Source organism: Oncorhynchus gorbuscha, unplaced genomic scaffold, assembly GCF_021184085.1.
Source record: "Oncorhynchus gorbuscha isolate QuinsamMale2020 ecotype Even-year unplaced genomic scaffold, OgorEven_v1.0 Un_scaffold_1202, whole genome shotgun sequence".
NCBI classification, from domain to species: domain Eukaryota; kingdom Metazoa; phylum Chordata; class Actinopteri; order Salmoniformes; family Salmonidae; genus Oncorhynchus; species Oncorhynchus gorbuscha.
The window spans coordinates 56,418-120,048 of record NW_025746050.1 but is presented as its reverse complement, the minus strand read 5'-3'; the positions used below and the strand labels follow the sequence as shown (position 1 = coordinate 120,048).

The 63,631-nt window shown below is 48.9% G+C and overlaps 2 protein-coding genes and 1 long non-coding RNA gene across 3 annotated transcripts; 1 reads left to right on the top strand and 2 right to left on the bottom strand.

Annotated features, from left to right (window-relative positions):
- The first annotated feature begins 7,424 nt into the window (after positions 1–7,424).
- Positions 7,425–42,171, top strand: LOC124021752 (gremlin-2-like). The gene is made up of 2 exons (XM_046336879.1): positions 7,425–7,947; positions 41,437–42,171. The coding sequence occupies exon 2, from the start codon at positions 41,438–41,440 to the stop codon at positions 41,939–41,941; it is 504 nt and encodes a 167-aa protein (XP_046192835.1). The 5' UTR covers positions 7,425–7,947; position 41,437; the 3' UTR covers positions 41,942–42,171.
- LOC124021749 (small cysteine and glycine repeat-containing protein 5-like) lies at positions 22,959–23,411 on the bottom strand. Its single transcript, XM_046336877.1, has one exon. The coding sequence runs from the start codon at positions 23,409–23,411 to the stop codon at positions 22,959–22,961; it is 453 nt and encodes a 150-aa protein (XP_046192833.1).
- A 6,532-nt stretch (positions 42,172–48,703) lies between the features above and the next one.
- Positions 48,704–58,221, bottom strand: LOC124021748. The gene is made up of 3 exons (XR_006836305.1): positions 58,193–58,221; positions 49,037–49,118; positions 48,704–48,911 (listed from the first exon to the last, which is right to left on the bottom strand). It is a non-coding gene; the product is annotated as an uncharacterized LOC124021748 (long non-coding RNA).
- Positions 58,222–63,631: the final 5,410 nt, after the last annotated feature.

The following is a 63,631-nucleotide window of genomic DNA, read 5'->3' as shown; positions in this document are numbered from 1 at the left end:
CCAGGCAGATTGTGGTATAGCAGGGACTGTCTGGTCCTGGACAGGCAGATTGTGGTATAGCAGGGACTGTCTGGTCCTGGCCAGGCAGATTGTGGTATAGCAGGGACTGTCTGGTCCTGGCCAGGCAGATTGTGGTATAGCAGGGACTGTCTGGTCCTGGCCAGGCAGATTGTGGTATAGCAGGGACTGTCTGGTCCTGGCCAGGCAGATTGTGGTATAGCAGGGACTGTCTGGTCCTGGACAGGCAGATTGTGGTATAGCAGGGACTGTCTGGTCCTGGACAGGCAGATTGTGGTATAGCAGGGACTGTCTGGTCCTGGACAGGCAGATTGTGGTATAGCAGGGACTGTCTGGTCCTGGACAGGCAGATTGTGGTATAGCAGGGACTGTCTGGTCCTGGCCAGGCAGATTGTGGTATAGCAGGGACTGTCTGGTCCTGGAGGCAGATTGTGGTATAGCAGGGACTGTCTGGTCCTGGACAGGCAGATTGTGGTATAGCAGGGACTGTCTGGTCCTGGACAGGCAGATTGTGGTATAGCAGGGACTGTCTGGTCCTGGACAGGCAGATTGTGGTATAGCAGGGACTGTCTGGTCCTGGACAGGCAGATTGTGGTATAGCAGGGACTGTCTGGTCCTGGCCAGGCAGATTGTGGTATAGCAGGGACTGTCTGGTCCTGGACAGGCAGATTGTGGTATAGCAGGGACTGTCTGGTCCTGGTCCTGGAGGCAGATTGTGGTATAGCAGGGACTGTCTGGTCCTGGACAGGCAGATTGTGGTATAGCAGGGACTGTCTGGTCCTGGCCAGGCAGATTGTGGTATAGCAGGGACTGTCTGGTCCTGGCCAGGCAGATTGTGGTATAGCAGGGACTGTCTGGTCCTGGCCAGGCAGATTGTGGTATAGCAGGGACTGTCTGGTCCTGGTCCTGGAGGCAGATTGTGGTATAGCAGGGACTGTCTGGTCCTGGTCCTGGACAGGCAGATTGTGGTATAGCAGGGACTGTCTGGTCCTGGCCAGGCAGATTGTGGTATAGCAGGGACTGTCTGGTCCTGGCCAGGCAGATTGTGGTATAGCAGGGACTGTCTGGTCCTGGACAGGCAGATTGTGGTATAGCAGGGACTGTCTGGTCCTGGCCAGGCAGATTGTGGTATAGCAGGGACTGTCTGGTCCTGGCCAGGCAGATTGTGGTATAGCAGGGACTGTCTGGTCCTGGCCAGGCAGATTGTGGTATAGCAGGGACTGTCTGGTCCTGGCCAGGCAGATTGTGGTATAGCAGGGACTGTCTGGTCCTGGACAGGCAGATTGTGGTATAGCAGGGACTGTCTGGTCCTGGACAGGCAGATTGTGGTATAGCAGGGACTGTCTGGTCCTGGACAGGCAGATTGTGGTATAGCAGGGACTGTCTGGTCCTGGACAGGCAGATTGTGGTATAGCAGGGACTGTCTGGTCCTGGCCAGGCAGATTGTGGTATAGCAGGGACTGTCTGGTCCTGGAGGCAGATTGTGGTATAGCAGGGACTGTCTGGTCCTGGACAGGCAGATTGTGGTATAGCAGGGACTGTCTGGTCCTGGACAGGCAGATTGTGGTATAGCAGGGACTGTCTGGTCCTGGACAGGCAGATTGTGGTATAGCAGGGACTGTCTGGTCCTGGCCAGGCAGATTGTGGTATAGCAGGGACTGTCTGGTCCTGGACAGGCAGATTGTGGTATAGCAGGGACTGTCTGGTCCTGGTCCTGGAGGCAGATTGTGGTATAGCAGGGACTGTCTGGTCCTGGACAGGCAGATTGTGGTATAGCAGGGACTGTCTGGTCCTGGCCAGGCAGATTGTGGTATAGCAGGGACTGTCTGGTCCTGGCCAGGCAGATTGTGGTATAGCAGGGACTGTCTGGTCCTGGCCAGGCAGATTGTGGTATAGCAGGGACTGTCTGGTCCTGGTCCTGGAGGCAGATTGTGGTATAGCAGGGACTGTCTGGTCCTGGTCCTGGACAGGCAGATTGTGGTATAGCAGGGACTGTCTGGTCCTGGCCAGGCAGATTGTGGTATAGCAGGGACTGTCTGGTCCTGGTCAGGCAGATTGTGGTATAGCAGGGACTGTCTGGTCCTGGACAGGCAGATTGTGGTATAGCAGGGACTGTCTGGTCCTGGCCAGGCAGATTGTGGTATAGCAGGGACTGTCTGGTCCTGGCCAGGCAGATTGTGGTATAGCAGGGACTGTCTGGTCCTGGCCAGGCAGATTGTGGTATAACAGGGACTGTCTGGTCCTGGAGGCAGATTGCGGTATAGCAGGGACTGTCTGGTCCTGGTCAGGCAGATTGCGGTATAGCAGGGACTGTCTGGTCCTGGTCAGGCAGATTGTGGTATAGCAGGGACTGTCTGGTCCTGGCCAGGCAGATTGTGGTATAGCAAACACTATTTAGCAGGTTTCGGGTACTGCGATGAGTAAGAAGTTTCCTCCTGCATATGCCACTACATAGACGATTGGGAGCATACCGTCTACACCAAGCGCAGGAAGCTACCCTCCCTTTACATCCAGGCCACTACATAGCCGATTGGGAGCATACCGTCTACACCAAGCGCAGGAAGCTACCCTCCCTTTACATCCAGGCCACTACATAGCCGATTGGGAGCATACCGTCTACACCAAGCGCAGGAAGCTACCCTCCCTTTACATCCAGTACGTAGATGATATCTTTGGGTTTTGGTGCCACCCAGTGGCATCATCCTTCCATCACAGTTAAGTTTAACCTACAAAGACAAAATATAGCAAATTTCTTAACACAGATATTCGGATGCAGGGGAACGATGGAAGGAATCTCTTGGGGACGAAGGTATATTTTAAGCCTACTGACACACACGCCTTGTTCCATGAGACTAGTTATCACCCTCTACGCATGTACAGGGCTCTTATAAAGTCTCCACTGATAAGATTGAACACAATATGTACAGGAGCAGAGGGATGTTGAAGTAGCAACACAGATAGTCTTCAGACCAAGAGGTTAGAGGTTACACCGAGAGGTTACACCAAGAAGTTAGAGGTTACACCGAGAGGTTAGAGGGTACACCGAGAGATTACACCAAGAAGTTAGAGGTTACACCGAGAGGTTAGAGGGTACACCGAGAGATTACACCAAGAAGTTAGAGGTTACACCGAGAGGTTAGAGGTTACACCGAGAGATTACAACAAGAAGTTAGATGTTACACCGAGAGGTTAGACCAAGAGGTTAGAGGTCACACCAAGAGGTTAGAGGTCACACCAAGAGGTTAGTGGTCACACCAATAGAGGTTACACCAGAAGGAGAGTTTACAGTCTAACCAGACACCTAGGTATTTGTACTTGTCCACGTATTCTAAGTCAGAACCGTCCAGAGTAATGTTGTTGTACAGGCAAGCAGGTGCAGGCAGCGATCGGTGGAAGAGCATGCATTTAGTTTTACTTGTATTTAAGAGCAATTGAAAGAAGGGCCAGAAGTATACAGAATAATGAATTAAATTAAGTATTCTAATTTAGTTTTACTTGTAATAAATAAAAGGACAAAAGGACCATTTCATACTAATTTTGATGTAAAATAATCTAATTGTATTTGACCTTGGTGAAGACCGAATGCAAGCCCAGGGGGGAAATGAGTTTGACACCCCTGAGCTGCAGGCCGGTATTGAGGAATATAAAGGAGGGAAATTCCATCTATGGCCACTAGATGGCACCAGACACCATTTTGTTCTGCCACTGTGGCGTCACTGTAGTCTAGGAGTTTAACGACACAGAGCTTTGACAATCCATCTCATTATTTGAATGCATGATAACGATACTGATCTTGTTTAATTGATTATAAACATTAAACAGGAAGTGTATGATCTATGGGTGTTATTAATTAAACAGGAAGTGTATGATCTATGGGTGTTATTAATTAAACAGGAAGTGTTTGATCCATGGGTGTTATTAATTAAACAGGAAGTGTATGATCTATGGGTGTTATTAATTAAACAGGAAGTGTATGATCTATGGGTGTTATTAATTAAACAGGAAGTGTCTGATCCATGGGTGTTATTAAACAGGAAGTGTCTGATCCATGGGTGTTATTAATTAAACAGGAAGTGTTTGATCCATGGGTGTTATTAATTAAACAGGAAGTGTATGATCTATGGGTGTTATTAATTAAACAGGAAGTGTATGATCTATGGGTGTTATTAATTAAACAGGAAGTGTATGATCTATGGGTGTTATTAATTAAACAGGAAGTGTCTGATCCATGGGTGTTATTAATTAAACAGGAAGTGTATGATCTATGGGTGTTATTAATTAAACAGGAAGTGTATGATCTATGGGTGTTATTAATTAAACAGGAAGTGTTTGATCCATGGGTGTTATTAATTAAACAGGAAGTGTATGATCTATGGGTGTTATTAATTAAACAGGAAGTGTATGATCTATGGGTGTTATTAATTAAACAGGAAGTGTATGATCTATGGGTGTTATTAATTAAACAGGAAGTGTATGATCTATGGGTGTTATTAATTAAACAGGAAGTGTATGATCTATGGGTGTTATTAATTAAACAGGAAGTGTATGATCTATGGGTGTTATTAATTAAACAGGAAGTGTTTGATCCATGGGTGTTATTAATTAAACAGGAAGTGTATGATCTATGGGTGTTATTAATTAAACAGGAAGTGTATGATCTATGGGTGTTATTAATTAAACAGGAAGTGTTTGATCCATGGGTGTTATTAATTAAACAGGAAGTGTATGATCTATGGGTGTTATTAATTAAACAGGAAGTGTTTGATCCATGGGTGTTATTAATTAAACAGGAAGTGTATGATCTATGGGTGTTATTAATTAAACAGGAAGTGTATGATCTATGGGTGTTATTAATTAAACAGGAAGTGTTTGATCCATGGGTGTTATTAATTAACCAGTAAGTGTATGATCTATGGGTGTTATTAATTAAACAGGAAGTGTTTGATCTATGGGTGTTATTAATTAAACAGGAAGTGTTTGATCCATGGGTGTTATTAATTAAACAGGAAGTGTTTGATCTATGGGTGTTATTAATTAAACAGGAAGTGTTTGATCCATGGGTGTTATTAATTAAACAGGAAGTGTATGATCTATGGGTGTTATTAATTAAACAGGAAGTGTATGATCTATGGGTGTTATTAATTAAACAGGAAGTGTCTGATCTATGGGTGTTATTAATTAAACAGGAAGTGTCTGATCCATGGGTGTTATTAATTAAACAGGAAGTGTATGATCTATGGGTGTTATTAATTAAACAGGAAGTGTATGATCTATGGGTGTTATTAATTAAACAGGAAGTGTTTGATCCATGGGTGTTATTAATTAAACAGGAAGTGTATGATCTATGGGTGTTATTAATTAAACAGGAAGTGTATGATCTATGGGTGTTATTAATTAAACAGGAAGTGTATGATCTATGGGTGTTATTAATTAAACAGGAAGTGTATGATCTATGGGTGTTATTAATTAAACAGGAAGTGTATGATCTATGGGTGTTATTAATTAAACAGGAAGTGTATGATCTATGGGTGTTATTAATGACTTAAATGTAAATGTAAATGTAAATGTTATTAATTAAACAGGAAGTGTTTGATCCATGGGTGTTATTAATTAAACAGGAAGTGTATGATCTATGGGTGTTATTAATTAAACAGGAAGTGTATGATCTATGGGTGTTATTAATTAAACAGGAAGTGTTTGATCCATGGGTGTTATTAATTAAACAGGAAGTGTATGATCTATGGGTGTTATTAATTAACCAGTAAGTGTATGATCTATGGGTGTTATTAATTAAACAGGAAGTGTATGATCCATGGGTGTTATTAATTAAACAGGAAGTGTCTGATCCATGGGTGTTATTAATTAAACAGGAAGTGTTTGATCCATGGGTGTTATTAATTGCTGGTGACGTGTAGACTACTATGGAAAGTACTGTGAAAGAACACTGCTGTGTTCTCTTATTATTACCCAAGGAGCAACACAACTCCATCACCTTGACGGTGGTTGAAGAACATACAGCATGGTTGGAGTTGTCTGGTTGGAGAACATACAGCATGGTTGGAGTTGTCTGGTTGAAGAACATACAGCATGGTTGGAGTTGTCTGGTTGAAGAACATACAGCATGGTTGGAGTTGTCTGGTTGAAGAACATACAGCATGGTTGGAGTTGTCTGGTTGAAGAACATACAGCATGGTTGGAGTTGTCTGGTTGAAGAACATACAGCATGGTTGGAGTTGTCTGGTTGAAGAACATACAGCATGGTTGGAGTTGTCTGGTTGAAGAACATACAGCATGGTTGGAGTTGTCTGGTTGAAGAACATACAGCATGGTTGGAGTTGTCTGGTTGAAGAACATACAGCATGATTGGAGTTGTCTGGTTGAAGAACATACAGCATGGTTGGAGTTGTCTGGTTGAAGAACATACAGCATGGTTGGAGTTGTCTGGTTGAAGAACATACAGTATGGTTGGAGTTGTCTGGTTGAAGAACATACAGCATGGTTGGAGTTGTCTGGTTGAAGAACATACAGCATGGTTGGAGTTGTCTGGTTGGAGACATTACGTCCAGATCACTCCAGTAGTGGTATTTCACGTGTCAAAATGACTTTCATCCCACTGAGCCGTACTTAAACCTTCAGACACTTAGAGACCTTAAAGTGTTCAATAAAAAGGCTGTTTTAAGTGTTTAAACTCCATCTGTGGTGATAAAACACGTCCCTACTGTAACTTCTTCTTGGTCTTGTTCCCCCTCTCTCTCTTTCATTCTTTCTCTCCCTCTCTTCCTCCCTGCCGGGCAGCAAGCAGGGGGCCGACCACATCAGGGGAAAGTGTTGCAGTGTGTGTGTGTGTGTGTGTGTGTGTGTGTGTGTGTGTGTGTGTGTGTGTGTGTGTGTGTGTGTGTGTGTGTGTGTGTGTGTGTGTGTGCGCGCTTTGTCGACGGGGCTGGTTGGATTGAATTAACAATGCAATGAGGGTGAGAAGGGGAGAAACAGCGAGGGGCAGTCTACAGAGAGAGAGTGTTAGGGAGGGAGAAGCCGAGGGAGAGAGAGTGTTAGGGAGGGGCAGTCTACAGAGAGAGAGTGTTAGGGAGGGAGAGGGCGAGGGAGAGAGAGTGTTAGGGAGGGAGAGGGCGAGGGAGAGAGAGTGTTAGGGAGGGAGAGGGCGAGGGAGAGAGAGTGTTAGGGAGGGAGAGGGCGAGGGAGAGATAGTGTTAGGGAGGGGCAGTCTACAGAGAGAGAGTGTTAGGGAGGGAGAGGGTGAGGGAGAGAGAGTGTTAGGGAGGGAGAGGGCGAGGGAGAGAGAGTGTTAGGGAGGGAGAGGGCGAGGGAGAGATAGTGTTAGGGAGGGAGAGGGCGAGGGAGAGGGCGAGACTTGTTTAGTGATGAAAGCCAATAGAAAGTCTGCTGGGTGATAATATCCACATGTGGGAGATGGAGAGGAGCCAGAACACAGAGACACGGAGAGAGAGAGACCCTAACCACAGGAACTCAGGCTGTCTATGGGCATCCATACAGCTACCTCACCAGGACCCCGAAGAGAGTCGCGGACTGGCCAGGGTAGAGACCAGCGAACAAACCAGCAAAACAGAGCTCAGCATAGAAACCCTGATCTGACAGAGGAGCTGAACAACCTTCCAACTGACCAGCAAAACAGAGCTCAGCATAGAAACCCTGATCTGACAGAGGAGCTGAACAACCTTCAAACTGACCAGCAAAACAGAGCTCAGCATAGAAACCCTGATCTGACAGAGGAGCTGAACAACCTTCAAACTGACCAGCAAAACAGAGGAGACAACCGATGAGTGACCAACGAATAGACCACCTCAACCCCTGACCTCTGTCTCTACTGGAATACTTACCTAACCCTAACGCAGAGACAGACCGGGACACAGAGAGAGAGAGAGAGGACGCTTTGGACACCTGAAACAAGAGGTAAAACTGACCTGACACTTCCTAACCTTACAGACAAGATGTCAACTGACCTGACACTTCCTATCCTTAGAGACAAGATGTCAACTGACCTGACACTTCCTAACCTTATAGACAAGATGTCAACTGACCTGACACTTCCTAACCTTAGAGACAAGATGTCAACTGACCTGACACTTCCTAACCTTAGAGACAAGATGTCAACTGACCTGACACTTCCTAACCTTAGAGACAAGATGTCAACTGACCTGACACTTCCTAACCTTACAGACAAGATGTCAACTGACCTGACACTTCCTAACCTTACAGACAAGATGTCAACTGACCTGACACTTCCTAACCTTACAGACAAGATGTCAACTGACCTGACACTTCCTAACCTTACAGACAAGATGTCAACTGACCTGACACTTCCTAACCTTACAGACAAGATGTCAACTGACCTGACACTTCCTAACCTTACAGACAAGATGTCAACTGACCTGACACTTCCTAACCTTACAGACAAGATGTCAACTGACCTGACACTTCCTAACCTTACAGACAAGATGTCAACTGACCTGACACTTCCTAACCTTACAGACAAGATGTCAACTGACCTGACACTTCCTAACCTTACAGACAAGATGTCAACTGACCTGACACTTCCTAACCTTACAGACAGAACCACACTGAGAATAGAGTACCAATGTCCTCCTTATCTCAATCATCCTCACTTAGACAAGCTCTGGGCACAGTTTACTGTAAATGGTACAGACGTATAAGGTAAGAGGTTAACATAATCTCTGGTGTTGATATGGTGTTAATATGATCAGCTGTGATGTTGTACTCCAGTACCCCTTAAATATGATTTATCTAGATGACTTTAATTCATTTACATCACTGAAATGAGAGAACTTGCCCTCACCACAATTCACACAACATTATTTATTAAATGATTGATGTGTTGAGGGACATTTTAATTCATAACCAATAGTGTAGCAGAAGGGGAGAGTGGGTGCAGTTTGAACCACCCTTGTTTCTAGGAAACCGTACACAAAATGAATCATGTGACCTAATATGCAGGAAGAGGTCATCAGTTCATGGAGTCTGCGAAGGATGAAACCACATGGAAAAACTGACCAGCAAGTTAGGTCCAAAACAAACAGATTTTCACCAAGTCAAACGATTTTATTGTGTTAGAGGTTTCATTATGCTTGTATCTTAACCAAAGTAGATCAGTTTAACATAATTATAAACATCAGTTGGGGCCTCGATTAGCTTCAATATGAGGTCCTAAATATAGTATGAAAGTGCATCCTTGTAGCTGTGTAGGCTAATAGAGTGTTAATGTTTGCCTTGGGGTATGTTGAGCCAATGTCAAGTTGAGCCAATGTAAGTGTTTTTTTCCAAGGGGGAATGCAAAGCATTATGGGTGAGATATGAGGTATCAACAGGGCCTAGATTGTGATTGTGTGTTTGAGAACTAAAGATAGACTTAGGTTTTTAAAAGGTGGTGGAAATATTTAGTTACGTAATTAATTACAATTTAATGTGTAGGTGGCTTAATTTACCTTGTCCCGTTCCAAGAGACCACTTTTTTGGTTTTCAAAACTGTAATGTTTTGAACTGTAACTGTTTACATGAATGATTTAACCTTTATTTAACTAGGCAAGTCAGTTAAGAACAAATTCTTATTTTTCAATGACGGCCTACCAAAAGGCAAAAGGCCTTTTATAGGACAACACACACATCCCAACAAGAGAGACACCACAACACGACAACGACATAGCATGAATTATGATTATTTACATTTACATTTAAGTCATTTAGCAGACGCTCTTATCCAGAGCGACTTACAAATTGGTGCATTCACCTTATGACATCCAGTGGAACAGTCACTTTACAATAGTGCATCTAAATCTTAAAGGGGGGTGAGAGGGAATACTTATCCTATCCTAGGTATTCCTTAAAGAGGTGGGGTTTCAGGTGTCTCCGGAAGGTGGTGATTGACTCCGCTGTCCTGGCGTCGTGAGGGAGTTTGTTCCACCATTGGGGGGCCAGAGCAGCGAACAGTTTTGACTGGGCTGAGCGGGAGCTGTACTTCCTCAGTGGTAGGGAGGCGAGCAGGCCAGAGGTGGATGAACACAGTGCCCTTGTTTGGGTGTAGGGCCTGATCAGAGCCTGGAGGTACTGAGGTGCCGTTCCCCTCACAGCTCCGTAGGCAAGCACCATGGTCTTGTAGTGGATGCGAGCTTCAACTGAAAGCCAGTGGAGAGAACGGAGGAGCGGGGTGACGTGAGAGAACTTGGGAAGGTTGAACACCAGACGGGCTGCGGCGTTCTGGATGAGTTGAAGGGGTTTAATGGCACAGGCAGGGAGCCCAGCCAACAGCGAGTTGCAGTAATCCAGACGGGAGATGACAAGTGCCTGGATTAGGACCTGCGCCGCTTCCTGTGTGAGGCAGGGTCGTACTCTGCGGATGTTGTAGAGCATGAACCTACAGGAACGGGCCACCGCCTTGATGTTGGTTGAGAACGACAGGGTGTTGTCCAGGATCACACCAAGGTTCTTAGCGCTCTGGGAGGAGGACACAATGGAGTTGTCAACCGTGATGGCGAGATCATGGAACGGGCAGTCCTTCCCCGGGAGGAAGAGCAGCTCCGTCTTGCCGAGGTTCAGCTTGAGGTGGTGATCCGTCATCCACACTGATATGTCTGCCAGACATGCAGAGATGCGATTCGCCACCTGGTCATCAGAAGGGGGAAAGGAGAAGATTAGTTGTGTGTCGTCTGCATAGCAATGATAGGAGAGACCATGTGAGGTTATGACAGAGCCAAGTGACTTGGTGTATAGCGAGAATAGGCCCCCAGGGCCTAGAACAGAGCCCTGGGGGACACCAGTGGTGAGAGCGCGTGGTGAGGAGACAGATTCTCGCCACGCCACCTGGTAGGAGCGACCTGTCAGGTAGGACGCAATCCAAGCGTGGGCCGCGCCGGAGATACCCAACTCAGAGAGGGTGGAGAGGAGGATCTGATGGTTCACAGTATCGAAGGCAGCCGATAGATCTAGAAGGATGAGAGCAGAGGAGAGAGAGTTAGCTTTAGCAGTGAGGAGCGCCTCCGTGATACAGAGGAGAGCAGTCTCAGTTGAATGACTAGTCTTGAAACCTGACTGATTTGGATCAAGAAGGTCATTCAGAGAGAGATAGCGGGAGAGCTGGCCAAGGACGGCACGTTCAAGAGTTTTGGAGAGGAAAGAAAGAAGGGATACTGGTCTGTAATTGTTGACATCGGAGGGATCGAGTGTAGGTTTTTTCAGAAGGGGTGTAACTCTCGCTCTCTTGAAGACGGAAGGGACGTAGCCAGCGGTCAGGGATGAGTTGATGAGCGAGGTGAGGTAAGGGAGAAGGTCTCCGGAAATGGTCTGGAGAAGAGGGGGGATAGGTTCAAGCGGGCAGGTTGTTGGGCGGCCGGCCGTCACAAGACGCGAGATTTCATCTGGAGAGAGAGGGGAGAAAGAGGTCAGAGCACAAGGTAGGGCAGTGTGAGCAGAACCAGCGGTGTCGTTTGACTTAGCAAACGAGGATCGGATGTCGTCGACCTTCTTTTCAAAATGGTTGACGAAGTCGTCTGCAGAGAGGGAGGAGGGGGAGGGGGAGGAGGATTCAGGAGGGAGGAGAAGGTGGCAAAGAGCTTCCTAGGGTTAGAGGCAGATGCTTGGAATTTAGCGTGGTAGAAAGTGGCTTTAGCAGCAGAGACAGAGGAGGAAAATGTAGAGAGGAGGGAGTGAAAGGATGCCAGGTCCGCAGGGAGGCGAGTTTTCCTCCATTTCCGCTCGGCTGCCCGGAGCCCTGTTCTGTGAGCTCGCAATGAGTCATCGAGCCACGGAGCGGGAGGGGAGGACCGAGCCGGCCTGGAGGATAGGGGACATAGAGAGTCAAAAGGATGCAGAGAGGGTGGAGAGGAGGGTTGAGGAGGCAGAATCAGGAGATAGGTTGGAGAAGGTTTGAGGGGAGGGAAGAGATGATAGGATGGAAGAGGAGAGAGTAGCGGGGGAGAGAGAGCGAAGGTTGGGACGGCGCGATACCATCCGAGTAGGGGCAGTGTGGGAGGTGTTGGATGAGAGCGAGAGGGAAAAGGATACAAGGTAGTGGTCGGAGACTTGGAGGGGAGTTGCAATGAGGTTAGTGGAAGAACAGCATCTAGTAAAGATGAGGTCGAGCGTATTGCCTGCCTTGTGAGTAGGGGGAAGGTGAGAGGGTGAGGTCAAAAGAGGAGAGGAGTGGAAAGAAGGAGGCAGAGAGGAATGAGTCAAAGGTAGACGTGGGGAGGTTAAAGTCGCCCAGAACTGTGAGAGGTGAGCCGTCCTCAGGAAAGGAGCTTATCAAGGCATCAAGCTCATTGATTAACTCTCCGAGGGAACCTGGAGGGCGATAAATGATAAGGATGTTAAGCTTGAAAGGGCTGGTAACTGTGACAGCATGGAATTCAAAGGAGGCGATAGACAGATGGGTAAGGGGAGAAAGAGAGAATGACCACTTGGGAGAGATGAGGATCCCAGTGCCACCACCCCGCTGACCAGAAGCTCTCGGGGTGTGCGAGAACACGTGGGCGGACGAAGAGAGAGCAGTAGGAGTAGCAGTGTTGTCTGTGGTGATCCATGTTTCCGTTAGTGCCAAGAAGTCGAGGGACTGGAGGGAGACATAGGCTGAGATGAACTCTGCCTTGTTGACCGCAGATTGGCAGTTCCAGAGGCTACCGGAGACCTGGAACTCCACGTGGGTCGTGCGCGCTGGGACCACCAGATTAGGGTGGCCGCGGCCACGCGGTGTGGAGCGTTTGTATGGTCTGTGCAGAGAGGAGAGAACAGGGATAAACAGACACATAGTTGACAGGCTACAGAAGAGGCTACGCTAATGCAAAGGAGATTGGAATGACAAGTGGACTACACGTCTCGAATGTTCAGAAAGTTAAGCTACGTAGCAAGAATCTTATTGACTAAAAATGATTAAAATGATACAGTACTGCTGAAGTAGGCTAGCTGGCAGTGGGTGCGTTGTTGACACTACACTAATCAAGTCGTTCCGTTGAGTGTAATAGTCTCTACAGTGCTGCTATTCGGGGGCTAGCTGGCTAGCTAGTAGTGTTGTTTACGTTACGTTGCGTTAAAAGAACGACAATAGCTGGCTAGCTAACCTAGAAAATCGCTCTAGACTACACAATTATCTTTGATACAAAGACGGCTATGTAGCTAGCTATGTAGCTAGCTACGATCAAACAAATCAAACCGTTGTACTGTAATGAAATGAAATGAAAATGTGATAACAACCCGGTCGCATTCACAGGTAGTGAGTTCTATTCAGAAGACGTTGGCTAGCGTTGGCTAGCTGTTGGCTAGCTAGCAGAGTCTCCTACGTTAAGGACGACAAATAGCTGGCTAGCTAACCTCGGTAAATTAAGATAATCACTAAGACTACACACTCTAAACCTAAACAACACAATTATCTTGGAACGAAGATACGAAGACAGCAAAGACAGCTATGTAGCTAGCTAACACTACACTAATCAAGTCGTTCAGTTCAGTGTAATAGTTTCTCCAGTGCAGCTAATCAGTGGACGTTAGCTAGCTGGGGATGCACGACATCAACAAGAGAGACACCACAACATAAAGACAGACCTAAGACAACAACATAGCAAGGCAGAAGAGAGACACCACAACATAAAGACAGACCGAAGACAACAACATAGCAAGGCAGAAGAGAGACACCACAACATAAAGACAGACCGAAGACAACAACATAGCAAGGCAGAAGAGAGACACCACAACATAAAGACAGACCTAAGACAACAACATAGCAAGGCAGAAGAGAGACACCACAACACGACAACAACATAGCAAGGCAGAAGAGACACCACAACATAAAGACAGACCTAAGACAACAACATAGCAAGGCAGAAGAGAGACACCACAACACAAAGACAGACCGAAGACAACAACATAGCATGGCAGAAGAGAGACACCACAACACAACATAAAGACAGACCGAAGACAACAACATAGCAAAGCAGAAGAGAGACACCACAACATAAAGACAGACCGAAGACAACAACATAGCAAAGCAGAAGAGAGACACCACAACATAAAGACAGACCGAAGACAACATAGCATGAATTATGATTATTTCTGGGGATACACGCCATCCTGAAATATATGTAGATATCTTTGTTCGAAAGAATACTGTATTTCCTTTGACAGACGGAAGCTGAATGTTAAAACTGGTTTAACTTACCCACCCCCTCTCTCCTACTACTGACACATATCCCACCCCCTCTCTCCTACTACTGACACATATTCCACCCCCTCTCTCCTACTACTGACACATATTCCACCCCCTCTCTCCTACTATTGACACATATTCCACCCCTCTCTCCTACTACTGACACATATCCCACCCCCTCTCTCCTACTACAGACACATATCCCACCCCCTCTCTCCTACTACTGACACATATTCCACCCCTCTCTCCTACTACTGACACATATCCCACCCCTCTCTCCTACTATTGACACATATTCCACCCCTCTCTCCTACTACTGACACATATTCCACCCCCTCTCTCCTACTACTGACACATATTCACCCCCTCTCTCCTACTACTGACACATATTCCACCCCCTCTCTCCTACTACTGACACATATTCACCCCTCTCTCCTACTACTGACACATATTCCACCCCCTCTCTCCTACTACTGACACATATTCCACCCCCTCTCTCCTACTACTGACACATATTCCACCCCCTCTCTCCTACTATTGACACATATTCCACCCCCTCTCTCCTACTACTGACACATATCCCACCCCCTCTCTCCTACTACTGACACATATCCCACCCCCTCTCTCCTACTACTGACACATATTCCACCCCCTCTCTCCTACTACTGACACATATTCACCCCCTCTCTCCTACTACTGACACATATTCCACCCCCTCTCTCCTACTACTGACACATATTCACCCCCTCTCTCCTACTACTGACACATATTCCACCCCTCTCTCCTACTACTGACACATATTCCACCCCCACTCTCCTACTACTGACACATATTCCACCCCTCTCTCCTACTACTGACACATATCCCACCCCCTCTCTCCTACTACTGACACATATTCCACCCCTCTCTCCTACTACTGACACATATTCACCCCCTCTCTCCTACTACTGACACATATTCCACCCCCTCTCTCCTACTACTGACACATATTCCACCCCCTCTCTCCTACTACTGACACATATTCCACCCCTCTCTCCTACTACTGACACATATTCCACCCCTCTCTCCTACTACTGACACATATCCCACCCCTCTCTCCTACTACTGACACATATTCCACCCCTCTCTCCTACTACTGACACATATTCCACCCCCTCTCTCCTACTATTGACACATATTCCACCCCCTCTCTCCTACTACTGACACATATCCCACCCCTCTCTCCTACTACAGACACATATCCCACCCCTCTCTCCTACTACTGACACATATTCCACCCCCTCTCTCCTACTACTGACACATATCCCACCCCCTCTCTCCTACTATTGACACATATTCCACCCCCTCTCTCCTACTACTGACACATATTCCACCCCTCTCTCCTACTACTGACACATATTCACCCCCTCTCTCCTACTACTGACACATATTCCACCCCCTCTCTCCTACTACTGACACATATTCACCCCCTCTCTCCTACTACTGACACATATTCCACCCCCTCTCTCCTACTACTGACACATATTCCACCCCTCTCTCCTACTACTGACACATATTCACCCCTCTCTCCTACTACTGACACATATTCCACCCCTCTCTCCTACTACTGACACATATTCCACCCCTCTCTCCTACTACTGACACATATTCCACCCCCTCTCTCCTACTATTGACACATATTCCACCCCCTCTCTCCTACTACTGACACATATTCCACCCCCTCTCTCCTACTACTGACACATATCCCACCCCCTCTCTCCTACTATTGACACATATCCCACCCCTCTCTCCTACTACAGACACATATCCCACCCCCTCTCTCCTACTACTGACACATATTCACCCCTCTCTCCTACTACTGACACATATTCCACCCCCTCTCTCCTACTACTGACACATATTCCACCCCCTCTCTCCTACTACTGACACATATTCCACCCCCTCTCTCCTACTATTGACACATATTCCACCCCCTCTCTCCTACTACTGACACATATTCCACCCCTCTCTCCTACTACTGACACATATTCCACCCCTCTCTCCTACTACTGACACATATTCCACCCCTCTCTCCTACTACTGACACATATTCCACCCCTCTCTCCTACTACTGACACATATTCCACCCCTCTCTCCTACTACTGACACATATTCCACCCCTCTCTCCTACTACTGACACATATCCCACCCCCTCTCTCCTACTACTGACACATATTCCACCCCCTCTCTCCTACTACTGACACATATTCCACCCCCTCTCTCCTACTACTGACACATATCCCACCCCTCTCTCCTACTACTGACACATATCCCACCCCTCTCTCCTACTACTGACACATATTCACCCCCTCTCTCCTACTACTGACACATATTCACCCCCTCTCTCCTACTACTGACACATATTCACCCCCTCTCTCCTACTACTGACACATATTCCACCCCTCTCTCCTACTACTGACACATATTCCACCCCTCTCTCCTACTATTGACACATATTCAACCCCCTCTCTCCTACTACTGACACATATTCCACCCCTCTCTCCTACTACTGACACATATTCACCCCCTCTCTCCTACTACTGACACATATTCCACCCCCTCTCTCCTACTACTGACACATATCCCACCCCCTCTCTCCTACTATTGACACATATCCCACCCCTCTCTCCTACTATTGACACATATCCCACCCCTCTCTCCTACTACTGACACATATTCACCCCTCTCTCCTACTACTGACACATATTCACCCCCTCTCTCCTACTACTGACACATATTCACCCCCTCTCTCCTACTACTGACACATATTCAACCCCCTCTCTCCTACTATTGACACATATCCCACCCCCTCTCTCCTACTATTGACACATATCCCACCCCCTCTCTCCTACTATTGACACATATTCCACCCCCTCTCTCCTACTATTGACACATATTCAACATTTAACAAGAGTGAGAAGGGATGGCTAGTTGACCTCAGAAGTCTAGAAGGCTTGCACAGTGCTTTGTGTATTGCTCAGTACTATGAATGTGTGTATCTCTGAACTATGAATGTGTATGTGTGTGTGTGCCAACTAAGAATGTGTGTGTGTGTGTGGATCCGCTTAGTGATTTCTCAAAGTCGCAGCTCCAGACAGCTCCGTTACAGACAGCTCCGTTACAGACAGCTCCGTTACAGACAGCTCCGTTACAGACAGCTCCGTTACAGACAGCTCCGTTACAGACAGCTCCGTTACAGACAGCTCCGTTAGGGGACCGTTACAGACGGCTCCGCTACAGACAGCTCCGTTACAGACAGCTCCGTTAGGGGACCGTTACAGACAGCTCCGTTACAGACAGCTCCGTTACAGACAGCTCCGTTACAGACAGCTCCGTTACAGACAGCTCCGTTAGGGGACCGTTACAGACGGCTCCGTTACAGACAGCTCCGTTACAGACAGCTCCGTTACAGACAGCTCCGTTACAGACAGCTCCGTTAGGGGACCGTTACAGACAGCTCCGTTACAGACAGCTCCGTTACAGACAGCTCCGTTACAGACAGCTCCGTTAGGGGACCATTACAGACGGCTCCGTTACAGACAGCTCCGTTAGGGGACCGTTACAGACAGCTCCGTTAGGGGACCGTTACAGACGGCTCCGTTACAGACGGCTCCGTTACAGACGGCTCCGTTAGGGGACCGTTACAGACGGCTCTGTTACAGACGGCTCCGTTACAGACGGCTCCGTTACAGACGGCTCCGTTACAGACGGCTCCGTTACAGACGGCTCCGTTACAGACGGCTCCGTTACAGACGGCTCCGTTACAGACAGCTCCGTTACAGAGGGCTCCGTTAGGGGACCGTTACAGACAGCTCCGTTACAGACAGCTCCGTTACAGACAGCTCCGTTAGGGGACCGTTACAGACAGCTCCGTTACAGACAGCTCCGTTACAGACAGCTCCGTTACAGACAGCTCCGTTACAGACAGCTCCGTCAGGGGACCGTTACAGACAGCTCCGTCAGGGGACCGTTACAGACAGCTCCGTCAGGGGACCGTTACAGACAGCTCCGTCAGGGGACCGTTACAGACAGCTCCGTCAGGGGACCGTTACAGACAGCTCCGTCAGGGGACCGTTACAGACAGCTCCGTTAGGGGACCGTTACAGACAGCTCCGTTACAGACAGCTCCGGTTACAGACAGCTCCGTTAGGGGACCGTTACAGACAGCTCCGTTAGGGGACCGTTACAGACAGCTCCGTTAGGAGACCGTTACAGACAGCTCCGTTACAGACAGCTTATAGTTATGTAGTTATGTAGTACACCTCAGGACCTAGTATGATTATGTATCTGTAGTTATGTAGTACACCTCAGGACCTAGTATGATTATGTATCTGTAGTTATGTAGTACACCTCAGGACCTAGTATGATTATGTATCTGTAGTTATGTAGTACACCTCAGGACCTAGTATGATTATGTATCTGTAGTTATGTAGTACACCTCAGGACCTAGTATGATTATGTATCTGTAGTTATGTAGTACACCTCAGGACCTAGTATGATTATGTATCTGTAGTTATGTAGTACACCTCAGGACCTAGTATGATTATGTATCTGTAGTTATGTAGTTATGTAGCACACAAGATGGGGATATGAAGACGGGGAGGGGGGGAGGCAGGGAGATGGGGACAAGCAGGAAGGCAGTCAGGGAGGGAAGCAGGCAAGGGGGAAGGAGAGGTGGGGAGACGGGAGGCTGAGACGGGGGAGACGGGAGGCTGGGAGGGGGAGACGAGAGGCTGGGAGGGGGAGTCGAGAGGCTGGGAGGGGGGAGACGAGAGGCTGGGAGGGGGAGACGAGAGGCTGGAGACGAGAGGCTGGAGACGAGAGGCTGGGAGGGGGAGACGAGAGGCTGGGATGCGGGAGGAGAGGCTGGGAGGGGGAGACGAGAGTCTGGGAGGGGGAAGACGAGAGGCTGGGAGGGGGAAGACGAGAGGCTGGGAGGGGGAAGACGAGAGGCTGGGAGGGGAAGACGAGAGGCTGGGAGGGGGAAGACGAGAGGCTGGGAGGGGGAAGACGAGAGGCTGGGAGGGGAAGACGAGAGGCTGGGAGGGGGGAGACGAGAGGCTGGGAGGGGGGAGACGAGAGGCTGGGAGGGGGGGAGACGAGAGGCTGGGAGGGGGAGACGAGAGGCTGGGAGGGGGGAGGACGAGAGGCTGTGATGGGGGAGACGAGAGGCTGTGATGGGGGAGACGAGAGGCTGGGAGGGGGGAGACGAGAGGCTGGGAGGGGGGAGACGAGAGGCTGGAGTCTAGAGGCTGGGAGGCACAGAGGGAGATTGGTAGAAGAGAGGCTGGGAGGAAGCAGAGAGAGGCATGGCTACAGTGTTGTTAGGTGGATTAACCTACTGTAACCTTGACCTCCAGACGACATGGCAACAGTGTTTGTCTTTCCATGCTGTTGGTTAGTTTATCCAGGGAGATAAACCTCTGAGGAGGCACCTTGAGGAGGGCAGCCCCAGGTCTGACCAGCCCAGCGCAGGGAGCTGGTACTGCCTTCCCCTGCTGGATCGGGCCTGTGGTCCCCCTAATCGGTGCTGGGGCTGTGGTTGGCGGGGCTGTGGTTGGCGGACCGGACCCCACCACAGCCAGTAGCTCCCACCACAGCCAGTAGCTCCCACCACAGCCAGCAGCTCCCACCACAGCCAACAGCTCCCACGCCCGACAACCACAGCCAACAGCCCCCACGCCCGACAACCACACCCAGCAGCCCCCACGCCCGACAACCACACCCAGCAGCCCCCACGCCCGACAACCACACCCAGCAGCCCCCACGCCCGACAACCACACCCAGCAGCCCCCACGCCCGACAACCACACCCAGCAGCCCCCACGCCCGACAACCACACCCAGCAGCCCCCACGCCCGACAACCACACCCAGCAGCCCCCACGCCCGACAACCACACCCAGCAGCCCCCACGCCCGACAACCACACCCAGCAGCCCCCACGCCCGACAACCACACCCAGCAGCCCCCACGCCCGACAACCACACCCAGCAGCCCCCACGCCCGACAACCACACCCAGCAGCCCCCACGCCCGACAACCACACCCAGCAGCCCCCACGCCCGACAACCACACCCAGCAGCCCCCACGCCCGACAACCACACCCAGCAGCCCCCACGCCCGACAACCACACCCAGCAGCCCCCACGCCCGACAACCACACCAGCAGCCCCCACGCCCGACAACCACACCCAGCAGCCCCCACGCCCGACAACCACACCCAGCAGCCCCCACGCCCGACAACCACACCCAGCAGCCCCCACGCCCGACAACCACACCCAGCAGCCCCCACGCCCGACAACCACACCCAGCAGCCCCCACGCCCGACAACTACACCCAGCAGCCCCCACGCCCGACAACCACACCCAGCAGCCCCCACGCCCGACAACCACACCCAGCAGCCCCCACGCCCGACAACCACACCCAGCAGCCCCCACGCCCGACAACCACACCCAGCAGCCCCCACGCCCGACAACCACACCCAGCAGCCCCCACGCCCGACAACCACACCCAGCAGCCCCCACGCCCGACAACCACACCCAGCAGCTCCCACGCCCGACAACCACACCCAGCAGCTCCCACGCCCGACAACCACACCCAGCAGCTCCCACGCCCGACAACCACACCCAGCAGCTCCCACGCCCGACAACCACACCCAGCAGCTCCCACGCCCGACAACCACACCCAGCAGCTCCCACGCCCGACAACCACAGCCAGCAGCTCCCACCCCCACCACAGCCAGCAGCTCCCACCCCCACCACAGCCAGCAGTTCCCACCCCCACCACAGCCAGCAGCCCCCACCACAGCCAGCAGCTCCCACCACAGCCAGCAGCTCCCACCACAGCCAGCAGCTCCCACCCCCACCACAACCAGTAGCTCCTACTCCCACCACAGCCAGCAACTCCCACCACAGCCAGCAGCTCCCAGCCACAGCCAGCAGCTCCCAGCCACAGCCAGTAGCTCCCAGCCACAGCCAGTAGCTCCAACGCTCGACAACAACAGCCAGCAGCTCCCACCCCCACCACAGCCAGCAGCTCCCACCCCCACCACAGCCAGCAGCTAGTAGCTCCCACGCTCGACAACAACAGCCAGCAGCTCCCACCCCCACCACAGCCAGCAGCTCCCGCTCCCACTCCCACCACAGCCAGCAGCTCCCACTCCCACCACAGCCAGCAGCTCCCACTCCCACCACAGCCAGCAGCTCCCACCACAGCCAGCAGGTCCCACCACAGACAGCAGCTCCCACGCCCGACAACCACACCCAGCAGCTCCCACGCCCGACAACCACACCCAGCAGCCCCCACGCCCGACAACCACACCCAGCAGCCCCCACGCCCGACAACCACACCCAGCAGCCCCCACGCCCGACAACCACACCCAGCAGCCCCCACGCCCGACAACCACACCCAGCAGCCCCCACGCCCGACAACCACACCCAGCAGCCCCCACGCCCGACAACCACACCCAGCAGCCCCCACGCCCGACAACCACACCCAGCGTCCACCACAGCCAGCAGCTCCCACCACAGCCAGCAGCTCCCACGTCCACCACAGCCAGCAGCTCCCACGTCCACCACAGCCAGCAGCTCCCGCTCCCACGCCCGACCAGGAGCAGCAGCTCCCACGCCCGACCAGGAGCAGCAGCTCCCACGCCCGACCAGGAGCAGCAGCTCCCACGCCCGACCAGGAGCAGCAGCTCCCACGCCCGACCAGGAGCAGCAGCTCCCACGCCCGACCAGGAGCAGCAGCTCCCACGCCCGACCAGGAGCAGCAGCTCCCACGCCCGACCAGGAGCAGCAGCTCCCACGCCCGACCAGGAGCAGCAGCTCCCACGCCCGACCAGGAGCAGCAGCTCCCACGCCCGACCAGGAGCAGCAGCTCCCACGCCCGACCAGGAGCAGCAGCTCCCACGCCCGACCAGGAGCAGCAGCTCCCACGCCCGACCAGGAGCAGCAGCTCCCACGCCCGACCAGGAGCAGCAGCTCCCACGCCCGACCAGGAGCAGCAGCTCCCACGCCCGACCAAGAGCAGCAGCTCCCACGCCCGACCAAGAGCAGCAGCTCCCACGCCCGACCAGGAGCAGCAGCTCCCACGCCCGACCAGGAGCAGCAGCTCCCACCCCCACGCCCGACCAGCAGCTCCCACCCCCACGCCCGACCAGGAGCAGCAGCTCCCACCCCCACGCCCGACCAGCAGCTCCCACCCCCACGCCCGACCAGCAGCAGCTCCCACCCCACGCCCGACCAGCAGCAGCTCCCACCCCCACGCCCGACCAGCAGCAGCTCCCACCCCCACGCCCGACCAGCAGCAGCTCCCACCCCCACGCCCGACCAGCAGCAGCTCCCACCCAACAGCTCCCACCCCCACACCCAGCAGCAAATTGACCCCCACCCCACCACAGACAGCAGCTCCTACCCCCACGCCCACCACCACACCCAGCGGCTAATTGACCCCCACCCCACCACAGCAGCCCACCCATTCACCTCTGAAACCATCTCAGGCTGACCAAGTGGGCCTCAGCCTGTGGCATGTTGTTAATCCCAAATGGAGCCCCTTTCACTACATAGTGCACTACTATTGACCCCTGGAACGAAGACCACATGTGGGGTTGAACTAAGTAGCTGAGAATCCACTTCTGAAACTGAACAGTAGGCCGGGCTGGGGCAACATAAGGACTGTTTCTCAGCTGGTGGTAATTATGACCAGCAGCAGTAAGGGCTCAGGGTTGTGTCTGTGTCCAAAGTGCATTGTGGTTACAGCAGCCCATGTCCACACAGCAGCCCATGTCCACACAGCAGCCCATGTCCACACAGCAGCCCATGTCCACACAGCAGCCCATGTCCACACAGCAGCCCATGTCCACACAGCAGCCCATGTCCACACAGCAGCCCATGTCCACACAGCAGCCCATGTCCACACAGCAGCCCATGTCCACACAGCAGCCCATGTCCACACAGCAGCCCATGTCCACACAGCAGCCCATGTCCACACAGCAGCCCATGTCCACACAGCCCATGTCCACACAGCAGCCCATGTCCACACAGCAGCCCATGTCCACACAGCAGCCCATGTCCACACAGCAGCCCATGTCCACACAGCAGCCCATGTCCACACAGCAGCCCATGTCCCAGCCCATGTCCACACAGCAGCCCATGTCCACACAGCAGCCCATGTCCACACAGCAGCCCCAGGCTAATTGTCTCTGTGTTAGAGAAGCCACATATAGCATGTTTCTTTAAATGCTCCACATTAGTAATGCGGTTTTCAGCCAATGGATCGGAGAACGTGATGAGGATAATTAGTAGAATTGGGATTTATTGTGTAAATGTAATACATGCTTCATTTAGAAATCAAAGGCCTCAGAAGATGTGTTAGTGGACATAGAGAGGAATCAGAAGATGTGTTAGTGGACATAGAGAGGAATCAGAAGATGTGTTAGTGGACATAGAGAGGAATCAGAAGATGTGTTAGTGGACATAGAGAGGAATCAGAAGATGTGTTAGTGGACATAGAGAGGAATCAGAAGATGTGTTAGTGGACATAGAGAGGAATCAGAAGATGTGTTAGTGGACATAGAGAGGAATCAGAAGATGTGTTAGTGGACATAGAGAGGAATCAGAAGATGTGTTAGTGGACATAGAGAGGAATCAGAAGATGTGTTAGTGGACATAGAGAGGAATCAGAAGATGTGTTAGTGGACATAGAGAGGAATCAGAAGATGTGTTAGTGGACATAGAGAGGAATCAGAAGATGTGTTAGTGGACATAGAGAGGAATCAGAAGATGTGTTAGTGGACATAGAGAGGAATCAGAAGATGTGTTAGTGGACATAGAGAGGAATCAGAAGATGTGTTAGTGGACATAGAGAGGAATCAGAAGATGTGTTAGTGGACATAGAGAGGAATCAGAAGATGTGTTAGTGGACATAGAGAGGAATCAGAAGATGTGTTAGTGGACATAGAGAGGAATCAGAAGATGTGTTAGTGGACATAGAGAGGAATCAGAAGATGTGTTAGTGGACATAGAGAGGCCTCATCAGGTTTCAGGTCCTCCTAACTTGTTGGTGTTGAAGATGTGTTAGAGGACATAGAGAGGCCTCATCAGGTTTCAGGTCCTCCTAACTTGTTGGTGTTGATGTAGAAGATGTGTTAGTGGACATAGAGAGGAATCAGAAGATGTGTTAGAGGACATAGAGAGGCCTCATCAGGTTTCAGGTCCTCCTAACTTGTTGGTGTTGATGTAGAAGATGTGTTAGTGGACATAGAGAGGAATCAGAAGATGTGTTAGTGGACATAGAGAGGAATCAGAAGATGTGTTAGTGGACATAGAGAGGAATCAGAAGATGTGTTAGTGGACATAGAGAGGAATCAGAAGATGTGTTAGTGGACATAGAGAGGAATCAGAAGATGTGTTAGTGGACATAGAGAGGAATCAGAAGATGTGTTAGTGGACATAGAGAGGCCTCATCAGGTTTCAGGTCCTCCTAACTTGTTGTTGTTGATGTAGAAGATGTGTTAGTGGACATAGAGAGGAATCAGAAGATGTGTTAGTGGACATAGAGAGGAATCAGAAGATGTGTTAGTGGACATAGAGAGGAATCAGAAGATGTGTTAGTGGACATAGAGAGGCCTCATCAGGTTTCAGGTCCTCCTAACTTGTTGTTGTTGATGTAGAAGATGTGTTAGTGGACATAGAGAGGAATCAGAAGATGTGTTAGTGGACATAGAGAGGAATCAGAAGATGTGTTAGTGGACATAGAGAGGAATCAGAAGATGTGTTAGTGGACATAGAGAGGCCTCATCAGGTTTCAGGTCCTCCTAACTTGTTGTTGTTGATGTAGAAGATGTGTTAGTGGACATAGAGAGGAATCAGAAGATGTGTTAGTGGACATAGAGAGGAATCAGAAGATGTGTTAGTGGACATAGAGAGGAATCAGAAGATGTGTTAGTGGACATAGAGAGGCCTCATCAGGTTTCAGGTCCTCCTAACTTGTTGGTGTTGAAGATGTGTTAGAGGACATAGAGAGGCCTCATCAGGTTTCAGGTCCTCCTAACTTGTTGGTGTTGAAGATGTGTTAGAGGACATAGAGAGGCCTCATCAGGTTTCAGGTCCTCCTAACTTGTTGATACAGAAGATGTGTTAGTGGACATAGAGAGGAATCAGAAGATGTGTTAGTGGACATAGAGAGGCCTCATCAGGTTTCAGGTCCTCTTAACTTGTTGATACAGAAGATGTGTTTGCGGACGTAGGAAGGCCTCGAGGTCATTTCCTTAGGGACACGATATTCATATCCCCCTTTTTTCCCAAGATGATTTAGTCCACCTCATAACGGTTACTGTTCCAGGCAGCAGCAGCATCTCTCCAACTTAAGGATAGGAATGATGATGGTGTCTAAGAATCGTTGACAGACATGTTCTCCACTTGGTTCTGGAGCTGGACTCCATCCTGCTGCTTCTTCTTCCCTCCATCCTGCTGCTTCTTCCCTCCATCCTGCTGCTTCTTCTTCCCTCCATCCTGCTGCTTCTTCCCTCCATCCTGCATAGTATCCCTCTCTAGTATCCCTCTCTGTTTTAGCCGGGTGTTTGAGTAGGATAAAATAGCTAGCTGTATTCACTAGCTGGATAAGTGAATGTGAGAAAAAAAATACAACAAAATTCTCTCTCTCTCTCTCTCTCTCTCTCTCTCTCTCTCTCTCTCTCTCTCTCTCTCTCTCTCTCTCTCTCTCTCTCTCTCTCTCTCTCTCTCCTCTCTCTCTCTCTCTCTCTCTCTCTCTCTCTCTCTCTCTCTCTCTCTCTCTCTCTCTCTCTCTCTCTCTCTCTCTCTCTCCTCTCTCTCTCTTCTCTCCTCTCTGACTCTCTCTCTCTCTCCACTGAGGACTCCTTCCCTCCCTCATGACTCCTTCCTTCCCTCCCTCATGACTCCTTCCATGACTCCCTCCCTCCCTCCATCATGACTCCACTGAGGACTCCCTCCCTCCCTCCATCATGACTCCACTGAGGACTCCTTCCCTCCCTCATGACTCCTTCCCTCCCTCCATCATGACTCCCTCCCTCCCTCCATCATGACTCCACTGAGGACTCCCTCCCTCCCTCCCTCCCTCCATCATGACTCCACTGAGGACTCCTTCCCTCCCTCATGACTCCTTCCCTCCCTCCATCATGACTCCCTCCCTCCCTCCATCCATCATGACTCCACTGAGGACTCCTTCCCTCCCTCATGACTCAGGCTCCAAGGTCCACCACTGGAGACCTCTTACTCAGGCCCAGTATGGAAAACTGCCCTGACAGTTTTACTAACAGTACACGGAATAGAACAGTTTGGAATCACATGGCTCAGAAAACTACTAGGTCTAGATCAGATTCTCATTCATACTGGGAAGTGTTGACTTTACTGACAGATATATTCATACTGGGAAGGGCAGACAGATGTAATCATACTGGGAAGGGCTGACAGATGTATTCATACTGGGAAGGGCAGACAGATGTATTCATACTGGGAAGGGCTGACAGATGTATTCATACTGGGAAGGGCAGACAGATGTATTCATACTGGGAAGGGCAGACAGATGTATTCATACTGGGAAGGGCAGACAGATGTATTCATACTGGGAAGGGCAGACAGATGTATTCATACTGGGAAGGGCAGACAGATGTATTCATACTGGGAAGGGCAGACAGATGTATTCATACTGGGAAGGGCAGACAGATGTATTCATACTGGGAAGGGCTGACAGATGTATTCATACTGGGAAGGGCTGACAGATGTATTCATACTGGGAAGGGCTGACAGATGTATTCATACTGGGAAGGGCTGACAGATGTATTCATACTGGGAAGGGCTGACAGATGTATTCATACTGGGAAGGGCTGACAGATGTAATCATACTGGGAAGGGCTGACAGATGTAATCATACTGGGAAGGGCTGACAGATGTAATCATACTGGGAAGGGCTGACAGATGTAATCATACTGGGAAGGGCTGACAGATGTATTCATACTGGGAAGGGCAGACAGATGTATTAGAGCTAGAGGAGAGAGGAGAGAGGAGAGCTAAAGGAGAGAGAGGAGAGCTAAAGGAGAGAGAGGAGAGCTAAAGGAGAGAGAGGAGAGCTAAAGGAGAGAGAGGAGAGCTAAAGGAGAGAGAGGAGAGCAGAAAGGAGAGAGAGGAGAGAGAGGAGAGCTAAAGAGAAGAGAGAGAGGAGAGCTAAAGGAGAGAGAGGAGAGCTAAGGAGGAGAGAAGAGAGCTAGAGCTAAAGGAGAGAGAGGAGAGCTAAAGGAGAGAGAGGAGAGCTAAAGGAGAGAGAGGAGAGCTAAAGGAGAGAGAGGAGAGAGAGGAGAGCTAAAGGAGAGAGAGGAGAGCTAAAGGAGAGAGAGGAGAGCTAGAGGAGAGAGAGGAGAGCTAAAGGAGAGAGGAGAGAGAGGAGAGAGGAGAGCTAAAGGAGAGCTAAAGGAGAGAGAGGAGAGCTAGAGGAGAGAGAGGAGAGCTAGAGGAGAGATGAGAGAGAGGAGAGCTAAAGGAGAGAGGAGAGAGAGGAGAGAGGAGAGCTAAAGGAGAGAGGAGAGAGAGGAGAGGAGAGAGGTGAGAGGAGAGAGGAGAGAGGTGGAGAGAGAGAGGAGAGAGAAGAGAGAGCTAGAGGAGAGAAGAGAGCTAGAGGAGAGAAGAGAGCTAGAGGAGAGAAGAGAGCTAGAGAAGAGAGCTAGAGGAGGGGAGAGAGAGGAGGGGAGAGAGAGGAGAGCTAAAGGAGAGAGCTAGAGAAGAGAAGAGAGCTAGAGAAGAGAGCTAGAGAAGAGAGCTAGAGAGAAGAGAGCTAGAGGAGGGGAGAGAGAGAGAGGAGAGCTAAAGAGAGCTAAAGAGGAGAGCTAAAGGAGAGAGGAGAGCTAAAGGAGAGAGGAGAGCTAAAGGAGAGAGGAGAGCTAAAGGAGAGAGGAGAGCTAAAGGAGAGAGGAGAGCTAAAGGAGAGAGGAGAGCTAAAGGAGAGAGGAGAGCTAAAGGAGAGAGGAGAGCTAAAGGAGAGAGGAGAGCTAAAGGAGAGAGGAGAGCTAAAGGAGAGAGGAGAGCAAGAGGAGAGAGGAGAGCAAGAGGAGAGCTAAAGGAGAGAGAGGAGAGCTAAAGGAGAGAGAGGAGAGCTAAAGGAGAGAGAGGAGAGCTAAAGGAGAGAGAGGAGAGCTAAAGGAGAGAGAGGAGAGCTAAAGGAGAGAGAGGAGAGCTAAAGGAGAGAGAGGAGAGCTAAAGGAGAGAGAGGAGAGCTAAAGGAGAGAGGAGAGCAAGAGGAGAGCTAAAGGAGAGAGAGGAGAGCTAAAGGAGAGAGAGGAGAGCTAAAGGAGAGAGAGGAGAGCTAAAGGAGAGAGAGGAGAGCTAAAGGAGAGAGAGGAGAGCTAAAGGAGAGAGAGGAGAGCTAAAGGAGAGAGAGGAGAGCTAAAGAGAGAGAGAGGAGAGCTAAAGGAGAGAGAGGAGAGCTAAAGGAGAGAGAGGAGAGCTAAAGGAGAGAGAGGAGAGCTAAAGGAGAGAGAGGAGAGCTAAAGGAGAGAGAGGAGAGCTAAAGGAGAGAGAGGAGAGCTAAAGGAGAGAGAGGAGAGCTAAAGGAGAGAGAGGAGAGCTAAAGGTGAGAGAGGAGAGCTAAAGGAGAGAGAGGAGAGCTAAAGGAGAGAGAGGAGAGCTAAAGGAGAGAGAGGAGAGCTAAAGGAGAGGAGAGAGAGCTGAGAGAGGAGAGCTAAAGGAGAGAGAGGAGAGCTAAAGGAGAGAGAGGAGAGCTAAAGGAGAGAGAGGAGAGCTAAAGGAGAGAGAGGAGAGCTAAAGGAGAGAGAGGAGAGCTAAAGGAGAGAGAGGAGAGAGAGGAGAGCTAAAGGAGAGAGAGGAGAGCTAAAGGAGAGAGAGGAGAGCTAGAGGAGAGAGAGGAGAGCTAAAGGAGAGAGGAGAGAGAGGAGAGAGGAGAGCTAAAGGAGAGCTAAAGGAGAGAGAGGAGAGCTAGAGGAGAGAGAGGAGAGCTAGAGGAGAGATGAGAGAGAGGAGAGCTAAAGGAGAGAGGAGAGAGAGGAGAGAGGAGAGCTAAAGGAGAGAGGAGAGAGAGGAGAGCTAGAGGAGAGCTAAAGGAGAGAGGAGAGCAAGAGGAGAGAGGAGAGCAAGAGGAGAGAGGAGAGCGAGAGGAGAGAGGAGAGCGAGAGGAGAGAGGAGAGTGAGAGGAGAGAGGAGAGCGAGAGGAGAGAGGAGAGCGAGAGGAGAGAGGAGAGCGAGAGGAGAGAGGAGAGCGAGAGGAGAGAGGAGAGAGGAGAGCGAGAGGAGAGAGGAGAGAGGAGAGCGAGAGGAGAGGAGAGCGAGAGGAGAGAAGAGAGCGAGAGGAGAGAGGAGAGCTAAAGGAGAGAGAGGAGAGCTAAAGGAGAGAGAGGAGAGCTAAAGGAGAGAGAGGAGAGCTAAAGGAGAGAGAGGAGAGCTAGAGGAGAGAGCAGAGAGGAGAGAGGAGAGAGAGGAGAGCTAGAGGAGAGAGCAGAGAGCTAGAGGAGAGAGCGGAGAGCTAGAGGAGAGAGCGGAGAGCTAGAGGAGAGAGCGGAGAGCGGAGAGCGGAGAGCGGAGAGCGGAGAGCGGAGAGCGGAGAGGGGAGAGGGGAGAGGGGAGGAGAGGGGAGAGGGGAGAGCGGAGAGGGGAGAGCGGAGAGGGGAGAGGGAGAGGGGAGAGGGGAGAGAGGGAGAGGGGAGAGGGGGAGAGAGGGGGAGGGGAGAGGGGAGGGGAGAGGGGAGAGAGGGGAGGGGAGAGGGGAGAGCGGAGAGGGGAGAGCGGAGAGAGGGGAGCGGAGAGAGGGGAGCGGAGAGAGGGGAGCGGAGAGAGGGGAGCGGAGAGAGGGGAGCGGAGAGAGGGGAGAGGAGAGAGAGGGGAGAGAGGGGAGAGAGGGGAGAGAGGAGAGCTATAGGAGAAAGCTTAGAGACAAACAGATGCCAGGCGTTAGAGGTCTGTGAGTAATTCCATTTCAACTCTTAGAAAATTGATTTTCAAAGTTATAGCCACATGTGCTACAAAGATGTCTGTCTGTCTGACAGTGGCCCCTCAGTTGTCCCTACTTAATCATTATTCCTAGCTGTGGATCCTGCCGAGCTGAGTGAGACAAAGTGACAAATTAGAGTTAATCTGCCTCTTCCTGTCCTGAAGGAAACTATGTGAAACTAGTGGAAAGAGCAGAGGGTTGACTGACCCCAACAATCAGACCCCGTACTGCAATATATATATATATATGAGAGAGAGCGAGTGGGAAAGAGGGAGAGCGAGAGAGAGACAGAGAGACAGAGAGACAGAGAGACAGAGAGAGAGACAGAGAGAGAGACAGAGAGAGACAGAGAGAGAGAGACAGGGAGAGAGAGACAGGGAGAGAGAGACAGGGAGAGAGAGACAGGGAGAGAGAGACAGGGAGAGAGAGACAGGGAGAGAGAGACAGGGGGAGAGAGACAGGGGGAGAGAGACAGGGGGAGAGAGACAGGGAGAGAGAGACAGGGAGAGAGAGACAGGGAGACAGAGAGACAGAGAGACAGAGAGAGAGACAGAGAGAGAGACAGAGAGAGAGACAGAGAGAGAGAGACAGAGAGAGAGAGACAGGGAGAGAGAGACAGGGAGAGAGAGACAGGGAGAGAGAGACAGGGAGAGAGAGACAGGGAGAGAGAGACAGGGAGAGAGAGACAGGGAGAGAGAGACAGGGGGAGAGAGACAGGGGGAGAGAGACAGGGGAGAGAGACAGGGGGAGAGAGACAGGGGGAGAGAGACAGGGGGAGAGAGACAGGGGGAGAGAGACAGGGGGAGAGAGAGACAGGGGGAGAGAGAGACAGGGGGAGAGAGAGACAGGGAGAGAGAGAGACAGGGAGAGAGAGTGGGAAAGAGGGAGACAGATGAGGGAGGGAGACACCTAGATGAGGGAGGGAGAGAGGGAGAGAGAGCGGGAGGGGAGGGAGGGAGGGAAGGGATATAAGGAGGGATAGACATGGAGGGAGGGAGACACCTAGATGAGGGAGGGAGGGGAGGGAGGGAGGGAGGGAGGGAGAGAGGGAAGGGATATAAGGAGGGATAGACATGGAGGGAGGGAGACACCTAGATGAGGGAGGGAGTGGAGTGAGTGAGTGGAAAGCCGTTTCTATTTTTTTTTTTAACAGTATCTTAAAATGTCCCCATAGTGCACCTTGTGTCCCCATAGTGCACCTTGTGTCCCCATAGTGCACCTTGTGTCCCCATAGTGCACCTTGTGTCCCCATAGTGCACCTTGTGTCCCCATAGTGCACTGACGGGTCCTTCCCGACAGCACAGAGAAACAACAGGTGTGGACTAACAGTGGAATGTTGACTGACGGGCCCTTCCCGACAACACAGAGAAATAACAGTGGAACGTACACCAGTACTATATATACACACCAGTACTATATATACACACCAGTACTATATATACACACCAGTACTATATATACACACCAGTACTATATATACACACCAGTACTATATATACACACCAGTACTATATGTACACACCAGTACTATATACACACCAGTACTATATACACACACCAGTACTATATATACACACACCAGTACTATATATACACACACCAGTACTATATATACACACACCAGTACTATATATACACACACCAGTACTATATATACACACCAGTACTATATATACACACCAGTACTATATATACACACCAGTACTATATATACACACCAGTACTATATATACACACCAGTACTATATATACACACCATTACTATACACACACCAGTACTATACACACACCAGTACTATACACACACCAGTACTATACACACACCAGTACTATATACACACCAGTACTATATACACACCAGTACTATATACACACCAGTACTATACACACACCAGTACTATACACACACCAGTACTATACACACACCAGTACTATACACACACCAGTACTATACACACACCAGTACTATACACACACCAGTACTATACACACACCAGTACTATATACACACCAGTACTATACACACCAGTACTATACACACCAGTACTATACACACCAGTACTATACACACCAGTACTATATATACACCAGTACTATACACACCAGTATCATACACACCAGTACTATATACACACCAGTACTATACACACACCAGTACTATACACACACCAGTACTATACACACACCAGTACTATACACACACCAGTACTATATATACACCAGTACTATACACACACCAGTACTATATATACACCAGTACTATACACACCAGTACTATACACACCAGTACTATATATACACCAGTACTATATATACACCAGTACTATATATACACCAGTACTATATATACACCAGTACTATATATACACCAGTACTGAGCCAATGATAACTAGTCAGTATACACTGGCTACCAGTACTGACCCCATGTTCAGGGCTATCAGGTAATATCTTGGCTATATACACAGAGTACCAGTACATAGTTGATGTGCAGGGCTACCAGGTAAATGAGGTAGATATACACTTTATACAGAAAAGTTCCCCCACCGCCCCATGGTGCATCAGGGTTCTTCTCAGCTCCTAACCTTCATCACGTAGCTATGCTCTGACTCGGCACCAACTCCTACAAGGCTACAGTTAACCTTCAGAGCTCATCACGTAGCTTTGCTCTGACTCGGCACCAACTCCTACAAGGCTACAGTTAACCTTCAGAGCTCATCACGTAGCTTTGCTCTGACTCGGCACCAACTCCTACAAGGCTACAGTTAACCTTCAGAGCTCATCACGTAGCTTTGCTCTGACTCGGCACCAACTCCAACAAGGCTACAGTTAACCTTCAGAGCTCATCACGTAGCTTTGCTCTGACTCGGCACCAACTCCTACAAGGCTACAGTTAACCTTCAGAGCTCATCACGTAGCTTTGCTCTGACTCGGCACCAACTCCTACAAGGCTACAGTTAACCTTCAGAGCTCATCACGTAGCTTTGCTCTGACTCGGCACCAACTCCAACAAGGCTACAGTTGACGAGTGGCAAGAGGCAGAACAAACATGCCTTCTCAATCAGAAGTTTGTGTATTCGTCAAATAGACTGATATCTAAATATAAATAGTTATATACAGCATCCACCTTCACATCCAAAGTGTTTGCTTTTGTAGACAGGATCATTACAACTCTAACTCATATCTCAAGGATCAGACATACAAACGGACTGACGAGGCAAATCAGTTAAGAACCAATTCTTATTTACAATGACGGTCTACTGGGGTCTACTGGGGAACAGTGGGTTAATAACTGCCTTGGGGCAGAACGACAGATTTACCTCTTCAGCTCAGGGATTCAATCCAGCAACCTTTCGGTTACTGGCCCAACGCTCTAACCGCTAGGCTGCCCTCCACTCTAACCGCTAGGCTACCTGCCGCCCCTCCACTCTAACCGCTAGGCTACCTGCCGCCCCTCCACTCTAACCGCTAGGCTACCTGCCGCCCCTCCACTCTAACCGCTAGGCTACCTGCCGCCCCTCCACTCTAACCGCTAGGCTACCTGCCGCCCCTCCACTCTAACCGCTAGGCTACCTGCCGCCCCTCCACTCTAACCGCTAGGCTACCTGCCGCCCCTCCACTCTAACCGCTAGGCTACCTGCCGCCCCTCCACTCTAACCGCTAGGCTACCTGCCGCCCCTCCACTCTAACCGCTAGGCTACCTGCCGCCCCTCCACTCTAACCGCTAGGCTACCTGCCGCCCTCCACTCTAACCGCTAGGCTACCTGCCGCCCCTCCACTCTAACCGCTAGGCTACCTGCCGCCCCTCCACTCTAACCGCTAGGCTACCTGCCGCCCCTCCACTCTAACCGCTAGGCTACCTGCCGCCCCTCCACTCTAACCGCTAGGCTACCTGCCGCCCCTCCACTCTAACCGCTAGGCTACCTGCCTCCCCCCTCTAACCACTAGGCTACCTGCCTCCCCTCCGCTCTAACCGCTAGGCTACCTGCCTCCCCTATACTCTAACCGCTAGGCTACCTGCCTCCCCTATACTCTAACCACTAGGCTACCTGCCGCCCCTCCACTCTAACCGCTAGGCTACCTGCCGCCCCTCCACTCTAACCACTTCATATCTGCTGGTTCAGTTGTTGATAATGGTGGGAACCAGGCCTCTAATGTCAGCTCTGTTACAGTAAACTATGATATAGGCCCGCATGTGAACCATTTTAACTTTGAGCCCGTTTCTTATACTGAGGTCTATAAAGAACTAAAGGCAATAGACACTAAAAAGTCTACAGGTCCAGACAACCTGGACCCCCTACCTCTTAAAGATAGCAGCTGGTATTATTACTGAACCCGTGGCTCACATTTTCAACTTGATTCTCTTGACCAATTCCATACCCAGCATTTTGGAAATCAGCTTATGTCCTCCCACTGCTAAGGGGTGGAGATCCCTCAGATGCCAGGACAGCGGAGTCAATCACCACCTTCCGGAGACACCTGAAACCCCACCTCTTTAAGGAAAACCTAGGATAGGATAAGTAATCCTTCTCACCCCCCCCCTTTAAGATTTAGATGCACTATTGTAAAGTGACTGTTCCACTGGATGTCATAAGGTGAATGCACCAATTTGTAAGTCGCTCTGGATAAGAGCGTCTGCTAAATGACTTAAATGTAAATGTAATGCCAATAACTATCGTCCTCTCTCTAAACTCCCTGTCCTGGCCGAAGTCTATGAACCCCTAGTGAACTCCCTGTCCTGGCCGAAGTCTATGAATCCCTAGTGAACTCCCTGTCCTGGCCGAAGTCTATGAATCCCTAGTGAACTCCCTGTCCTGGCCGAAGTCTATGAACCCCTAGTGAACTCCCTGTCCTGGCCGAAGTCTATGAACCCCTAGTGAACTCCCTGTCCTGGCCGAAGTCTATGAACCCCTAGTGAACTCCCTGTCCTGGCCGAAGTCTATGAATCCCTAGTGAACTCCCTGTCCTGGCCGAAGTCTATGAATCCCTAGTGAACTCCCTGTCCTGGCCGAAGTCTATGAATCCCTAGTGAACTCCCTGTCCTGGCCGAAGTCTATGAACCCCTAGTGAACTCCCTGTCCTGGCCGAAGTCTATGAACCCCTAGTGAACTCCCTGTCCTGGCCGAAGTCTATGAACCCCTAGTGAACTCCCTGTCCTGGCCGAAGTCTATGAACCCCTAGTGAACTCCCTATCCTGGCCGAAGTCTATGAACCCCTAGTGAACTCCCTATCCTGGCCGAAGTCTATGAACCCCTAGTGAACTCCCTATCCTGGCCGAAGTCTATGAACCCCTAGTGAACTCCCTATCCTGGCCGAAGTCTATGAACCCCTAGTGAACTCCCTATCCTGGCCGAAGTCTATGAACCCCTAGTGAACTCCCTGTCCTGGCCGAAGTCTATGAACCCCTAGTGAACTCCCTGTCCTGGCCGAAGTCTATGAATCCCTAGTGAACTCCCTGTCCTGGCCGAAGTCTATGAATCCCTAGTGAACTCCCTATCCTGGCCGAAGTCTATGAACCCCTAGTGAACTCCCTATCCTGGCCGAAGTCTATGAACCCCTAGTGAACTCCCTATCCTGGCCGAAGTCTATGAACCCCTAGTGAACTCCCTGTCCTGGCCGAAGTCTATGAACCCCTAGTGAACTCCCTGTCCTGGCCGAAGTCTATGAATCCCTAGTGAACTCCCTGTCCTGGCCGAAGTCTATGAACCCCTAGTGAACTCCCTATCCTGGCCGAAGTCTATGAACCCCTAGTGAACTCCCTGTCCTGGCCGAAGTCTATGAACCCCTAGTGAACTCCCTGTCCTGGTCAAAGTCTATGAACCCCTAGTGAACTCCCTATCCTGGCCGAAGTCTATGAACCCCTAGTGAACTCCCTGTCCTGGCCGAAGTCTATGAACCCCTAGTGAACTCCCTGTCCTGGTCAAAGTCTATGAACCCGTAGTGAACTCACAGTTAAAAAACATCTTAATTGAATAGCACATACTGAGTGGGGTTCAGTCTGGCTTTAACTGCAGCTACGACTTGTAATAATGGATAAAAAGCAACATTGTGTGGATTTATCAAAAGGTCTTTGATTCAGTTGACCATGAATTATTGCTAGCTAGACTCAGAAACATTGGTCTCAGGGGCAGTAGATTGGTTAAGGAGCATTAATGACAGAACACAATGTGTATAAACTGACAATCACAAGTTTGTTCTAACCTCTCCTCTCCTCTTTCTGTCAGGATGTACAGGTAGTTTGTTCTAACCTCTCCTCTCTCTGTCAGGATGTACAGGTAGTTTGTTCTAACCTCTCTGTCAGGATGTACAGGTAGTTTGTTCTAACCTCTCCTCTCTGTCAGGATGTACAGGTAGTTTGTTCTAACCTCTCCTCTCTGTCAGGATGTACAGGTAGTTTGTTCTAACCTCTCCTCTCTCTGTCAGGATGTACAGGTAGTTTGTTCTAACCTCTCCTCTCTGTCAGGATGTACAGGTAGTTTGTTCTAACCTCTCCTCTCTGTCAGGATGTACAGGTAGTTTGTTCTAACCTCTCCTCTCTGTCAGGATGTACAGGTAGTTTGTTCTAACCTCTCCTCTCTGTCAGGATGTACAGGTAGTTTGTTCTAATCTCTCTGTCAGGATGTACAGGTAGTTTGTTCTAACCTCTCCTCTCTCTGTCAGGATGTACAGGTAGTTTGTTCTAACCTCTCCTCTCTCTGTCAGGATGTACAGGTAGTTTGTTCTAACCTCTCCTCTCTCTGTCAGGATGTACAGGTAGTTTGTTCTAACCTCTCCTCTCTGTCAGGATGTACAGGTAGTTTGTTCTAACCTCTCCTCTCGGTCAGGATGTACAGGTAGTTTGTTCTAACCTCTCCTCTCTGTCAGGATGTTCAGGTAGTTTGTTCTAACCTCTCTGTCAGGATGTACAGGTAGTTTGTTCTAACCTCTCTGTCAGGATGTCCAGGTAGTTTGTTCTAACCTCTCCTCTCCTCTCTCTGTCAGGATGTACAGGTAGTTTGTTCTAACCTCTCTGTCAGGATGTACAGGTAGTTTGTTCTAACCTCTCCTCTCTCTGTCAGGATGTACAGGTAGTTTGTTCTAACCTCTCTGTCAGGATGTACAGGTAGTTTGTTCTAACCTCTCCTCTCCTCTCTCTGTCAGGATGTACAGGTAGTTTGTTCTAACCTCTCCTCTCCTCTCTCTGTCAGGATGTACAGGTAGTTTGTTCTAACCTCTCCTCTCCTCTCTCTGTCAGGATGTACAGGTAGTTTGTTCTAATCTCTCCTCTCTCTGTCAGGATGTCCAGGTAGTTTGTTCTAACCTCTCCTCTCCTCTCTCTGTCAGGATGTACAGGTAGTTTGTTCTAACCTCTCCTCTCTCTGTCAGGATGTACAGGTAGTTTGTTCTAACCTCTCCTCTCTCTGTCAGGATGTACAGGTAGTTTGTTCTAACCTCTCCTCTCAGGATGTACAGGTAGTTTGTTCTAACCTCTCCTCTCCTCTCTCTGTCAGGATGTACAGGTAGTTTGTTCTAATCTCTCCTCTCCTCTCTCTGTCAGGATGTACAGGTAGTTTGTTCTAACCTCTCCTCTCCTCTCTCTGTCAGGATGTACAGGTAGTTTGTTCTAACCTCTCCTCTCCTCTCTCTGTCAGGATGTACAGGTAGTTTGTTCTAACCTCTCCTCTCCTCTCTCTGTCAGGATGTACAGGTAGTTTGTTCTAACCTCTCCTCTCTCTGTCAGGATGTACAGGTAGTTTGTTCTAACCTCTCCTCTCTCTGTCAGGATGTACAGGTAGTTTGTTCTAACCTCTCCTCTCAGGATGTACAGGTAGTTTGTTCTAACCTCTCCTCTCCTCTCTCTGTCAGGATGTACAGGTAGTTTGTTCTAATCTCTCCTCTCCTCTCTCTGTCAGGATGTACAGGTAGTTTGTTCTAACCTCTCCTCTCCTCTCTCTGTCAGGATGTACAGGTAGTTTGTTCTAACCTCTCCTCTCCTCTCTCTGTCAGGATGTACAGGTAGTTTGTTCTAACCTCTCCTCTCCTCTCTCTGTCAGGATGTACAGGTAGTTTGTTCTAACCTCTCCTCTCCTCTCTCTGTCAGGATGTTCAGGTAGTTTGTTCTAACCTCTCCTCTCTGTCAGGATGTACAGGTAGTTTGTTCTAACCTCTCCTCTCAGGATGTACAGGTAGTTTGTTCTAACCTCTCCTCTCTCTGTCAGGATGTACAGGTAGTTTGTTCTAATCTCTCCTCTCCTCTCTCTGTCAGGATGTACAGGTAGTTTGTTCTAACCTCTCCTCTCTGTCAGGATGTACAGGTAGTTTGTTCTAACCTCTCCTCTCAGGATGTACAGGTAGTTTGTTCTAACCTCTCCTCTCTCTGTCAGGATGTACAGGTAGTTTGTTCTAACCTCTCCTCTCTCTGTCAGGATGTACAGGTAGTTTGTTCTAACCTCTCCTCTCAGGATGTACAGGTAGTTTGTTCTAACCTCTCCTCTCAGGATGTACAGGTAGTTTGTTCTAACCTCTCCTCTCTCTGTCAGGATGTACAGGTAGTTTGTTCTAACCTCTCCTCTCTCTGTCAGGATGTACAGGTAGTTTGTTCTAACCTCTCCTCTCTCTGTCAGGATGTACAGGTAGTTTGTTCTAACCTCTCCTCTCCTCTCTCTGTCAGGATGTACAGGTAGTTTGTTCTAACCTCTCCTCTCCTCTCTCTGTCAGGATGTTCAGGTAGTTTGTTCTAACCTCTCCTCTCCTCTCTCTGTCAGGATGTTCAGGTAGTTTGTTCTAACCTCTCCTCTCTGTCAGGATGTACAGGTAGTTTGTTCTAACCTCTCCTCTCAGGATGTACAGGTAGTTTGTTCTAACCTCTCCTCTCTCTGTCAGGATGTACAGGTAGTTTGTTCTAATCTCTCCTCTCCTCTCTCTGTCAGGATGTACAGGTAGTTTGTTCTAACCTCTCCTCTCTGTCAGGATGTACAGGTAGTTTGTTCTAACCTCTCCTCTCAGGATGTACAGGTAGTTTGTTCTAACCTCTCCTCTCTCTGTCAGGATGTACAGGTAGTTTGTTCTAACCTCTCCTCTCTCTGTCAGGATGTACAGGTAGTTTGTTCTAACCTCTCCTCTCAGGATGTACAGGTAGTTTGTTCTAACCTCTCCTCTCCTCTCTCTGTCAGGATGTACAGGTAGTTTGTTCTAATCTCTCCTCTCCTCTCTCTGTCAGGATGTACAGGTAGTTTGTTCTAACCTCTCCTCTCCTCTCTCTGTCAGGATGTACAGGTAGTTTGTTCTAACCTCTCCTCTCCTCTCTCTGTCAGGATGTACAGGTAGTTTGTTCTAACCTCTCCTCTCCTCTCTCTGTCAGGATGTACAGGTAGTTTGTTCTAACCTCTCCTCTCTCTGTCAGGATGTTCAGGTAGTTTGTTCTAACCTCTCCTCTCTGTCAGGATGTACAGGTAGTTTGTTCTAACCTCTCCTCTCAGGATGTACAGGTAGTTTGTTCTAACCTCTCCTCTCTCTGTCAGGATGTACAGGTAGTTTGTTCTAATCTCTCCTCTCCTCTCTCTGTCAGGATGTACAGGTAGTTTGTTCTAACCTCTCCTCTCTGTCAGGATGTACAGGTAGTTTGTTCTAACCTCTCCTCTCAGGATGTACAGGTAGTTTGTTCTAACCTCTCCTCTCTCTGTCAGGATGTACAGGTAGTTTGTTCTAACCTCTCCTCTCTCTGTCAGGATGTACAGGTAGTTTGTTCTAACCTCTCCTCTCAGGATGTACAGGTAGTTTGTTCTAACCTCTCCTCTCAGGATGTACAGGTAGTTTGTTCTAACCTCTCCTCTCAGGATGTACAGGTAGTTTGTTCTAACCTCTCCTCTCTCTGTCAGGATGTACAGGTAGTTTGTTCTAACCTCTCCTCTCTCTGTCAGGATGTACAGGTAGTTTGTTCTAACCTCTCCTCTCAGGATGTACAGGTAGTTTGTTCTAACCTCTCCTCTCCTCTCTCTGTCAGGATGTACAGGTAGTTTGTTCTAACCTCTCCTCTCCTCTCTCTGTCAGGATGTTCAGGTAGTTTGTTCTAACCTCTCCTCTCTGTCAGGATGTACAGGTAGTTTGTTCTAACCTCTCCTCTCAGGATGTACAGGTAGTTTGTTCTAACCTCTCCTCTCTCTGTCAGGATGTACAGGTAGTTTGTTCTAATCTCTCCTCTCCTCTCTCTGTCAGGATGTACAGGTAGTTTGTTCTAACCTCTCCTCTCTGTCAGGATGTACAGGTAGTTTGTTCTAACCTCTCCTCTCAGGATGTACAGGTAGTTTGTTCTAACCTCTCCTCTCTCTGTCAGGATGTACAGGTAGTTTGTTCTAACCTCTCCTCTCTCTGTCAGGATGTACAGGTAGTTTGTTCTAACCTCTCCTCTCAGGATGTACAGGTAGTTTGTTCTAACCTCTCCTCTCCTCTCTCTGTCAGGATGTACAGGTAGTTTGTTCTAATCTCTCCTCTCCTCTCTCTGTCAGGATGTACAGGTAGTTTGTTCTAACCTCTCCTCTCCTCTCTCTGTCAGGATGTACAGGTAGTTTGTTCTAACCTCTCCTCTCCTCTCTCTGTCAGGATGTACAGGTAGTTTGTTCTAACCTCTCCTCTCCTCTCTCTGTCAGGATGTACAGGTAGTTTGTTCTAACCTCTCCTCTCTCTGTCAGGATGTTCAGGTAGTTTGTTCTAACCTCTCCTCTCTGTCAGGATGTACAGGTAGTTTGTTCTAACCTCTCCTCTCAGGATGTACAGGTAGTTTGTTCTAACCTCTCCTCTCTCTGTCAGGATGTACAGGTAGTTTGTTCTAATCTCTCCTCTCCTCTCTGTCAGGATGTACAGGTAGTTTGTTCTAACCTCTCCTCTCAGGATGTACAGGTAGTTTGTTCTAACCTCTCCTCTCTCTGTCAGGATGTACAGGTAGTTTGTTCTAACCTCTCCTCTCCTCTCTCTGTCAGGATGTCCAGGTAGTTTGTTCTAACCTCTCCTCTCTCTGTCAGGATGTCCAGGTAGTGTGTTCTAACCTCTCCTCTCATCTCTCTGTCAGGATGTACAGGTAGTTTGTTCTAACCTCTCCTCTCCTCTCTCTGTCAGGATGTACAGGTAGTTTGTTCTAACCTCTCCTCTCCTCTCTCTGTCAGGATGTACAGGTAGTTTGTTCTAACCTCTCCTCTCCTCTGTCAGGATGTCCAGGTAGTTTGTTCTAACCTCTCCTCTCCTCTCTCTGTCAGGATGTACAGACAGTTTGTTCTGTCAATCCTGCTTGCAGGCGTCCTGTGCCTGGTGGGCGGCGACACCCGCAAGACCCGCCTCCAAGGCTCCATCCCCAACCCTTTCAAAGGGAACGGCAACACCTCTGACAAACGCACCCGTAAACAGGAAATACTTGCCTCCAGCCAGGAAGCGCTGGTCGTCACAGAGAGGAAGTACCTGAAGAGTGACTGGTGCAAGACCCAGCCGCTGCGTCAGACGGTGAGCGAGGAGGGCTGTCTGAGTCGTACCGTCATCAACAGGTTCTGCTACGGACAGTGTAACTCCTTCTATATCCCACGACACGTTAAGACTGAGCAGGAGTCTTTCCGGTCCTGTGCTTTCTGCCGGCCGCAGCGTTTCACCACGCTGACCGTAGAGCTGGACTGTCCCGACCTCCAGCCGCCCTTCCGGCACCGCAAGATCCAGAGAGTCAAACAGTGTCGCTGTATATCGGTCTCCGTCGGTGACCCTGGGAAGCGGTGATACTCGTCTCTCTCTCTCTCTCTCTTATCATCTTGGACAATCCCTAGATACTGTCCAGATTGTCCGCTCACCTCACAGGAGACAGTTTGTACAAGACTCGAGTACATGGAGGCTCAGGACATGTATTTCTACTGAAGGCACACAGAATGAATACATAAAAGCTGAAGGGGCCCCACTTTCTCCAGAGTGAGACATCTCACTTCCTCTACCGTCTCTGCAGAAAACAGACTCTCTCTAGAAGTACTGAGCGTGACAGATGTTTCTATGGAGCAGCTCTGTGTTGATCATACCAAGCACTCTGTATATATACGAGACAAAACGGACATTTTCTACAATCCAGACCGATTAAACCCATACACTCTGTAGTTCAAAGATGGTGGATAAATGAAGATGTCTTACTCAGGCGGGTTTACCGTTAAAAACAAAAAATGGTCACAATTCCAGACTTCTTAAGGAAGTGCCTTTCCAATAGACAACAATGTGATAGCAGCTGGGTCTGGTCTACTTAGTTCATTAACTGTATATGAACCTGGGGGGGAAAAAGCAGAGTGAGACATCTCACTTCCTCTACCGTCTCTGCAGAAACAGACTTACCTGGACCACAGGTCTCTCAGCCTGTCGGAGAGGGGGGGGGTCATATTCAAATGGGAGAAAACTGACTGAAAAAAAGGGACTTGTCCAATACAAAATGCTAAATTTCAACTACAAAATGTGTTCAATGTGTTTCTAATGTGTGTCCTAATGGATATGACCATATTCCAGAGGGACTCTGGTAGAGAGGTTGTTGGAGACTGACTGGGTTAGTAGAAGTCCTACTGCAGTAACAGCTGACCTGGGGTTTCACAGAGGGTAGGAGGGTGTTGGAGAGACTGACTGGGTTAGTAGAAGTCCTACTGCAGCAACAGCCTACCTGGGGTTTCACAGAGGGTAGGAGGGTGTTGGAGAGACTGACTGGGTTAGTAGTAGACCTACTGCAGTAACAGCCTACCTGGGGTTTCACAGAGGGTAGGGGGGTGTTGAATAGAGACTGACTGGGTTAGTAGTAGACCTACTGCAGTAACAGCTGACCGGGGGTTTCAGAGGGTAGGAGGGTGTTGAATAGAGACTGACTGGGTTAGTAGTAGACCTACTGCAGTAACAGCTGACCGGGGGTTTCAGAGGGTAGGAGGGTGTTGAATAGAGACTGACTGGGTTAGTAGTAGACCTACTGCAGTAACAGCTGACCGGGGGTTTCAGAGGGTAGGAGGGTGTTGAATAGAGACTGACTGGGTTAGTAGTAGACCTACTGCAGTAACAGCTGACCTGGGGTTTCACAGAGGGTAGGAGGGTGTTGAATAGAGATGACTGGGTTAGTAGTAGACCTACTGCAGTAACAGCTGACCTGGGGTTTCACAGAGGGTAGGAGGGTGTTGAATAGAGATGACTGGGTTAGTAGTAGACCTACTGCAGTAACAGCTGACCTGGGGTTTCACAGAGGGTAAGAGGTTGTTGGAGAGACTGACTGGGTTAGTAGTAGACCTACTGCAGCAACAGCCGACCGGGGGTTTCACAGAGGCTAGGAGGGTGTTGGAGAGACTACTGGGTTAGTAGTAGACCTACTGCAGTAACAGCCTACTTGGGGTTTCACAGAGGGTAGGAGGGTGTTGAATAGAGACTACTGGGTTAGTAGTAGACCTACTGCAGCAACAGCTGACCTGGGGTTTCACAGAGGGTAGGAGGGTGTTGAATAGAGATGACTGGGTTAGTAGTAGACCTACTGCAGTAACAGCTGACCTGGGGTTTCACAGAGGGTAGGAGGGTGTTGAATAGAGATGACTGGGTTAGTAGTAGACCTACTGCAGTAACAGCTGACCTGGGGTTTCACAGAGGGTAGGAGGGTGTTGATTAGAGACTACTGGGTTAGTAGTAGACCTACTGCAGTAACAGCTGACCTGGGGTTTCACAGAGGGTAGGAGGTTGTTGGAGAGACTGACTGGGTTAGTAGTAGACCTACTGCAGCAACAGCCGACCTGGGGTTTCACAGAGGGTAGGAGGGTGTTGATTAGAGACTACTGGGTTAGTAGTAGACCTACTGCAGTAACAGCTGACCGGGGGTTTCAGAGCGTAGGAGGGTGTTGATTAGAGACTACTGGGTTAGTAGTAGACCTACTGCAGCAACAGCCTACCTGGGGTTTCACAGGCATTATATCATTCTGTACAAATAAATATCACATTATTATTAGATTTAGAGAATTTATATCAATACAATGTTACATTACAATAGCATTTATATTTACAAAAATGAATAAATGATATACTAAATCTGTACCAAAGTTAAACTTGTTTCATCTTGGTGTTTTCATAGTGTTTTGTTTAAACTTCGTCAGTATTGTAAAAAGTTCAGATGAAAGTTGCTGCAAACAACAACAACAACTCAGTCTGAAGACTCATATTCTCACACATCTTCTTTCACGTTTCTGAGTAGAACGTTGGCCTTCAAAAGAGAATCAAAATCGACCAACCACAGAAAGGCTGGTCCTTCTGTAGCTCAGTTGGTAGAGCATGGCGCTTGTAACGCCAGGGTAGTGGGTTCGATCCCCGGGACCACCCACACGTAGAATGTATGCACACATGACTGTAAGTTGCTTTGGATAAAAGCGTCTGCTAAATGGCATATATTATTATATATTATTAGAAGAGAATCAAAATCGACCAACCACAGAAAGGCTGTTCTCAACAGAAGAGAATCAAAATCGACCAACCACAGAAAGGCTGTTCTCAACAAAAGAGAATCAAAAATCGACCAACCACAGAAAGGCTGTTCTCAACAAAAGAGAATCAAAAATCGACCAACCACAGAAAGGCTGAATTTATTCCTTTTTATTGTAGATAAATGACATTGCTGCTCCCAGAAACAAGCAGAGATCCAGTAACATACTAACAACATTTGACAATAATAAACCGTTATCCAACAACTCCAGGATGATGATTTAACATGCTGCTGCGGGGGACAGAAAATAAAAATCTTTACAAAAATACGTTACCCAAAGAATACAATACTACCTTACATTGATAAAAGCATTTTAAATATATTATTTTTTAATAATCAAGTCAATAATTTCAATGCACTTCTCAATGTAAATGAACAATTCCTTTAGGACTGTTCACTATATTACATTAACAAAATGTTTGTCAAACCAACAGACTACATTTCCCATAACCCTCTCTGTCCTCACATACATTAGAAATGTCTTCTTACAGAGTCACATGGACGTCACTTCAGATAAAGGAAACAGGAATAAGTTATACATTTACAGGTTTTTTACACAAAAAAAAAATCGGCATTTATATTTTTCCTCGATAAAGAGTAGAAATATGTCTTTGAAGTGATGTTTTCATTGTTAAGTGAGTAAAACATGCCAGAAGTCTATTCTACAGCTGGTCGTCTAGACTGAGTGAACAGTGATCAGATAAGAGCTGCTGTGGGTAAACCTCTCTACTGGTCAGGAAGGACACAGAGAGCTCTTCTCTGTCGGACACAATCTAGTTGAGCTCAACGTTGGACATCATGTCTGTATGCCAAACGGCTCCCTATTCCCTATATAGACCACTACTATGGGCCCTAATCCAAAGTAAGGTACTAAATAGAGAATAGGGAGCAGTTTGGGACACAGACCAAGGTTATTATGTTGCTGTAAGAACACCCAGCTAAGCTGATCCATTATTGACTTGGACTAAAGAACATGGGTAACGCTCTTTCGGTTTTTGAACCCCCCCCTCCCTCCCCCTAATACCACGTTTAATTTCAAATGCATGTTGAGAACATTCAGGCGACTGGTTGCTGCCACCCATTTGGGATTAAGAAGGGTGAATTACTCTCTAAGGGATCAACGGGCTAAAACCAACAACACCGAACATCACCATGTTGACGGTGACCTGCCAGAGTCTGCATCCCAAATGGAACACTATATAGTGCAGAGGTCCTGGTCAACAGTAGTGTACTATATAGGGAATAGGGTGCATGGGCCCTGTTCAACAGTAGTGTACTATATAGGGAATAGGGTGCATGGGCCCTGTTCAACAGTAGTGTACTATATAGGGAATAGGGTGCATGGGCCCTGTTCAACAGTAGTGTACTATATAGGGAATAGGGTGCATGGGCCCTGTTCAACAGTAGTGCACTATATAGGAAATAGGGTGCATGGGCCCTGGTAAAAAGTAGTGTACTATATAGGGAATAGGGCCCTGGTCAACAGTAGTGTTCTATATAGGGAATAGGGTGCCTGGGTCCTGGTCAACAGTAGTGTTTTATATAGGGAATAGGGCTCTGGTCAACAGTAGTGTTCTATATAGGGAATAGGGCTCTGGTCAACAGTAGTGTTCTATATAGGGAATAGGGCTCTGGTCAACAGTAGTGTTCTATATAGGGAATAGGGCTCTGGTCAACAGTAGTGTTCTATATAGGGAATAGGGCTCTGGTCAACAGTAGTGTTCTATATAGGGAATAGGGTTCATGGGCCCTGGTCAACAGTAGTGTACTTTATAGGGAATAGGGTGCATGGGCCCTGGTCAACAGTAGTGTACTATATAGGGAATAGGGTGCTATTTGGGATGTATCCTGGACAACGGCTGTGTTCGTTTTCCTTCTTCACATTCTGCTGTGTTTCTCTTCACACGTCTCCTCTCTCACGTCCAAAGAAGGTTGTGTTTTAATATGTCCACTATCACTGTTCCAGTGAGCCTAATACACATCTCGTCATGGTATACAGTAAGCTGGAATAGGTAACATGTTTGGCATTTCAGATCAGTACTGTAGGGGGTATGACTGGAGAAGATGGCTCGAGGTATCCCAACAGTAGGGGGTATGACTGGAGAAGATGGCTCCAGGTACCTCTACAGTAGGGGGTAGGACTGGAGAAGATGGCTCGAGGTATCCCAACAGTAGGGGGTATGACTGGAGTAGATGGCTCGAGGTATCCCAACAGTAGGGGGTAGGACTGGAGAAGATGGCTCCAGGTATCCCAACAGTAGGGGGTAGGACTGGAGAAGATGGCTCCAGGTACCTCTACAGTAGGGGGTATGACTGGAGAAGATGGCTCTAGGTACCTCTACAGTAGGGGGTAGGACTGGAGAAGATGGCTCGAGGTATCCCAACAGTAGGGGGTATGACTGTGGAGAAGATGGCTCCAGGGACCTCTACAGTAGGGGGTATGACTGGAGAAGATGGCTCCAGGTATCCCAACAGTAGGGGGTAGGACTGTGGAGAAGATGGCTCCAGGGACCTCTACAGTAGGGGGTAGGACTGTGGAGAAGATGGCTCCAGGGACCTCTACAGTAGGGGGTAGGACTGTGGAGAAGATGGCTCCAGGGACCTCTACAGTAGGGAGTAGGACTGTGGAGAAGATGGCTCCAGGTACCTCTACAGTAGGGAGTAGGACTGTGGAGAAGATGGCTCCAGGTACCTCTACAGTAGGGGGTAGGACTGTGGAGAAGATGGCTCCAGGTACCTCTACAGTAGGGAGTAGGACTGTGGAGAAGATGGCTCCAGGTACCTCTACAGTAGGGAGTAGGACTGTGGAGAAGATGGCTCCAGGTCCCTCTACAGTAGGGGGTAGGACTGTGGAGAAGATGGCTCCAGGTCCCTCTACAGTAGGGGGTAGGACTGTGGAGAAGATGGCTCGAGGTATCTCAACAGTAGGGAGTAGGACTGTGGAGAAGATGGCTCCAGGTACCTCTACAGTAGGGAGTAGGACTGTGGAGAAGATGGCTCCAGGTACCTCTACAGTAGGGGGTAGGACTGTGGAGAAGATGGCTCCAGGTACCTCTACAGTAGGGGGTAGGACTGTGGAGAAGATGGCTCCAGGTCCCTCTACAGTAGGGGAAAGGACTGTGGAGAAGATGGCTCCAGGTACCTCTACAGTAGGGAGTAGGACTGTGGAGAAGATGGCTCCAGGTACCTCTACAGTAGGGAGTATGACTGTGGAGAAGATGGCTCCAGGGACCTCTACAGTAGGGAGTAGGACTGTGGAGAAGATGGCTCCAGGGACCTCTACAGTAGGGGGTATGACTGGAGAAGATGGCTCCAGGGACCTCTACAGTAGGGAGTAGGACTGGAGAAGATGGCTCCAGGTACCTCTACAGTAGGGGGTATGACTGGAGAAGATGGCTCCAGGTACCTCTACAGTAGGGGGTAGGACTGTGGAGAAGATGGCTCCTGGTACCTCTACAGTAGGGGGTAGGACTGTGGAGAAGATGGCTCCTGGTACCTCTACAGTAGGGGGTAGGACTGTGGAGAAGATGGCTCCTGGTACCTCTACAGTAGGGGGTAGGACTGTGGAGAAGATGGCTCCTGGTACCTCTACAGTAGGTATGCTTTAGTATGTCCCTTCGGAAGTCATCCTATAAATATAGTTCTGGTATAATGACATCCTGTGACCTCTGATCCCATGGTGCTTCCCTCTTCTCTCTGATTGGATGTTGAAGTTTGTGTGTCTGATGAACTAATAACAGAAGCCTGCATAGTCGGTCCCATAGAGCAGGCAGGAGGACCGGGAGACGGACAGACTGACAGCTGCTTGGAGTAAAAAAAAAAAAAGTAGTATCTTATGTCCCAAACAGCACCCTAATCCCTATGTAGTGCCCTACTTTAGACTAGAGCCCTATGGGACCCTATTCCCTATGTAGTGCCCTACTTTAGACTAGAGCCCTATGGGACCCTATTCCCTATGTAGTGCCCTACTTTAGACTAGAGCCCTATGGGACCCTATTCCATATGTAGTGCCCTACTTTAGACTAGAGCCCTATGGGACCCTATTCCCTATGTAGTGCACTACTTTAGACTGGAGCCCTATGGGACCCTGGTCTAAAGTAGTGCCCTACATAGGGAATAGTGTGTAGTAGTACATGCAGTCCAATGTGGTTGTTCCTCGTGTCTCTCTACAGTAAACGTAGCCGTCCACCGGTCTTAAATCTTCATGCCCAGCTTGGCTTTCTGTGGAAAAACGATACGTTAAATGTTCAGACGTTCTTCAGGCTTTAAACGGTGATAAAGACTCAATCAAGTAAAAGTCCATGTGTATATAGTGGCCGATTAGAATTGTGATGTTGATCACTTACGATTCCCGAAGCATGCTTGGGTTTGACACTGTAGGTAGCCTTCTCCTTGGCTTGTCTGAAGCACTCCTCTGCCTTCTTCAGTCTGTATCGCAGAAACACAACATTACACAGCAGTCAGCTACCATATACATCTGGGTCATAGTGAAAACCCACTGTCCTGATACCAGCTCCATCATCTAGCCAACCTTCCACCACCTTCATACAACGTTTGGGGCACCATGGACAGAACATCCAAATAAACAGTATAATCCCACTTAAAAAAGATCCTGCAGGCCGACACACAGGCCCTCTACATTTGCCTTTCAGCCATGGCGAGCCGACACACGGGCCTTCCAGCCATGGCGAGCCGACACACGGGCCTTCCAGCCATGGCGAGCCGACACACGGGCCTTCCAGCCATGGCGAGCCGACACACGGGCCTTCCAGCCATGGCGAGCCGACACACGGGCCTTCCAGCCATGGCGAGCCGACACACGGGCCTTCCAGCCATGGCGAGCCGACACAGATCCTTCTACACAGGCCTATGTATTCAAGGTCATTAGCCACTGGCCCTGTGTGCTCCTTGATAATGATTGGTTTAACAGGATCAGGAAAGGAACTCCATTCCCATCAGGAACAGGGGCTCCCCATTTCAGAGGTGGAGCGGTCGGGACAAACTGTCAAACTGTTCCCATCAGGAACAGGGGCTCCCCATTACAGAGGTGGAGCAGTAGGGACAAACTGTCCCATCAGGAACAGGGGCTCCCCATTACAGAGGTGGAGCGGTCGGGACAAACTGTCAAACTGTTCCCATCAGGAACAGGGGCTCCCCATTACAGAGGTGGAGCGGTCGGGACAAACTGTCAAACTGTTCCCATCAGGAACAGGGGCTCCCCATTACAGAGGTGGAGCGGTCGGGACAAACTGTCCCATCAGGAAGTCAGGAGTCAACCCCACAGAGTCAACCCCACAGAGTCAACCCCACAGAGTCAACCCCACAGAGTCAACCCCACAGAGTCAACCCCACAGAGTCAACCCCACAGAGTCAACCCCACAGAGTCAACCCCACAGAGTCAACCCCACAGAGTCAACCCCACAGAGTCATATTCTCAGTCTTCAGTCAAACTGACAACAGGATATCATGAAACTGAACTACTCCTCCAGTGAGAGGGGCAGTGAGAGAGAGAGGGGCAGTGAGAGAGAGAGGGGCAGTGAGAGAGAGAGGGGCAGTGAGAGAGAGAGGGGCAGTGAGAGAGAGAGGGGCAGTGAGAGAGAGAGGGGCAGTGAGAGAGAGAGGGGCAGTGAGAGAGAGAGGGGCAGTGAGAGAGAGAGGGGCAGTGAGAGAGAGAGGGGCAGTGAGAGAGAGAGGGGCAGTGAGAGAGAGAGGGGCAGTGAGAGAGAGAGGGGCAGTGAGAGAGAGAGGGGCAGTGAGAGAGAGAGGGGCAGTGAGAGAGAGAGGGGCAGTGAGAGAGAGAGGGGCAGTGAGAGAGAGAGGGGCAGTGAGAGAGAGAGGGGCAGTGAGAGAGAGAGGGGCAGTGAGAGAGAGAGGCGCAGTGAGAGAGAGAGGCGCAGTGAGAGAGAGAGGCGCAGTGAGAGAGAGAGGCGCAGTGGAGAGAGAGAGGCGCAGTGAGAGAGAGAGGCGCAGTGAGAGAGAGAGGCGCAGTGAGAGAGAGAGGGGCAGTGAGAGAGAGAGGGGCAGTGAGAGAGAGGGGCAGTGAGAGAGAGAGAGGGGCAGTGAGAGAGAGAGAGGGGCAGTGAGAGAGAGAGGGGCAGTGAGAGAGAGAGGGGCAGTGAGAGAGAGAGGGGCAGTGAGAGAGAGAGAGAGGGGCAGTGTGAGAGAGAGAGAGAGGGGCAGTGAGAGAGAGAGGCAGTGAGAGAGAGAGAGAGGGGCAGTGAGAGAGAGAGAGAGGGGCAGTGAGAGAGAGAGAGAGAGGGGCAGTGAGGGAGAGAGGAGCTGTGAGAGAGAGAGGGGCAGTGAGAGAGAGAGAGAGGGGCAGTGAGAGAGAGAGAGAGGGGCAGTGAGGGAGAGAGAGAGGGGCAGTGAGAGAGAGAGAGAGTAAGAGAGAGGCAGTAAGAGAGAGGCAGTAAGAGCACAAAGAGAGAGGCAGTAAGAGAGAGGCAGTAAGAGAGAGGCAGTAAGAGCACAAAGAGAGAGGCAGTAAGAGAGAGAGAGGAGAGAGAGAGCAGCAGCAGCAGTAAGGAGAGAGTGAGAGAAAGAGTATCCTCTTCATGACAGATTTTAATTGTAGCCAGATGTTAAATCTCTGTGGTCGGAAGTTCTTAACTGACAGCCTGACACCCTCTCTACCCAGCACCTGTCCACAAGCCCCACGCTTCCCTTCACTACGACTGGAGGAGGATGACTATCCTGCCACCAAAACAGAGGAGAGGAAGGGGTGAGGAGGGAAGGAGAGAGGAGGGAAGGAAAGAGGAGGTGAGGGGAAGGGGAGAGGAGGATGACTATCCTGCCTTCAAAACAGAGGAGGGAAGGAGAGAGGAGGGAAGGAAAGAGGAGGGAAGGAAAGAGGAGGGAAGGAAAGAGGAGGTGAGGGGAAGGGGAGAGGAGGATGACTATCCTGCCTTCAAAACAGAGGAGGGAAGGAGAGAGGAGGGGCGGGGAAGGAGAGAGGAGGGAAGGGGTGTGGAGAGGAGGGGGGCAGAGGGGGAGAGGGAAGGAGAGAGGAAGATCACTATCCTGCCACCAAAACAGACATATTCATATACCTCCCTAACCTAGACATGTCATTCTGTCCCCTGGGAGAAACCTTCCTAACCTAGACATGTCATTCTGTCCCCTGGGAGAAACCTTCCTAACCTAGACATGTCATTCTGTCCCCTGGGAGAAACCTTCCTAACCTAGACATGTCATTCTGTCCCCTGGGAGAAACCTTCCTAACCTAGACATGTCATTCTGTCCCCTGGGAGAAACCTTCCTAACCTAGACATGTCATTCTGTCCCCTGGGAGAAACCTTCCTAACCTAGACATGTCATTCTGTCCCCTGGGAGAAACCTTCCTAACCTAGACATGTCATTCTGTCCCCTGGGAGAAACCTTCCTAACCTAGACATGTCATTCTGTCCCCTGGGAGAAACCTTCCTAACCTAGACATGTCATTCTGTCCCCTGGGAGAAACCTTCCTAACCTAGACATGTCATTCTGTCCCCTGGGAGAAACCTTCCTAACCTAGACATGTCATTCTGTCCCCTGGGAGAAACCTTCCTAACCTAGACATGTCATTCTGTCCCCTGGGAGAAACCTTCCTAACCTAGACATGTCATTCTGTCCCCTGGGAGAAACCTTCCTAACCTAGACATGTCATTCTGTCCCCTGGGAGAAACCTTCCTAACCTAGACATGTCATTCTGTCCCCTGGGAGAAACCTTCCTAACCTAGACATGTCATTCTGTCCCCTGGGAGAAACCTTCCTAACCTAGACATGTCATTCTGTCCCCTGGGAGAAACCTTCCTAACCTAGACATGTCATTCTGTCCCCTGGGAGAAACCTTCCTAACCTAGACATGTCATTCTGTCCCCTGGGAGAAACCTTCCTAACCTAGACATGTCATTCTGTCCCCTGGGAGAAACCTTCCTAACCTAGACATGTCATTCTGTCCCCTGGGAGAAACCTTCCTAACCTAGACATGTCATTCTGTCCCCTGGGAGAAACCTTCCTAACCTAGACATGTCATTCTGTCCCCTGGGAGAAACCTTCCTAACCTAGACATGTCATTCTGTCCCCTGGGAGAAACCTTCCTAACCTAGACATGTCATTCTGTCCCCTGGGAGAAACCTCCCTAACCTAGACATGTCATTCTGTCCCCTGGGAGAAACCTCCCTAACCTAGACATGTCATTCTGTCCCCTGGGAGAAACCTTCCTAACCTAGACATGTCATTCTGTCCCCTGGGAGAAACCTTCCTAACCTAGACATGTCATTCTGTCCCCTGGGAGAAACCTCCCTAACCTAGACATGTCATTCTGTCCCCTGGGAGAAACCTCCCTAACCTAGACATGTCATTCTGTCCCCTGGGAGAAACCTTCCTAACCTAGACATGTCATTCTGTCCCCTGGGAGAAACCTCCCTAACCTAGACATGTCATTCTGTCCCCTGGGAGAAACCTTCCTAACCTAGACATGTCATTCTGTCCCCTGGGAGAAACCTTCCTAACCTAGACATGTCATTCTGTCCCCTGGGAGAAACCTTCCTAACCTAGACATGTCATTCTGTCCCCTGGGAGAAACCTTCCTAACCTAGACATGTCATTCTGGATCCGGTCTAGTTAGACGTCGGCAAAGATCTGTCTGGATCCGGTCTAGTTCGACGTCGGCAAAGATCTGTCTGGATCCGGTCTAGTTAGACGTCGTGTTACCTATTAGAGTGCAGAACAGGGGTCAGAAGTGTTACCTATTAGAGTGCAGTACAGGGGTCAGAAGTGTTACCTATTAGAGTGCAGTACAGGGGTCAGAAGTGTTACCTATTAGAATGCAGTACAGGGGTCAGAAGTGTTACCTATTAGAGTGCAGTACAGGGGTCAGAAGTGTTACCTATCAGAATGCAGTACAGGGGTCAGAAGTGTTACCTATCAGACTGCAGAATAGGGGTCGAAAGTGCCCTCTGTAATTGTGGGAAAACAAACTGTTAATTTGCCTGAACAAACCTTGCAACCCAACGGGAACAAGATGATGATGTGACTCCTGATGTTTTCTTTACAAACCACTTCCCTCCTCTCCTCCAGGTTAAGGCCCTGAAACCATGACCGACATCTGTACGTCTCTCACAGGGCACTGCGGTGTCTCACACACACACACCCTCTTGTACTGCAGAGCAGTGCAGGGACATTCTCTATGCATTCAGAGGAACCTGAAACTAGACATTATCGTACCAGATCCAGAGAGAGAAACTAGACATTATCGTACCAGATCCAGAGAGAGAAACTAGACATTATCATACCAGATCCAGAGAGAGAAACTAGACATTATCATACCAGATCCAGACAGAGACTAGACATTATCGTACCAGATCCAGACAGAGACATTATCGTACCAGATCCAGACAGAGACATTATCGTACCAGATCCAGACATTATCGTACCAGATCCAGACATTATCGTACCAGATCCAGACATTATCGTACCAGATCCAGACATTATCGTACCAGATCCAGACATTATCGTACCAGATCCAGACATTATCGTACCAGATCCAGACATTATCGTACCAGATCCAGACATTATCGTACCAGATCCAGACATTATCGTACCAGATCCAGACATTATCGTACCAGATCCAGACATTATCGTACCAGATCCAGACATTATCGTACCAGATCCAGACATTATCGTACCAGATCCAGACATTATCGTACCAGATCCAGACATTATCGTACCAGATCCAGACAGAGAGAAATGCATTATCGTACCAGATCCAGACAAACTAGACATTATAGTACCAGATCTCGACATTATCGTACCAGATTATGACATTATCATACCAGATCCAGACAGAGAAACTAGACATTATCGTACCAGATCCAGACAGAGAGAAACTAGACATTATCGAACCAGATCCAGATAGAGAGAAACTAGACATTATCGTACCAGATTATGACATTATCATACCAGATCCAGACAGAGAAACTAGACATTATCGTACCAGATCCAGACAGAGAGAAACTAGACATTATCGAACCAGATCCAGATAGAGAGAAACTAGACATTATCGTACCAGATCCAGACAGAGACTAGACATTATCGTACCAGATCCAGGCAGAGAGACTAGACATTATCGTACCAGATCCAGACATTATCGTACCAGATCCAGAAAGATAAACGAGACATTATCGTACCAGATCCAGAAAGATAAACGAGACATTATCGTACCAGATCCAGACAGAGAGAAATGCATTATCGTACCAGATCCAGACAGGGAGAAATGCATTATCGTACCAGATCCAGACAAACTAGACATTATCGTACCAGATCCTGACAGAGAGAAATGCATTATCGTACCAGATCCAGACAGAGAGGAATGCATTATCGTACCAGATCCAGACAAACTAGACATTATCGTACCAGATCCCAACATTATTGTACCAGATTATGACATTATCATACCAGATCCAGACAGAGAAACTAGACATTATTGTACCAGATCCAGGCAGAGAGACTAGACATTATCGTACCAGATCCAGAAAGAGAAACGAGACATTATCATACCAGATCCAGACATTATCGTACCAGATCCAGACAGAGAGAAACTAGACATTATCGTACCAGATCCAGACAGAGAAATCAGACATTATCGAACCAGATCCAGACAGAGAGAAACTAGACATTATCGTACCAGATCCAGACATTATCGTACCAGATCCAGAAAGATAAACGAGACATTATCGTACCAGATCCAAAAAGATAAACGAGACATTATCGTACCAGATCCAGAAAGATAAACAAGACATTATCGTACCAGATCCAGAAAGAGAAACGAGACATTATCGTACCAGATCCAGACAGAGAACCTAGACATTATCGTACCAGATCCAGAAAGAGAAACAAGACATTATCGTACCAGAACGAGACAGAGAAACTAGACCAGATCAAGACAGAAACTAGACATTATCATACCAGATCCAGACCGAGAGAACCTAGCCATTATCGTACCAGATCCAGACAGAGAGAAACTAGACATTATCGTATCAGCTCCAGAGAGAGAAACTAGACATTATCGTACCAGCTCCAGACAGAGAACCCTAGACATTATCGTACCAGCTCCAGACAGAGAACCCTAGACATTATCGTACCAGCTCCAGACAGAGAACCCTAGACATTATCGTACCAGATCCAGACAGAGAAACCTAGACATTATCGTACCAGCTCCAGACAGAGAGAGAAACTAGACATTATCGTACCAGATCCAGACAGAGAGAGGCAAGATGTGTGTTGATGTGTGTGATCCCTGGTCCTTTAGTGGTTTGGGGTTTGTAATGTATAACAAACAGTAACCCTCACCTCTTCCCCAGGTTCAGGGGCTCATTTCTACCCTGTTGACTGTATTATCAGGAAACCTCATCGACCAACGGGAAGCTAACCGGACCAGCCTAGGCTGTGGTCCCAAACGGCACCCTACTCCCTAAGGACACTTGGTCAAAAGTAGTGCACAATATAGGGAATAGGGTGCCATTTGGGACAAATCCTTAGCAGTCTTTTTAATATTGGGGATGAATACATATTCACTGATGTGGTTCAGTGACAGGTTTGCCTGCGTTTTGAATGGGTTTTAATGGAGACAGATATGATCTGATATTAAACATATGGGGAACGTTATGAGAGATCACGATTCAACCATGGGGGTAACAGTGATGGAATACTAATGGAATAGGACACACACACCAAGACCACCGCAAAAGTAGTACTGTCTCTGTTAGACCACTGACTAATATAAAACAATACCTCCTGTCTGTTAGACCACTGACTAATATAAAACAATTCCTCCTGTCTGTTAGACCACTGACTAATATAAAACAATACCTCCTGTCTGTTAGACCACTGACTAATATAAAACAATACCTCCTGTCTGTTAGACCACTGACTAATATAAAACAATTCCCCCTGTCTGTTAGACCACTGACTAATATAAAACAATACCTCCTGTCTGTTAGACCACTGACTAATATAAAACAATTCCTCCTGTCTGTTAGACCACTGACTAATATAAAACAATACCTCCTGTCTGTTAGACCACTGACTAATATAAAACAATTCCTCCTGTCTGTTAGACCACTGACTAATATAAAACAATACCTCCTGTCTGTTAGACCACTGACTAATATAAAACAATTCCTCCTGTCTGTTAGACCACTGACTAATATAAAACAATACCTCCTGTCTGTTAGACCACTGACTAATATAAAACAATACCTCCTGTCTGTTAGACCACTGACTAATATAAAACAATTCCTCCTGTCTGTTAGACCACTGACTAATATAAAACAATACCTCCTGTCTGTTAGACCACTGACTAATATAAAACAATACATTTAAGTCATTTAGCAGACGCTCTTATCCAGAGCGACTTACAAATTGGTGCATTCAATACCTCCTGTCTGTTAGACCACTGACTAATATAAAACAATTCCTCCTAATACTGTCTGTTAGACCACTGACTAATAAAACAATTCCTCATAATACTGTCTGTTAGACTAATATACTAATATAAAACAATTCCTCATACCTGTCTGTCAGACCACTGACTAATATAAAACAATTCCTCCTAATAATGTCTGTTAGACCTCTGCCTAATATAATACAATTCCTCCTGTCTGTTAGACCACTGACTAATAAAACACAATTCCTCCTAATAATGTCTGTTAGACCACTGACTAATATAAAACAATTCCTCCTAATACTGTCTGTTAGACCACTGACTAATATAAAACAATTCCTCCTGTCTGTTAGACCACTGACTAATATAAAACAATTCCTCCTAATACTGTCTGTTAGACCACTGACTAATATAAAACAATTCCTCCTAATAATGTCTGTTAGACTAATATACTAATATAAAACAATTCCTCATAATACTGTCCCTAAGATCGCTGGAAAAGCATGTGTGGTAACCTAAAGCTGCAATGTGTTACTTTATGGGCGACCCAAACATATTCACAAAGATGTGTATGTTATAGATCTGTCGTTCTCATTGAAAACAAGTCTAAGAAGCGGGTAGATCTGCTCCATTTCTATGCTTCATTATGATTTATTTTTGCGTCCCGACTTTCGGTTTTGTAACACCAGCTTCAAACAGCTGAAAATACATCATTTTTGTTATGAAAAATATATTTAATTCACAGCGGTTTAGATGGTACAATGATTCTGAAGACCTGAAGACCTAGCAGAGTCAAGCTGGTAGAAAGGTCAGCAGTGATGACAGAGTAGATGACTCCTATCAAGCCCCACAACGCCCCACAACGCCCCACAACGCCCCACAACGCCCTGAAGAGCATCATGTATCCAACAAGTCAATCCTGATGCATTTCTGATTCCTGGAAAGTAACCAACCGGTCTCAATTAGTTTCAGTGAGACAAAGCACAGTCTTCAATTCTAACATAGTAACCTGTACATAATAAAACTCATGATCTAATTTAAAACATCTGGTTGATAAAAACACAGGACTGGTTGGTACCTTTCCTGTAGGATCATCTTGTTCTCCTTTTTCCACAGGTCTTTAAAGTCGGAAGAGAAGTCGTGCCACACGGAGAAGAAGGTGTGGGGGGAAACCTCCTTCTCTCCCATCTTAGCCTTCACCTGGTAGAACACCGTCAACTCCAGGAACCTACAACAACAACACACTGTTATGGAACAACCAATGGAGACGGAGGAAACGAAACATAAAGATAGAATGTGTTTTACAACTGTAGGAATGTAGGAATAAATACTTTACACCGTTTCATGTTTCATATGAGGTATTCATTAAATAGGGTTTCCCAAAATATAGAGCTTTACTAGCTAAACACTACTTTATTCCAAACTGTCAAAATATGCTGCTATATTGGATGACAACACTGTTTGCTTAAACTCAGAAGAAATCACACACACACACACAACTTCATTTCTACCCACTGGGCATAGACATCAACTCAACGTCTATTCCACGTTGGTTCCACGTCATTTCAATGATTCAACAACGTTGATTCAACCATTGCCCAGTGGGTATAGAACTCGTAAATGTATCTGAAAGTGGTAGGTACAGATGACTGCATTGAAACGGTTCCTTACAACTTGTGAGTGTCACTGAGCTGCGTCTCCTGGACCTCCAGGTCAGATTTAGCTGCAAGACAGAAAACATGAAAGACAACAGTGGTTATTGTAAGTAGGATCGCTCGTTACTCAGTAGTTGACAGGTCTCAGAACAGCCTAGTCTCTCAGTCAGGATAGTAGTTGACGGGTCTCAGAACAGCCTAGTCTCTCAGTCAGGGTAGTAGTTGACAGGTCTCAGAACAGCCTAGTCTCTCAGTCAGGGTAGTAGTTGACAGGTCTCAGAACAGCCTAGTCTCTCAGTCAGGATAGTAGTTGACAGGTCTCAGAACAGCCTCGTCTCTCAATGAGGGTAGTAGTTGACAGAATGCCAAGAGTGTGCAAAGTTGTCAAGGCAAAGGGTGGAAACTTTAAAGAGTTTAAAATATATTTAGATTTGTTTAACAATTTTTTGGTTACTACATGATTCCATATGTGTTATTTCATAGTTATTCAGTATTATTCTACAATTAAGAAAATCATAAAAATAAACTAAAATCTTTGAATGACTTGGTCAGTCCAAACTTTTGACTGGTACTGTACAGTGAACAATAAGATCTGTGGTCCCTCACTACACAATCCTATTGGTCTACAGGTGGAACCTATTGACATAGTGAACAATAAGATCTGTGGTCCCTCACTAAACCATCCTATTGGTCTACAGGTGGAACCTATTGACATAGTGAACAATAAGATCTGTGGTCCCTCACTAAACCATCCTATCGGCAGGGAGACAACCTTTACCTCCCAGTCAGGGAGACAACCTTTACCTCCCAGTCAGGGAGACAACCTTTACCTCCCAGTCAGGGAGACAACCTTTACCTCCCAGTCAGGGAGACAACCTTTACCTCCCAGTCAGGGAGACCTGCACCAAGACAAAGCAACCATTTAGATTCCCATTTCAATGTAAAGTATGTGGGTGCTGTCATACATCAGCCTACGACCCACTTGGAGGTTCCTGAATAACTGTTCGTTAGAGTGCAGTTAGCCATGGTACCGGTGGCTCTGGTAGTGGGAGATCTGGGGAAGTAGGGTCTCCGTTAGGGGCATTAGGGGTTGCAGTGGGGTCTTCCTGGGGTATCAGGGGTCAGTACCAGGGGTGCTCTCTGACAAATTGATCCCAGTTGTGGGTAAAAAGAGAGATTTCACCGTGAAGCTGAATGGAGAGTGACACAGCAGCCTGCAGCAGTGAGGTTCTCGGCGTGAGAGGTGGAAGGGGGGGGGAGTGGGGGTGGCAGACAAGCTCAGGGGTTAATGCCCGACACCCCAGACCCTGAGGTCCTCACGGGTCACAGGCAAAGATGAATGGCCATGGAAGGTTACCGAAACCTCTCATGGTGGACGGAACGTCAATGGTCGAGGCGTTTATCCACCATGATAAAGGAAAACGCCATCCAAAAACTCTTTGGGAATTTGTTTCATACGTCCATTGTTGACATCGTCCCAAAATGTTTTGCTTGTCTACACTCATGTGAAGGAATGTAACTTCCAGAATACAGAAACCATGGATTCATATGATTCAAAACGCAGCATCAAATTATGCAACAAAATGCATCATACGGGGATGATTTCTGTATTTCGAAAGTTAAATATTTTGAAAACTTGGGTGCTGACAAGCAAAACATTTTGAGACGATATCAACAATGGACTAATGAATCAAATACCAAAATATTGTTTTCGGGGTGGAGCTTTCCCTTTAATAAGTGGCGCTGGGTTCTTACTGGTCCGGGCTAATCACATCCAGATAACCCAAACCACGACAGCTCTGAGCCCGGAATAGTCTGCCACGACAATCAAGCAGGATACCAGAGTCACTTTGATTTATAATGCCTCTCTCAATAGGTGACATTACTGCTCAATGAAATGACTGCTCAGTGAAATGGCTGCTCAGTGAAATGGCTGCTCAGTGAAATGGCTGCTCAGTGAAATGGCTGCTCAGTGAAATGGCTGCTCAGTGAAATGGCTGCTCAGTGAAATGGCTGCTCAGTGAAATGGCTGCTCAGTGAAATGGCTGCTCAGTGAAATGGCTGCTCAGTGAAATGGCTGCTCAGTGAAATGGCTGCTCAGTGAAATGGCTGCTCAGTGAAATGGCTGCTCAGTGAAATGGCTGCTCAGTGAAATGGCTGCTCAGTGATTTGCTTTCCCTGCATATCATTTCCTTTAGAAAACAGGGGGGAGGTAATGAATGTGAGGAATTTGGAATTAGTTTCAGGGGAAGATCATCAAGAAGTCAATAATGTGAAGTCCACTGGGTGAGATTAAACAACCAGTTCAGATCAATCTCTCCACTGAACCAAAAAAACAACAATAGAAATCCAATGTTTCTCCAACATAATCTGCAGTTTGTCCAAGTGACCTCACAGCAGCAGACCACTTGCAGCTCGCCAGCCCCGGTACCTCCACATCAGACTTCCTCATCAGCGGGACCGTCTGAGGGGGGGGGGGGGTGCTGAGGACTATTTATGTCTGTAGCAAGCCCTTTTGTGGGGGAAACCAATTTCTGATTGGGTGGGCCTGGCTGCCAAGTGGGTGGGCCTAGCTCCCCTGTGGGTGGGCCTGGCTCCCCTGTGGGTGGGCCTGGCTCCCCTGTGGGTGGGCCTGGCTCCCCTGTGGGTGGGCCTGGCTCCCCTGTGGGTGGGCCTGGCTGCCCTGTGGGTGGGCCTGGCTGCCAAGTGGGTGGGCCTGGCTGCCAAGTGGGTGGGCCTGGCTGCCAAGTAGGTGGGCCTGGCTGCCAAGTAGGTGGGCCTAGCTGCCAAGTAGGTGGGCCTGGCTGCCAAGTGGGTGGGCCTGGCTGCCAAGTGGGTGGGCCTAGCTCCCCTGTGCCCTCCCAGGCCCACCCCATGGCTGCACCCCTGCCCAGTCATGTGAATTCCATAAATTAATTTACAGTTCATATAATCAGTAAAATCATTACACAATGAAACTCTCTCCCTCAGTGGACCAATAACTTGGCATCATTGAAACAGTGTTGTCAACAATAACAATATATTAGTCAGACAATTTTAACGAGATGCCATGAAAACAATGGAAATTAAAATGGGGACGTGACACGTCTAATGGACATTCAAGTTGGCATGAAGCTCCTCGTCGTCGGGTTTGTCCAGTCACAAGGATGCATGCTTCTGAAGAATATTTAATACGATCCTATCATTGGCAGAACACACTGCGTGGCATCAGGTTGAGGTGTCACTGCTTGGCATCAGGTTGAGGTGTCACTGCTTGGCATCAGGTTGAGGTGTCACTGCTTGGCATCAGGTTGAGGTGTCACTGCTTGGCATCAGGTTGAGGTGTCACTGCTTGGCATCAGGTTGAGGTGTCACTGCTTGGCATCAGGTTGAGGTGTCACTGCTTGGCATCAGGTTGAGGTGTCACTGCTTGGCATCAGGTTGAGGTGTCACTGCTTGGCATCAGGTTGAGGTGTCACTGCTTGGCATCAGGTTGAGGTGTCACTGCTTGGCATCAGGTTGAGGTGTCACTGCTTGGCATCAGGTTGAGGTGTCACTGCTTGGCATCAGGTTGAGGTGTCGTCCACACTGCTTGGCATCAGGTTGAGGTGTCGTCCACACTGCTTGGCATCAGGTTGAGGTGTCGTCCACACTGCTTGGCATCAGGTTGAGGTGTCGTCCACACTGCTTGGCATCAGGTTGAGGTGTCGTCCACACTGCTTGGCATCAGGTTGAGGTGTCGTCCACACTGCTTGGCATCAGGTTGAGGTGTCGTCCACACTGCTTGGCATCAGGTTGAGGTGTCGTCCACACTGCTTGGCATCAGGTTGAGGTGTCGTCCACACTGCTTGGCATCAGGTTGAGGTGTCGTCCACACTGCTTGGCATCAGGTTGAGGTGTCGTCCACACTGCTTGGCATCAGGTTGAGGTGTCGTCCACACTGCTTGGCATCAGGTTGAGGTGTCGTCCACACTGCTTGGCATCAGGTTGAGGTGTGTGTGTGTGTTGTGTGTGTATGTGTATGTGTATACACATGTTTCCTACATTACCAGAATGTTCTGACAAGGTTTGTTTCCTGAATATGTTAAAATGATATTTTAGGCTTTAGGGTTCGGGTTACGTTTAGGGTTCGGGTTACGTTTAGGGTTCGGGGGAAAATAGGACTGTGTGTGTGTCCATAGTAGTGTTTTCTCTCCTACCTTGGCTGAGGAATTCCTCCATCTTGTCCTTGAAGGGCTGTAGGTGATCTTCAGACGACACTTTACACACCTTCTCCACCTCTGTGTTGCACGCTGGAATGAAGAGGACAAACTGGTCACAAAACGGCCACAGAAAGGCAATACAAAGGCTGATTTCAACAGAAAAATCACCATTTAAGATATGTAAATATTTACATTTACATTACATTTAAGTCATTTAGCAGACGCTCTTATCCAGAGCGACTTACAAATTGGTGCATTCACCTTAAGACATCCAGTGGAACAACCACTTTACAATAGTGCATCTAAATATTTTAAGGGGGGGGGGGTGAGAAGGATTACTTTATCCTATCCTAGGTATTCCTTAAAGAGGTGGGGTTTCAAGTGTCTCCGGAAGGTGGTGATTGACTCCGCTGTCCTGGCGTCGTGAGGGAGTTTGTTCCACCATTGGGGAGCCAGAGCAGCGAACAGTTTTGACTGAGCTGAGCGGGAACTGTACTTCCTCAGTGGTAGGGAGGCGAGCAGGCCAGAGGTGGATGAACGCAGTGCCCTTATTTGGGTGTAGGGCCTGATCAGAGCCTGGAGGTACTGAGGTGCCGTTCCCCTCACAGCTCCGTAGGCAAGCACCATGGTCTTGTAGCGGATGCGAGCTTCAACTGGAAGCCAGTGGAGAGAGCGGAGGAG

Coding starts and splice junctions, on each gene's coding strand:
- LOC124021749 (XM_046336877.1), bottom strand. CDS start 23,411: ATGGGCTGCTGTGTGGACATGGGCTGCTGTGTGGACATGGGCTGGGAC.
- LOC124021752 (XM_046336879.1), top strand. CDS start 41,438: ATGTACAGACAGTTTGTTCTGTCAATCCTGCTTGCAGGCGTCCTGTGC.